Below are 71,307 nucleotides of genomic sequence, written 5' to 3'. Positions count from 1 at the left end.
TGGAGGCAGTAACAGTAGTGAGAGATTCACCCACTCTGAGCAAACCTCTAACACCAGAGCAGATCAGAGAAAGCCAACTGAGAGACCCGGTTATTGGTCGAGTCCTCCATCACAAAAGTAACAACCAGCAGCCTTCCAACAAGGTACTCAAAACTGAGTCAGCTGATGTAAGAGCCTTAATGAGGCAATGGCATAAACTGTATATCAATGACAATGGTGTCCTCTATAGAAAAGCCGGTGACAAATGTCAGCTTGTCCTGCCCAGAGAACACCACCCCACTGTGTTTCAGGAGCTCCACCGTGAAATGGGACATCCTGGAGTCGACAGAACACACAACCTGATCAGAGACCGGTTTTATTGGGCCCGTATGCAGAGTGACATAGACCACTTTGTCACCCAAGTCTGTGAGTGTCTGAAGACAAAACGACCCCAAAAAGCAACCAGAGCCCCTCTTATGCCCATTGTGTCAACACGCCCCTTTCAAATAGTGTCTGTCGACTTCCTCCACTTAGAGACTTGCAAACAAGGGTACCAGTATATTCTAGTAGTAATGGATCATTACACCCGTTTCGCACAGGCCTATGCCACCAAAAACAAATGTGCAAAGACTGTGGTTGACAAGTTGTTTAATGACTTTGCCCTTCATTATGGTTTTGCTGAGAAAATTCACCACGACATGGGAGGAGTGTTCCAGAACCGACTTATGGACCAGCTGCAGAGATGCTGTGGTGTAAGAGGCTCTCATACTACATGTTATCACCCACAAGGCAACGGACAGGTAGAGCGTTTTACCAGGACACTACTGTCAATGCTTCGAACACTCACAGACACAGAAAAAGCAGACTGGAAAAGTTCATTGGCCAAGATGATTCATGCATACAACTGCACACGCAGTGAGGCCACTGGATTCTCCCCCTATTACCTTCTTTATGGCCGTTTTCCCCGTCTGCCAATAGACTTGCTTTTCAACATACCACCCACAGAGGGACAAGAGAGCTATGCAGAGTATGTTGAAAAATGGCAAACTAGAATGAAACAAGCATATGAGATTGCCTCCAAAACATCTGCCAAGAAAGCTGCCGGGGGAAAAAAGGGCTATGACAAAAGAGTCCATGGAGCTGACCTTCAACCCGGTGGACGAGTGCTTGTCCGTAATCTGTCAGAAAGAGGGGGTCCGGGCAAGCTACGATCCTATTGGGAAAACAGAGTCCATGTCGTAGTGAAAAGAAGGAGCAGTGACAGCCCTGTTTATGAGGTGGTACCGGAGGGAGGTGGTAAATGTCGAGTGCTGCACAGAAACCTTCTACTCCCATGTGACAGTTTACCCCTAAGTCACCCTGAACCAGACACAGAGCAGAAAAGAGTCAGCCCCACACAGAGGAGAAAAAGGGGACAAAAGACTGATAAACCAATTGTTTGCTCTGACAGTGAAAGCAGTGATGAGGGTGAGCTTGTGTGCCATTTCCCTAATCACAAGCAACAGAGCCAAAGAACTGTAAACCTAGACCCAGAGGCAGAGCCCTTCGTGCCAGAGATGGAATATCGTGAGGAAGAGCCAGCACCACAGGACGTAGGAGAAGACATCGTTGACTACACAGCAGCAGAGGACAGAGATGACGCTTCAGAGCCTGGAGATCGTCTGCTAGAATCATCAGAGCAGCCGATGTCGGAGGAAGATGAGCCTGCATCACCAACCGTGAGTGCCTACCCCCAGAGGGAGAGATGGCGCCCGAGAATGCTGACCTATGGGACCCTGGGTGAGCCATCGGTGGTCGAGGTTGGAGTTGATAACCTGCATGTGAGTATGCCTTCAGCCACGAGAGACTGTGGCGACCTTGGACCATGCCAGACATTGAAGTATCAAATTAAGATAGACTTTCATAGACACTTGAAGTGACATTTGATATTTGCCTTATAAGAGACTCTTGAAGAGAAAAACAAAAACAAAAACAAAAACACACACACACACACACACACACACACACACACACACACACACACACACACACACACACACACACACACACACACACACACACACACACACAATGATGACTGTTTTTTAATGTCCCAATCATACATCTATATATCGAAATGCAACAGACTCCAGCTTTGCAGCATTTGCTGTGTCCACCAAATGACTTTTGCAGCCACAGAGGAGGACGATAGCGCACGCTTTACTGGCATCTGCAAGATGGGTCCAGTAAGGTTCCCAGGTTCTAACACTTGGGTGGGAGGAAGGTTCTCAAGGGACCTGGTACCATTTGACCAACATCAGCCTTCCCTGACTATGGGAAAAGGAGTACAGGTATCTCAAAGAAACCCTGGTCACCCTCACCTTGGAGCCTGAAAAGGTCAACTCCAATGTCCATGTCCAAAGATTGGAGTGTATGGTCATCATCATATACAGCAAGAGCTGTGGCCACAGCAGAGTAGATGAATCCTGACAGTGGCTTTTCTCAGTCCCTCACGAACATTCCTCTCACCCAAGCTGCACTGATTCAGCATGTAAAACCTGCTTCAGACCAGCTTCTATTGGATCAGACAACCTCCGTCCAACAAAATATCCCAGATTTCAATAGGTTGGGCTGGTACTGGGACTCCATTACTAAGACTTGTGAACCTTACTGGATCTTGCAGGTGCCATTAAAGCTATTGCTGTTGTAACACCAAGACCATAATGTGATATAAACATATTATAAACAATTCTATACACCTTTGACTAGTATGATATCATACTAGTCAATGGTGTATAGAATAGTATTACTATAGAGTATTACTTTTTATGCTGAGCATTGTTGCACATACTGTACTAGCTGTAGCTGTATCATTAGGAACGAGTTCTACTCATTCTATTGAGTTAAATCATTATATTGTTTAAATAAAATTACATTGTAGGATACATTGGTTGTTTCATAACATAGTGGCATATATATCACATATTTGATATATCAAATTAGTGTCCTCTAGATAGATTACATCATAAAGATAAGCATTCAAACATGTTTCTAATTGTCAAAAAACATGATTTAGACACCAAGTTTGCATTCGTAGCTCATGTGGTTCAAACGTTATAGCCAAAGGCTTTGGCAGGTGGCAGCCATATTGGATTTGGCCACTATGATGACCCCGAAGGTTGTTGGCTCGGGCACCCTTGCTAAATCATTAGAGCATGCCCTGGGTTACATCAGGGACAAATGTAGTGCTTTTAGATTGATTCGCGCAACTATGGCCCTGGACTGTAATACGTTTTTAGCCGTTTCTTTTAGCTGTTCTGTCGTAGTCATGCAATAAACCAGGTCGCGCTGACGTCTCCATGGCCTGCTCCCGTGGCGGCGCTCCCCGTCGTAGGAACACTCATGGATACGATCCTCCTCACCGGCCCGCACCCATGGTCGCCAGGTTCTTTAACCGAAGCGCACGCCGAAAAGTGTGCACAACAATGTAGCTCGCCATTTGTGGTGTAATTGAGGCAGTAAACTGCGGACTACCAGGCTGGTTGGTTGTAATAAAGTAGAGGAGAAGAGACGTCAGGACCAGGTTTCCAGAATCATTCAGTGGTTTATTCAGCAACAACAAACACAACAGCAAAGATTCCAGAGGCAGAGCCCCTGTCCACCCCCAGCCTCACGGCGTCAGGACTGGTTGCAGTCCTGACCGCCGTGAGGCTGGGGGTGGACAGAGAGTAGGGGGGTCCCTATTCCTGAGGGACTGAGGGCCCACTCTACTCGGGGCGTAGCTGCATCTTGGGCCCTTTACAAAGGGGTGTCGATGCAGGAGATCTGCTCCGCGGCTAACTGGTCGTCTCCCTCGACCTTTGCATCTCTATACAGCCTTGACGTAGCGGCGTCTGAGATGCCTCCAGGTAGAGAAATGTGGACATGCCTTGGGGCATGATTTTCTCCCTGAGTGGAGTGCAGCTGGCTGCTTCCAGGTAGAGAAATGTGGAAATGCCGTGGGGCATGTTTTTCTCCCTGTGTGGAATGCAGCTGCCAGTTTCAAGGCGGGGAATGTGTTGCATGCCTGAGGGCATGCTTTCTCTCCCTACATGGCTGGCCTTTTCCTGCCCTCCCGGGACCGGCTAGGCATGGTCCGGGGAGGAGGAGGCCTTGGTTTCTTTGTCACTGGCTGGATAATCCAGGTTTTGTCCAGGTCTGGTGACAGGGACAGGACTTATGTCTGTCAAGGTCTTGCCTTAAGTCGTTCGCGTCCCGAACCTGTGGGTCTGGGGTGCCTGGAGGCCGGGGTTTCTGCCGAGGGCAGGACCTGTGGCCTTGGGCAAGCGATTGGGTATGGGTTGTCACAAATTGGGGCTCCCCCGGGGGACGTGTATGTGTCCCATAGTAAGCAGTTGCTGTTAGCTACGCTATAATAACCCAGGGTTACGTATGTAACCCCGGTTTTATTAGTAGCGTAAGCAACTGCTTACATTTTGAACCCCCTCTGTGTGCGTTGAGCGTGCAGAGTGGAAGGTTTCAGAGGAAGCACCCATGTGACGCAGCGGTACTTATGCCGCTACCGGTTTCCGGTTTGCGTCACACGACCCTATCCAATGGACATTGGAGTTGTCGGGAGTCCTGTGTGTTGCTCTGTGCATCGCTAGGGGGCGATGATATCCCATAGTAAGCAGTTGCTTACGCTACTAATAAAACCGGGGTTACATACGTAACCCTGGGTTTTCATTGATCTTGGATGATCTTCAAAATAGTGTTTGCACTTTCTTCCTTTTTTGTCCGTGCATCTACATAAATGTTCAGATTTCAAATATAAAGTGCTTACCTCATGGACACGGATGTTACAATTATGTACGGGCCCTCAAAAGTACCTGTATCTTCCGTATTGTTCAATAAAAAGCATTTTCATTCGATTGGTGGTCATTTTCTCATAGAGTTATAATGTATCAGAGTGCAATACACCTCCCAACCGATAGGGCCAAGTACTGAAAGCATATACGAAAATACGGAGAAAATGGCCAACAATCGGATTAAAATGCTTTTTATTGAACAAAACGGACGATACGGGTACTTTTGAGGGCCCGTACATATTTTGTAACATCCGTAACCATAGGGTAAGGGTTTATATTTGAAATCTGAAAGTTTAAGTAGATGTACGGGCCAAAATGGTCATATTTGTAGCAATTATAGCTGAACCTGCTTTGATGTACACAGTGGTTCAATGTGTCACATGTACTTACTGTACGTACATACTAATAATAGTAATTCTTGAACTGCTTAAACTGCTTAGGCCACAGTTGAGATTTAAAGCAAATTTCAGTATCCCTCTTCGAATGTAATAAAATGTGTATCACTTTTACTCTTTATTACTTTTGTTGAGGTGCGTGCGTGTGTGTGCGTCTTTGTGTTCAGAACTGAAGCCATTCAGTTGCATCTGCTTTGATCTACAAAGAGGCAACACACTATCAGGCTTAAGTGGAGATGGACCCCTCACAACCTGCGGTTAGTTTTCTTAAAGTTTTCATCATAATTGCCTGTCAAAGCATATAGGACCCTGGATGACAAACTCTATTGATCCTTGTTTATAATGGTAAAGCTGTCAGAGAGCACTCATAACTCACGTGGTCATATTGCACCATTGTTTAATAACCAGGATCATTTACACAATGATATCAACAACAGATATACAGCGAAGAGTCATGTTATACAGTACCTCGTAAACACACTGATACGACTACTTCTCATCCTTAAGCCCATGACCCACATCATTCCAACACACTTTGCTAGTTTGGGAGGCAGAGCAGAGGCAGCTCCACTGATCACGTCCAACCCAGATTTGGCACTAACAAGGGTTTGAATTCGTTCTCCTGCTATGCCACCAAAATGTGGAATGCCCTACCAAAAGTGGTGAAGGAGTGTAAAACCCTACTCTCCTTCAAAACTGCCCTAAAAGAGTACCTACAAGTGGCTGCAATTGGAAACTGGCCCCTGTAAAAGTCCAAACCTAAATATCACTGGGATTGGTATTTAAGACAGTCAAAGTCAATACCCTCATACCTGTCTAACTACTTCTCCAAAGTGAGTGCCACACCCACAGCCACAACACTAGAGGGAGCTAGAGGACCATGATATGATCTGGTACCACACAAAGTTACAATGTGGAATGCCCTAACACCATCCAATAAAGGATGTGAAACACTGGTTTCTTTCTAAACTGGCCTGAAAATTCTTACATTTCATACAAGTATTCAATCAATCAATCAATCAATAATCATGTCCTGAACATAATCAACCCCTGCTCATTGTTCTCCATAAAAATCATATTATTAAATTGATCTAAACATCTATTTTGATGGGCCGTGTCCATGGAGAGAAAAGGCTTTATCTCCCACGTGTACAAAAAGGAAGGAATTGTAAACTTACACTAACATTAAGACTTAATATTTTTGGAGGTTGAACAGTGACAAGACTTTTAGGTCCTAAACTGTAACACATGGTACAATATACATCCATGCATAAACACCATGCTGTTCCTTCTTCTGAGAACACCTGCTGGCTTACTCCTCCTCCAACTGCTCCACCACCTGGCGCAGCTTGTCCACCAGCACTGTAGAATAGAGATAAATATCATTTATTTTGTGGGAGGTTTACAACTACACCAAAAGGCATGAGTTGAAATGACCAAAGGGGTACAGCAACAGTGACCAATGAGGTTAGGGTTAGTGGAACACAAGAACGCTCGCCCCGGGTCAAATCCGGCGACCTCGTAACAGTCACCATCAGGTGTTCCTAAACCTAATCTCAGTAAAACAAATACAAGAATACAAGAACCGCTGGGGACGATCGGTCCGTGGAAAAAATGTGTTTTGGGGCGAGTGTTCCGGTTACCAGTTGGAGAGATAAAACCGGTGTTATTGATGTGAAACAATAAAATAAACTGTAATTTAATGCATTTTGAAACAGTTTGCATTTCCGGTCTGGAGTGAGTAGACAAACCGGGATGAGACTCTTCACCCCATTGGAATAGTTTGCCCAGTCTACTCTAAATGGTAATTGGACTGAATTTATATAGCGCTTTTCTCCAAAGCGCCTTACAAAGTATTTCACATTCACCCATTCACACATTGATACCAGAGGAAACCATGCAAGACACCAACCTACTCATTGGGAGCAGTTAGGGGTTCAGTGTCTTGCTCAAGGACACTTCGACACGTAGCCAGGAGGAGCCAGGGGTTGAACCTGGAACCTTCGGATTCCAAGACGCCCGCTCTACCTCCAGAGCCACTGCCGCCCCACAACTCTACACTGTCTTCCCTGGGATAACACTCAACCTGGGTCTAAAAGAAGCTTACCTCCAGCTGTTGGCCTTTGGAAAGGGTTGTACCCACGACAGGCATTGATCAGTTCTCTCAGCTTTTTAGGACAGTCCTCAGGAAGTGGTTCTAGCACTCGCTTCTCCACACACACTCTCTTAAAGATGTGGAGATCTGTGGTACAATCTGTTATGAGAGACATGTGTTATAATACATACAAAGTGTAAAGAAAGTGGGTGCAGTCTGCGTTAACCACTGTTTACAGGACACATACCGTCAAGGGGTTTCTTGCACGTTGCGATTTCCCACAGGACCATTCCGAGACTGGGAAAAGAAAAGAGAAATACAGTGTGGTTTGGTTCATTAATTCATTTCAGTTATTGGCTCTAGGTCCAATTACAATTAATTGGTTATCCTCTGAACTTTATTGTATTCATGCATTTTATTTGTTTGTATGTTTTATACTATGTTATTATTCTTATTACTGTAAAGGACTGACCTGTAAATCTCACATATCTTGCAGTATGGATGGTTGGCACTGTCCAGCTCTTCAGGTGATCGGTAGCGCAGGCCGCACTTCTTTGGGCCCTTAGGGCTCCTTCTCAAGGACGTCTCTGTTTGTGCCAGCTCCAAACCACCCAGCTAGTGACAAAACAGACAGCCAACCAATGAATGATAATACAATATAATAATTACCTTAGGAAATAGAGAAAAAGCTGTTGGTAGCAGTGACTGATGTCCATAAAACAAAAGTCACTAAGGAATATTTACTAGCTATATTAAAATAGTTTACTTTAAACCATTAAGACCGGGAAAGCATCTGTGTAGATTTTAGCTATCTAGCAACATATTTATTTCCAGAAAAATAGCAGACATACAAGCTCACTTGTACGTCTGCTATTTTTGAAAAATGTGTTTGGAAGTGTTGCATTTGTTGCATTTTTAGCCTCCTTCTGGTTGTTTATGTTGAGTTAGCAAAATGTTTTTTTAATGGTAGTGGATAGAGAGAGAGGATATTTGTCCAGCCAAGCACAACAGCAACCAATGGGCGTGAAGAGACTTGACAAAGGGTCAATTAGCCGAAAGAATACGATTACAATTGTTACATTTGAAAGATTATATACATGCAGTGAGCTGTGAACAAAATCAATCAAGGCTAAATTAATCATTTTTAGTAATTTCATACCAACTTAATATAAAATATATGCTTTGTATTTAACTCCGTCATACCTTAACTCTGTAGCCTTCAGCTACCATGAACTTGTCGCTGGTGATGCTCCCATGGACTTTGGCTTTTTGTTCTGACTGATGTAATCTATGAGGAAGCAATAGTAGTCAGTGTGTCATTTATCAGAATCAACTTGTAAGAGATTCAACAGAAGTCAAAAGCTTTATTAGAATGACATTTCATCTCTGTCGGGTGGCTCATACTGTATGCCCAAAACAATTACTTTTCAGGATTCAAATTCAAAAATAGCAAAAGTAGCAGATCTACAAGCTCAAAATTTGCTACTGGATCTACTTTTGATGCTTTTGTGTGACGCTCTCTAGTGTGATCAAATAGGGCATTAATACGGAAAAAACACAAAAAGTAAAAATCTGGAGACAGGAGGTTTCTACCTGACAGCAACAATATGATTGTGCCAGTGCATGATTTGATCACCTAAATCACTAAAGAACCACTGAAGCACCAACATTTGTTTAAATTGTCCAGTGGTGTTCTACCGTGTTACGCTATATACGTAGCATGCCGTCCAAGAAAATGTGGGAAAAAATCGCATACCCTCCAGTAACCATCGAGGAAGTGTATCTGATACGCAGGAGGAGGGGCTGGGGGCAGCAAGAATGTAAACTTCAGTTTAAATAGCCTTTTTCATGATAATGTGGCGTCTGAGGTGAAGGCTTACGTAAGGATAAGGATAATTCCTTTTAACAGGTCGTTCATGAAAGTCCTTGCGGTCTTGTTTCCAATGAGAACCTGTGAGCAATTAGGGGTTAAGAGTCTTGCTCAGGGACAAATTTCATTTCATCGACACATATGCTGGCCTGGCCTGGAATTGAACCTGGGGCAACCAGGGCCTCTGGCTCCCTAGGCGGGCTCACTAACCACTCGGCTATGGCTATTGTCTTGAGGTGATAATGACCGCTGGCTATTGGAGATTCGAAGTAATTCACACATTAACTACTTAACAAAAGAGCAGTTATTTCATTCAGTGACCACCACGCACACGTGTTTATGTGCTTGTGGGAGGGAATAATTATCGTATACCCCCCAAAAAGACCTAGAACACACCACTGGAATGTACCATGTCAAAACGTCAAGTCAGATTCTTACTTATTGAACTCATTCTGAATCTAATTGGTTTGTTTTTCTCTACCAAAGACTTTCCACTGAGAACTCACCTGTAGATGCCCTGTGCAGCATCCAAACACATGCGAGCCTTCCTGACCCAAGGTAGTTTACACTTCAAGTTGTTGTCCAAAACCTCTCTCAGACTTCCCTTGGCACAGTACTCCATGACTATCTGTCCTGCTGGCAGGGAAAAGGAAATCTCATATGTTATAGGACAGTGGTTCTAAACCTTTTTAGGCTGCGACCCCCAAAAATAATCACATTTGAACTGGGGATCCCCACCCTGATAAGCACTTGGAATTGTAGGAGTTGAGGCATTACATTTAGTTTGACTCTGTTCCCACAGATAAATATTGTGAAAATAACAGATCAACAAGCTCACAATGCCTCGCACAGCGAGGCGTTGTGAGCTTGTAGATCGTATTGTGAAAATAGCAGATCTACAATCTCACAATGCCTCGCAAAATGAGGCGTTGTGAGCTTTTAGATCGGCAATTTTTTGCCTCTTTCTTATATTATTTGACAATTTGGCCAATGTTTGACCAGTTTTTGTAGTTTGTTGATGCATCGATGATTCATTTAATTTATTTTTTATTAAAAAGGTCTTAAAAGTCCTTAAATTGTCACTTTAATGTCATCTGGGGACCCCCTCAAAATCATGACCCTGGGGGTCCTGACCCACAGGTTGAGAACCACTGATATAGGAGACAGGCACAAAGTAGAAAAATGAAAGCAGATGATGACGTGGTTTCAATAATTCTTCTCAACAAGTAAAGCACAATTATAAAAATGACTCACCATCGGCACCCTCGAAACAGACTCCAAACATCCGCAGTATGTGTGGCGATTCATAGTTCATCATGGTTGCGATCTCCCTCTCGAATATCTTTATCACCTCACTTTTAGGGAAATAATACAATACATAGGTTAACACCCAGCCAGGCCCGCTCTCTCCCCACACTGTATAATAATACAATACATAGATTAACACCCAGCCAGGCCCACTCTCTCCCCACACTGTATAATAATACAATACATAGATCAGTGTTTATCAACCCTGGCAAACGTCCCAATTTTGGGCCGGGGCTACTGCTGAGGTGTGCCGTGCCGTTTGAAGAAGGTTTGAAAAAATATCATTTTGATTTTTTTTTCATTTCTTTACAATAATAATAATCAGGCATGCAAACAGCCCCGAGGTGAAAAGGGTGACAACATGCTGTTTTTTTTTCGGGTCAGGTGTCACACTATTGCCCTATTTGGATTCAAAACGGCTAGTGGAAGCTGAAAAGCTGTATCGTTTCGTGAAATTAGTGTGTGTGTATATATATATACCGTATATATATATATATATATATATATATATATATATATATATATATACCGTATATCTAGGTGTGCCCTGGGATCTTTTGGCTATGCCAGGTGTGCCTTGGCACAAAAAAGGTTGATAAACACTGACATAAATTAACACCCAGCCAGGCCTGCTCTCTCCCCACACTCTACCTGATTGACAGTAATGTTAATCTATTTTGTTCATTTACAGCAGTGGTTCTCAAACTTTTTCATGCCAAGGACCCCCAAATTGATATGTATTTGGCCGCGGACCTCCTTCTGAAAATATTTTGTGCCAGGGACCCCAAGAAGAGAAGAAGTGTGTAAAAAAACATTATTCAAACTTTTCCAAACATCTCCGATATATTTCAAATAATTTAAAAAATGTCCAAAAATATTTATATCATTTATTTTAAGCCTAGAATCAAGCCATCCAGGCTCCTGGTGAATAATGACCATAAAACATTTTATTCTGTGAAAAATAAAGGGTATTTAAATGAGCAATTAAATATTCATTTTCTTCCTTCTTCACAGAATCATATATTGTATTATTATAGTATAAAAATTGTATCAATTAAAAACGTGTGCCGCAAACCCTGGTATAGTGATCTGTGGACAGAGGTATCTTTTGATGGCCACAGGATATTTCCTGTATTCTCCCTTGTAGACTTCACAGATGTCAGTTTTCATGATGGGCGTTATGGGGAAATCAAAGGTCAGGTCCCCAGGGATGATCTTTCGGATGCCTTCAGGAATGATCTCAGACTTCTGAACTGGTGACGGCAAAACCACCATTGAGATTAAAGAAGAAAACAAAAACATCAGACAGCTGTCAGTGAAACTAAATCCCTTTCTGGAAAAAAACATTGATAGCACAGTGTAAAGTCACTGAGGGATACTGCTGTGAACATATGACATGACAAAACTGCATTCTATATTTACCACAGTGACTGGGGATTAGTTTTTCCTTAATTGTTTTATTCAAATTGAAAAAGTCTATATGCAAAGCATAATGTGAAATGTCTAACAAATAAATAACCCTTCCTCTGAAGTCTGGGATGGAAATCATCCAGATGTATTATGGGTGAAATACAAAGTGGAATAGTTCACAAACCATGCACTATATTGAATGATATGTGGCAACTGACCTTCAAAGTTGTTTACTTACGCATTTCAATCATTTGTTTCATGTCATCCGGTTTCAATGACATAGCATCCAGTTTCCCCTCCACAGTATCCTTTTGGTCCACCACATGTTGTAGCACTGTGAAATACATCTGATATTAAAGCCAATCACACAATCAACATTAACTTCATGAAGGCATACCTACGTGCAGCTTACATTGTAGACATTAGACACTGGTTCTGTAGAACCAGTGTCTACACTATTGACTATACAGTCAACACTGGTACACTAATAATAATAAAAATAATAATAATCATTAGACCTATTCCAAATTGAAATTCAGTTTTCAGCTCCCATACAACGCAAAAAAGAAAGACAAGACCCCCCTCCTCTCACTTTTCTGGATCTCTTCATGATCCTTCTTCCTGGCTGCCTCGTACTCTTTCCGTTGAGAATCTGCATCAAACAGCTTAGGATCCATCTGCACCGGCAGATTCAGGGACAGCACCTGGAACGCGTCGATGAGACGGTCGTTAAGGCTCTCAAACTCGTCCCCGTAGTTGTAGGTGTTCCAGAACCGCTTGATGATACTTTTTGTATCAGCGTTGTATTTTTTGACGACATCCGCAGCAGACTTGAGTGTGAGCGTGAGCTCCTTGAGGGCCGTGTACATCTTGGAGTCGGGAGAGATCTGGGCCCTTTTTCCCTGGATGGCCCTCAGCACTGGCTCCAGCCCTTTCACACGGTCTTTCAGACGCGTGCATCGTTTCTTGTTGGCCTTGACCTCCTCGCAGAGAGCGTAGAGTGTAGTCGCTATGCCAAAGATGGGGTCTATGAAATCCATGACTGAAGGGAGAAAGGGGGACAGATAGGTTGAACTGCAATAGACTGAATCAAAATGTTGCACGCACAAACAACATTTTCACCATGTTTAAAAGGATCCCTGGCTAATAAGCCAAATATGCCTTACATGCATTCCATACATTCCATAGGGCTAGACCACACATGGGCAAATGACATCATCAACTTGCGACGGGCATTGCCCATATTGAGTGAAAGATGAACTGTTTCTAAAATAAATACAATATTTAAAAGGGATAGTTCACCCCCAAAATGACTCGATCGATTAGTTACCCCATGGAGACTTGAAATCATGGATATCTTTTAGTTTTTGTCACGTTCCTAAGCCAATCATTTGATGACCGGCAGCGGTTCCGGTAGGAGACACAAAGAGTCTCCTTTGTGTCTCCTACCGGAACCGCCTACCGGTCTGCTGGTCATAAAATGATTGGCTTAGGAATGCGATCAAAACAAAAACATATCCATGAATTCAAGTCTCCATGGGGGGACTAATCGATAAAGAAAAAGTAATCTTTTGGGTGAACTATCCCTTAAAGGGCAATACCATTCATTTTCAACATTGAACTATGTCTTTAATACACCTTAGAGCTGTTGTGTGGAAATAAGAAAAAAGTCATGATTGAGGTCATGTGATCAGTGACATACGCACGGTGTACTTTTGGCTCCGCCCTCTAGCCTCTCTGCATTCACTAGAATTGGGAATCTCACTTCCAGCTGAAGCAGTGCGTATGTAGTAGTTTATAATGGTATTATGGTTATATATCACATTTAGCAAGACATAGTACTTGTAGATAATAGATATCAATTGGCTGAAAATGCTCTAATAAGTCTTAACTTTATATTCAAGACACACTGTTTGAGCTGGAAGTCATATTCCCCATTCATATGAATGCAGCAGCATAGAGGGCGGAGCCAAAAGTAAACCGTGCGTATGTCACTGATCACATGACCTCAATCAATTCTCCAGTTCTAGGCAACATAGAGGGGGGGGGGGACTTTTTTCTTATTTCCATTTTACAGTTGATTTTAACTGTAAAATCCTGACAACAAACAGAGAGAAATACCTACCATGATGCCCCCCCCCCCCCTTTTTAATCATTTTAACCCATTAAAACCTGGAACGCATCTGTGTCATTTTAGATGTCTTTGGCTATTCAAAAATAGCAGATCTACAAGCTCGTAGCGCGGCACCGAGTGCCGCGCTATGAGCTTGTAAATCTTCAACATTTTGTGCAAATATTTGAAAATATATATATTTTTAAAGGGAACATTTGTAACTCAAATCTTTGCTTCATGGGGGTCCATGGAACAAAATATTTTGGGATGGGGGGTCCACGGCCAGATATATATAATTTTGGGGATATGAAAAAGTTTCAGAACCAGTGCTATTATAGCAACATAAGTTTTTCAGAAAACAGTTAGGATTTAGGAGACATTTGTAGAATCCCCAGAAGCAAAGATTTGAGTTACAAATGTTCGCTTTAAAAATATATATATATATATCCAAAGATTTGCACTCGGTGCCGCGCTATGAGCTTGCATATCTGCTATTTTTGAATAGCCCAAATAAATCATTAAAATTACAGTCTTTTTCTTTGAGTGAAAGTAAAAAAGTTTTCAAAATGTGTCAAAATATTTTGAAAAAAGCAGATCTACAAGCTCACAATGTGATGCATTGTGAGCTTGTAGATCAGCCATTTTGGAATAGCTGAAGGCTGAAGTATGAAATAGGGTTGAGAATAGGGTTCACAGCCTGAAAAGGTTGAGAACCACTGCTCTATACTACAGTTTTTTTTTTTTTAATAAAAGATCTACAAGCTCACAACGTGTCATAACATGATGCGTTGTGAGCTTGTAGATATTTTCCATGAATGTTCACGTATTAAGAAATGCCAAAAATCGCCCAAATGCCAAATAAAAGGAGAGGAGAGGAGAGGAGGAGGAGGAGGAGGGATCCCCTGGACATGACATTAATATGTCACATGACGTCCCCCACCACTGGTCTACTGGTATCTAATTTAATAAGCATTTGGCCCATGTTGTGAGCTTGCAGATCTGCTATTTTCCAATAGCCAACGTATGGGTTAAAGTGGTTACATTATTTTTTATATTTTATTGACTCATTTTGCTGGGGCCCCCCTGGAACCCCGTCAAGGACCCCTGGGGTTCCCAAAACCCCACCACTGGTCTACTTTTATCCAAACAATGTCACTGTATGAAGGGTTTGTGTAAAAAGCAGTTTATTGATCACTATGTACTCACGTTTTAAATAGTCCTTTCTGTTTGTGCTGCCTGGAGGCACTGATGGTGAGTTATTGACTGGAGGCACTGATGGTGAGTTATTGACTGGAGGCACTGATGGTGAGTTATTGACTGGAGGCACTGATGGTGAGTTATTGACTGGAGGCACTGATGGTGAGTTATTGACTGGAGGCACTGATGGTGAGTTATTGACTGGAGGCACTGATGGTAGTGAGGCAGGTAGTGGAGACACTTTAAACACAAGAAGTCATTTGATATCATGATCTAATCTACAAAGTATGTATAAATAAGTGTGTGCGTTTGGAAATACACACTGAGTATAGGGCATAGCAGTGGCGGCCGTTCTCTGGTTCCACTCCAAAATAGTCAATGCAAAACTTTTTTCCAAATGGGTTTGTAGATATTGTTCCAAAGGTGGCCAATGGTGGGTTTCGTGTCTTTGCCATTTGACATAGCCCTCAACCATATTGCAGAGTTTCGTAAAAAACTACTGCATGGTTAGGCTAATAATGCGAAATATGCATGTGTATGGACCACGGCACTACATGCTTGTCCCCCTAATAATAATAATAATAATAATACCTCCTCAAGCATTGAACTGCACAAGGACAATAAAAGCTCACCTTTTAGAGCTTTGTAAACAAAACAGGTCCGCCCGGCATAAAGCTCCTGGCGCTGGACCTCCAGGTGTTCCATGGTGGGCATGAGCGCCAGGCCCTCGGCCGTGCGCCACAGGAGGGTCACACCACACAGGTCGATCAGCGAGCCGTCCACCAGTTCCTGAGACTCAGTGTCCACCTGGATGGAGAACATAAGATTTGGTTGATGTTTTTGTAGACAAGAATGCATATAATAATATGATGAACATAGATTTGTCATTTGTCAAATAATAATGTTTGGGGGAGAGTAAAGACATACATAGTAATACAAATAAATCAATCAATCAATAATAAATACATTCATACAATTTCTACAATACAATACAAAACTAAAATGGCAAAACCCAACATGGGTACAAATTGATTGTTAGGCCTAGCTGATATTAACCCCATGAACTCCAGCATTCCTATTCTGGGAATGTCATAATAGGCCAACATTCGATGAAAATAGGCCAACGGGTTTGGTGTAGAGGGCAAAAGGGGGGGGGGGAGTAGGGAAAGTATAGACCCCTGGAGGACCCCTGTTAATTAAGTATAGGGTTTAAATTAAATCAACATGCAAATATCAAATGTACATACAAGCATGTAATAAGGGTCTCTTGGACTCCCTGACTTGACCCCCTGACCCCCACACAAACTAAAATATGAAAAATATGGAAAATATTTACACCCTACACCGAAAAGCTTATTTTCATGCCAATATATCTGTTGAAATGTCTCATTCGGATGTATTCTAAAGTGTTGTGCACATTATAATAAAATAATAATATTAATAATATTTAAAATGTTAAAGGTAATAATAATAATAATAATAATAATAATAATAATAACATTAATAACATTAACATTAATAATAATAATAACAAGAGGTTTGGCCCGATCACATATAGGCCCGATCAAAAGATACTGCAACCAGAAAAAAGGAATGCTGCTGTGGCTAAAATGTTAGGATGTTTTAGGAAATGTAGTTTTTTATCAACCGTACAATATGTAAGTTGGAGGCGGGGAAACAAGCCTATATTATAACCAGAGCTCTGATCAACAGTCTGTTTTGGGGCAAGTGGAGTGTTCGTGTGTTGACCTACCCCGGACACATTTTGGAGGTCATTTCAATAATATATAATAACTAGAAGGTACTGTTCCTGAAGAAACAGTGTGGGATCGCTAAGAATGTTGCTGTTATTAAGTATTGATAGTGTTAGTAGTGTTGAAGGTTTGAAAGGTTTGAAAGGTTTGAAAGGTTCTAAAGGTTTGAAAGGTTCTAAAGGGTTGAAAGGTTCTATAGGTTTGAAAGGTTTGAAAGGTTTGAAGGGTTTGAAAGGTTTGAAAGGTTTGAAAGGTTCTAAAGGTTTGAAAGGTTCTAAAAGTTTGAAAGGTTTGAAAGGTTCTAAAGGTTTGAAAGGTTTGAAAGGTTTGAAAGGTTTGAAAGGTTCTAAAGGTTTGAAAGGTTTAAGAGGTTCTAAAGGTTTGAAAGGTTCTAAAGGTTTGAAAGGTTTGAAAGGTTTAAGAGGTTCTAAAGGTTTAAGAGGTTCTAAAGGTTTGAAAGGTTCTAAAGGGTATTTACTTATTTTTAGTCACTTTATTTACTTTAAAGTAGCTTTTACTAATTTTTACAACTTTTAAGTATTTTTACTCTTTTTATCAACTTTTAAGTATTTTTACTATTTTTTTCAACTTTTAAGTATTTTTACTCATTTTGAGTACTTTTAAGTATTTCTACTCAATATAAGTACTCTTAAGTATTTTTACTCAAGGTATTTACTTTAAATTATTTTTAGTCACTTTATTTACTTTAAAGTAGCGTTTACTAATTTTTACAACTTTTAAGTATTTTTACTCTTTTTATCAACTTTTAAGTATTTTTACTATTTAAAAAGTGAAATATCTCTAAAAGTACAACTTATTTCAAAAATTCTAATGGTAGCCAATATGTCCTAAGTAGGCTGAACGTTATAGAGTTGGAACGGAGTTTCTAGCTAAAAGTATGAATTTCTCCATTGAAATGAATGGGAGTTTTTTAGAAGTAAAAAGTGAAATATCTCTAAAAGTACAAATGATTTCAAAAATTCAAATGGTAGCCGATATGTCCTGAGTAGGCCGAACGTTGAAGAGTTGGAATGGAGTTTGTAGCTAAAAGTATGAAGGACTAGTTAGCCGTCAAAAAACGGTGGGAAGATATAATAATAATAAGAACTAGAAGGTACTGTTCCTGAAGAAACAGTGTGGGATCGCTAAGAATTTTGATGGTATTGAGTATTGATAGTGTTAGTAGAGTTAAAGGTTTGAAAGGTTTAAAGGTTTTAAAGGTTTTAAAGGTTTTAAAGGTTCTAAAGTTTTGAAAGGTTCTAAAGGTTTGAAAGGTTTAAGAGGTTTGAAAGGTTTGAAAGGTTTAAGAGGTTCTAAAGGTTTGAAAGGTTCTAAAGGTTCTAAAGCTTTGAATGGTTCTAAAGGTTTTAAAGGTTTTAAAGGTTTGAAAGGTTTGAAAGGTTTGAAAGGTTCTAAAGGTTCTAAAGGTTTGAAAGGTTTGAAAGGTTTGAAAGGTTTGAAAGGTTCTAAAGGTTTGAAAGGTTCTAAAGGTTTGAAAGGTTTGAAAGGTTTGAAAGGTTTAAGAGGTTCTAAAGGTTTGAAAGGTTTAAGAGGTTCTAAAGGTTTGAAAGGTTCTAAAGGTTTGAAAGGTTTGAAAGGTTTGAAAGGTTTGAAAGGTTTAAGAGGTTCTAAAGGTTTAAGAGGTTCTAAAGGTTTGAAAGGTTCTAAAGGGTATTTACTTTAAATTATTTTTAGTCACTTTATTTACTTTAAAGTATTTTTTACTAATTTTTACAACTTTTAAGTATTTTTACTATTTTTTTCAACTTTTAAGTATTTTTACTATTTTTTTCAACTTTTAAGTATTTTTACTATTTTTTTCAACTTTTAAGTATTTTTACTCATGTTGAGTACTTTTAAGTATTTTTACTCATGTTGAGTACTTTTAAGTATTTTTACTCAGTATAAGTACTCTTAAGTATTTTTAATCAAGGTACTTACTTTAAAGTATTTTTAGTCACTTTATTTACTTTAAAGTAGCTTTTACTAATTTTTACAACTTTTAAGTATTTTTACTCTTTTTATCAACTTTTAAGTATTTTTACTATTTTTTTCAACTTTTAAGTATTTTTACTCATTTTGAGTACTTTTAAGTATTTTTACTCAATATAAGTACTCTTAAGTATTTTTACTCAAGGTATTTACTTTAAAGTATTTTTAGTCACTTTATTTACTTTAAAGTAGCTTTTACTAATTTTTACAACTTTTAAGTATTTTTACTCTTTTTATCAACTTTTAAGTATTTTTACTATTTAAAAAGTGAAATATCTCTAAAAGTACAAATTATTTCAAAAAATTCTAATGGTAGCCAATATGTCCTAAGTAGGCTGAACGTTATAGAGTTGGAACGGAGTTTCTATCTAAAAGTATGAATTTCTCCATTGAAATGAATGGGAGTTTTTTAGAAGTAAAAAGTGAAATATCTCTAAAAGTACAAATTATTTCAAAAATTCAAATGGTAGCCGACATGTCCTGAGTAGGCCGAACGTTGAAGAGTTGGAACGGAGTTTGTAGCTAAAAGTATGAAGGACTAGTTAGGGGCCAAAAAACGGTGTTGACAATAACAGTAGTGTGATCGCTTTAGCGATCCCACAAATAGTGGCAATAACATTAGTGTGATCGCTTTAGCGATCCCACAATAAAGTAGTAGGATAAAGTAGAAGGATAATAATAATAATATTAACATTAATACTATTAACATTCATAATAATAATATTAATTAAGTGTGCCTGCCATGCAATGGCAGTGGCACACTTGTTGCATTCCGCCATATTTATTAATCCAAGTTTATTTCACGCATGAGGTTTTCGTCCGTCCGTACAGGCCGCACGGTTTGCACTAGCGCAACAATATATACATCAAAACGTGCGGCTTGGTCGGGAATGATGTGCTCGGAAACGAATTTCCGTCACGCGTTACCATGGCGACGTTATTAGCCAAAAACTGCGAAACTCCGCCCCTTTTGGCCGCACGTACCGCGAAAAAAGTTTCTCCTCCCACACGGTTTACTCGTTAGTGTCAATGTATACATCAAAACGTGCGGAACGACCGGGCCACTTACCGCATTACTTTTCTCACCGTTTCGCGTTACCATGGCGACGTTATAGGCGAAACAACGTAGCCACGCCCCCTTTTCAGTCCAAAAATCAGACTTTTTCTACAAACCTACCCTTCATCATCATCATCCTCATCTAGGATGATGATGTAATGCACCTTTTACATTGAAATGGACCACGATCTCTTCTCCTCTCATCGGCCACATGGCCAACTGGTTATCAATGAGTTTGGCTGTTGGGGGTAGCCACGCCCCCACCCACGTAGCCACGCCCCCACCCGGGTAGCCACGCCCCCTTACAGTCCCCCATTCAAACCCATGTTAACGGTTACAGATCCGGTTAAGAGTGCAGGTTGATGGGTGGACATATTTTTGGGTGGACCATATTTTTAATTTTTCAACCTTTTTTTTTTCCGAACTTTTTTTTTTCCGATAATGTTTTTTTTTTTCCAAACTTTTTTTTTCCCGATAATTTTTTTTTTTTTTTTTTTTTTTTTACACCAAAACACTCTCTGAGGGGTATGCAGCTCAATGGTCCAAGCCGGACTTGGACCTCTTGACTTCCAGTTGAAAGTGCCCAAAATGTTCCGAAACTTTGCCTACCCCCCCTAAATAGGGGTCTGCGAACACATGTGTCACAACAGGAAGTGGATTTATCACTTCCGGTTTTGAAAAGTGCCCGAAATGCTCCGAAACTTCGCCTACCCCCCCTAAATAGGGGTCTGCGAACAAATGTATAATGGTCAGTTTATGCGTCAGACCTTCAGAAGTGGGTGAAACAAGCACTTGAAACCATTTGAGTAATTGTTTATATATTCAAATAAATTATTAGATTTTTTTCAAACATTGTTTTAGATGCCCATTTTTACCTTAAATTTTTCGTTTTTTAAATTTTCCTTTTCTGAGTTTCGGTTTATTTTTTATTGATTTTATAATCATTATTTTGCTGGTTTTTTCTTGACTTTTTTGGCCGCCCGAGGGGACCAAAATGCTACTCCTCCCACACGGTTGTCACGGCCCCGCCAATGTATACATCAAAACGTGCGCAACGACCGGGCCAACCAGGCTATTACTTTTTTCACCGTTTCGTGGTACCACGGCGAAGTTATAGGCAAAACCCTCAGCCAACGCAGGCACACTTAAATTTTCGTAGGAAATTTGTTTCTAGTTATTATTATTATTATTAATATTATTATTATTACCCTTATTATTATTATTATTATTATTAGTAGTAGTAGTAGTAGTAGTAGTAGTAGTAGTAGTAGTAGTAGTAGTATTTTCAATGGAACAGTGATTCAGGCACACAGCACCCACCAAGCAACACGATTGGCTTCTTTTCATTTCACGTTCAGCACACAGTCACACGATTAATGTAAATTTGCATGTTACGCAAATGAGCGATGCAGAGCAACACTTTTATTATTATGTGATCTTCTACCAGGATCATGTGTGTATTTATGTATGAGAATAAAGTCTGCACACTGGGTCAGACTTTATTGAGAACTTTATTCTCTTTGGATTCTGAACTCAGCCCAGCACCTGGTTATTAGTGAGTGGATGTACGTGATTTATTGTTTGTTTCTTTATTTATGTATGAAACAAAGGGAGGCATGTGGTGCACTAAATCGTCAGAACGGAAGTTTGTGTGTCCGTAGCGTATTTCACACTTTGATTTCCCACAATGATGTGCACTGCCAAATATTGTCTACATGTATTCTGTTTTGATCATTATGTCTGTGCACGTTTACTGTTTGTTGTGAACATGTATACTGTATATAGTCCTCACCATCTTCCCCCGTTGCTGATCCCAGGCGGTCTCCCGGAGGGTGAAGACGTCGCCGCACACCGACATCTCCCTCCACTGGCCGGGCGTCATGGTGTTCTGAGTGAAGCCATGGAGCGGGTGCATCACCAGCACGCCGTTGGTGGTCAGTCCGTCCATCCGTCCATCGGGCGTCTTCCATTTAACTGCCTTCTCCTGCGGGGGGAGGAAGGTGGTGAAAGAATCCAACGATTTTTTACTTAAGTAAAAGCAGCAATACCACAAAATAACATGTTACAAGTAAAAGTCCTGTTTTTAAAACATTTTCAAAAGTTCACAACACATCGCATTGCAACGCGCTGTTTCCCAGGTATTCATTTTGAATGCATTTGTTCATAATGGATTCATCAATGAATCAAACAAGTTATAAATCCCTGCACAGTCGCACAGACACAATTGTGTATGAGACATTTCATCTGACATTTCATAACCTACACCCAGGAAGATGTTCTTGGAGGAGTTGAAGCCGGCGGCGTAGATGCGCGCGGCATAGGGCGGGCTCCTCTGGCAGATGATGCGGCAGGCGAAGCGCGAGATGGTGTCCTGAACCGACTGGCTGTCGGGCACTGTGTTCGTCACCACAAAGTCAATGGGACTCTGTGTGAAACGTCCGATCTGTTATGGACAAACACACAAGGGGATGCTCATTATTTGCTTGTTTTACATACACAGTATTAAGCACTGTCAAGCTAGTGTCCCTATTTTGGGCATGTCATTATAGTTAAAGCGATAATTCACCCAAACATTACTTTGTTTCTATGGATCAGTCACCCCATGGAGACTTGAATTCATGGATTTTTTTTTTTTTTTGTCTCATTCCTAAGACAATAATTTGATGACTAGCGGACCAGGTGGCAGCGGTTCCGGTAGGAGACACAAAGGAGACTCTTTGTGTCTCCTACCGGAACCGCCACCGGTCATCATTATTATTGTCTTAGGAATGAGACAAAAACTAAAACATATCCATGAATTCAAGTCTCCATGGGGTGACTGATCAATGGGAAAACAATCATTTTGCGGGTGAACTATCCCTTTAATCATTATAGGAGGGTGGCGATAGCTGAATGGGTAGAGAGGCCACCTGGGAAACAAAGGTGCCAGGTTCGATTCCTAGCAAAACGCCCCTTAACCCCCCTTATATCCTCCAATCAGGAGAGAAGAGCATTCATCAGCTTGAAATGTTCCAGTTCCAATTATGTCTGCAAATGTTTTGGTGAATATATATGTTGTTTTTACTAAAGAGTTCACAGCCAAGAGGTTGTGAATAGCTGGTTTATATAGTGCAAAACATAATGTATGCATAATGGATCCTACAGACCTGAAACATGTCCGTATTGCTGTCAGGAACATACTCCATCATGAATATGGAGGCCGGGGAGAGGGTGAAGTATATCCTGTGCTGGTCCATGTTGCTGATGGAAGCCTATGGAACACAGAGAAGTTCATTGTTAGAAACATCCACTTCTGGACAAAGAACTCAACCTCAGTGCTTGAGTCAGAGCATAGATTCTCCTCAAATATGACTCAACTACAGGCAGGCTAAGTTGTTCTGTCAAATGTGTACTTGAGTTAAAGTAATGGAACAATTGCTTTTAAAAATAGCTTAAGTATTAAAAAAAAGAAAGCAAAGAAGAACATTGCAATTTAGAATTTTTCCAAACAATTGAAATGTTTTCCATAAATTAAAAAGTCAATATAATAGTTAAAATAGCAGATGTACAAGCTCACAAGGTGTCACATTGTGACACTTTGTGAGCTTGTAGATCAGCTATTTTCATATATATATATATATATATATATATATATATATATATATATATATATATATATATGAAATAGGGCTCTGGTTAATTTATCGTAGGAGTGGAGTGGAGATAAAAGTACAATATTTGTCTTGTAGTGGAGTCATGTGTACACAAATACAAATAAATACTTGAATAAAGTACAGAGACAGAAACAAAATACTTAAGTACAGTACTACTCTTGTCAATGTACTTGGGTACTGCTCCCACTGGAGAAACCACATGGTATTTTTAAATGTCACGTGGTACTTTAGCACTTTCCCAGGAGTCCTTGAGGGGGTTCCAGGAATTCCAAATGAACCCTTATGACTTTGAGGGCCATATTGTGTGCTGAACTCAAACACTTAAAGGAGTAGTTCACCCAAAAAATTACTTAATTTATATCAATTACACACACCAATAAGCATTGAATTCATGGAGATCTTTTTGTTTTTGTCACATTCCTAAGCCAATAATTCGATGACCGGCGGAAAGATGCTACCGTATCCGGTACCAGAGAGACCACCGGTCATAGATAGAAAATAATCTAAATAATAATAGAAAATAAGTAACTTTTTTGGTGAACTACTCCTTTAAGGGGAGTGTTAATTATGTAAGATCTACTAGCTTAAATGAGCTTGTGAGCTTTTTGAATATCTTAAAGGGATATTTCACTTTAAAAAAAACTTTTGGTCATTTTATCATCTACTCAAGCCTTTGTGAGCCCCCCAGACAGTTTTTAAGTTGCTTGATTCATTATTTAGATATTTGATATTAATTTTATCAGACACGCCCCCTTCCTATACAAACCCATTGTAACTTCAAACTTCATTTTAACCATGTTAGATTCATCAAAAACACCCGTCCTTGGTTCTGGTCATCAAGCAACTTAAAAACTGTCTGGGGGGCTCACAAAGGCCTGAGTAGATGATAAAATGACCAAAAGTTTTTTTGAAAGTGAAATATCCCTTTAAGTATAAAATAGGGCTTAAGTGTTTAATGACCAATAAGTATTGTCCTATAACATGGTGTATGATTCTGAAGTGGCCATTTCGCATCTTGATACTAAATAAGTATAGTTTTGATGCCAATACTTTTGATCTTTGACTCAAGTTAGAAAGTATTTTTTACACTGTGGTTTTGTTACTTTTTCCACCACTGATAGTACCTCAGCTGCCTGTGGATTGCAGTCCATGTGTACAGTGCTTGGTCTCACACCGTTGGCCTCCGGTCTCTGGCACAAAGCAAAGTGGCTTTTCGTCCTGGCCTCGTCCCCGTTGGGCAGGAGGCCATTGTACCTGTGAAGAGAAGATGAAACCGTGGTGGGAGCGCTGGGGTTAATAAAGCAAAGCTTGTGACACGTTTAGTTTCGGTTCAGATCTTTGGAACAAGCAAGTATGCGTGGGCAGCACTGGTGGAAAAAGTACTGACATGTTTTACTTAAAATATGTGAGGCTAACTCTAGAGCATGTGATCCTACAGTATGACTTAAAAGAGTCATACTGTAGGATCAACACTTCTTTGAAATTATTTGGCACACTTTTTACCACTTAAACCCTAGTGATTTCCCTCTACAACAAATATCTTCACCAAATAAATACCTTTGATTGATTGATTGATTGAAATTTGTATTAGGCAAAAGAATGTAAAACAACACAGTTACATTTATAATGCTTTTGTCTAAAAGGTCCGGACAAAAAAGTCCTTGCGGACTTGTTTCCGTTGGGGTCCTACAAGCTTTAAGCAGAGACAGCAGAAGCTATTTCTTGCATTTTTGCACAACCAGAGCTAGCAGAGTTCGCTGTTGTTTTACCCACCATGGTGGCTGGTAAACCAACACGTTAATACTCTTGCCCTTGAACTAGCCATGTGTCGCTACACTACACAATTCACACTCAAACTACAATATCGTCACTGTCGGGTCAGGGTGCAAACCTGACATGTCCGAAAGTAAAAAATAATCAATAGTTATTATTAAGTCATAAGCTCTTGTCAATAACCAACAGACAAACTTAACCACTTTCACTTTCAAACGTTTTACAAAATAGCAAAAACAGCCGATCAACAAGTTGTCAATGCGTCACATTGTGACACCCTGTGAGCTTGAAGATTGGCTATTTTCTTGACTTTTGTGTGACACTTTTGTATGACAACGTAGGGCATTAATGTACAAGACAAATAAATAAATGAACATGGAAGGTTTCTGCCCGACAGTAATGAATGTAAAATTCAACACACTGCATGTCTTTGCTTGAGTAGTCAAACTTTGATCAAAGCAACACCACTGTCACCTTTAAAGTTCACGTTACGTTTTATTCAAAACTTTTAATCTATTTGAAACCAACAACTGACAAAATAAGAATATCGACAGCTACATTGATGTAAGGGACGGTTAGTATTTTCTTCTTCGTTGTTTTATAAGCACTACAGTAAACCAAAGCCAAAAACACGTCACTTTAAAGTCTAACTCTAGACGCTGTTGTAAAAGAGCCATCTGTGTTACAGCAAAACCACTGAGCACACTCACACAGCGGCCAATTAGCTCTTATTGTACGTCACAACCGAAGGTGACCTAATGATGAGTGGCATGGCCGCAGTGGGAACATGGTCAATAGGCTCTATGCCAGTGGTTGAAAGTAACCAAGTACATCTACTTAAGTACTGTACTTAAGTACAATGTTGAGGTATTTGTACTTTACTTGAGTATTTCCAATTTCCAATACTTTAACTTCTACTCCACTACATCTCGGATCCAAATATTGTGCTTTTACTCCACTACATGTATTTGAAAACTTTAGTTACTTTGTAGATTTTGATTATTATTACAAAACATACATTAACCACTTTAGCCCTATATACATTACGGCCATTTGAAAATAGCTGATCTACAAGCTCACAATGCGTCACAATGCAACGCATTGTGACGCATTGTGAGCTTGTAGATCTGCTATTTTCAAAAGACTTTTGACATTTGAGAACTTGAAACGGGACATTCTGTATAATGAGTACTTTTACTTTTGGTACTTTAAGTACATTTTTATGCCAATACTTATGTACTTTTATTCAAGTGCATTTTGAATTGCTGACTTTTATTTGTAACAGAGTATTTCTATATTGCAGTATTGATACTTTTACTTAGGTAAAAAGATTGAGTACTTTTCCCACCATTGCTCTATGCACAGCAACTGTATTGGAAAAACATTGGGCGGCTTCCTTACTTCCTTCACAGGTGTTACCAATGATTCTAATGAATGCTCCGTTCCATTTAGTGTAGCACGGTGGATATCAAACTTTTACATTTCAAAACCCCCCATAACTTTCAGAGTTATCATCACCCTGACACTGTTTGAACAGAATGGAAGTAAAGAAGTAAGGAGGAGGCCCACTTCCTTTCCAATATGGCTGCTGTGCATAAAGCCTATTCAATGAATATCAACAAATGAATGTTTCATACCCCAGGACAATGAGCTCCCCATATTTGACTGGGCCATTGATGGAGGCCGGTGAGGAGGACATCTTTTCTTGGTCCAGCGACATCGGTGCTTCCTTCAGAGGGAGGGCGGTGCAGGGCTCTCTGATAGCCAAACACTCGTCTGTCGTCTGCTTCAAAGTCTAGTGGTTGTTGCTGTCCTTTACGCCCCACTTAACCTGTAGACATCACAAGAAAAACACATGTTAGCTTTCATTCTCCCTTTAACCACTTAAGCCCTGTAAATACTTCAGTGTACGACAAAAAATAGCCAATCTTCACGCCCACAACGTTTCAAATACCGAAGCTTGTTAATCTAAATATTTTCGAACATTTTGGACATTTTTGAATATGTTTTTTGAAAATGTTTGAAATTGTCCCTCTACAAATAGGGACGTCACATTTAAAGTGGTTAAAACACGTGTCACTTTAATACAGTTCTGATGTAGGTCGATCTAAAACCCAACTGTAGATAATATTGCAGTTATTGTGGTTCTTACTTAAATAATAGCAACAGTTTAAATTGCATATACCGCAATTATACAGCAATAAGCATTCGGTTATATCTTCACAATATCTTCATATAATTCATCCCCACAAACATAGTCCATAGTCCTGTAGTCAAAATTGTACTTAGTACAATCTCTCAAAAGTTCACAATGTGTCACATCACGAGGTGTAGTGAGCTTGAAGATCTGTAATAATACATCTAATTCTCCAAAGTAACTTTTAAATAAAGTTTTCAAATAAATGAGTAAAAAGTACAATATTGCCAAACCGGCATGACAAACTGGAGATATGATGATTGTGTGAGCTATTATAGCCTACAGACACACTAGCGACAATGTTTAGTTTGTATTTCAGAGAAAAAAATCACTAGCAAATATATATATATATATATAAACAATCACTTAAATGACAAAAGGAAAAACCGAAGACAATTCTACTTACTTGACTTATCTTGAGTAGGATATCCAACAGTGGCTGGGTAGAAGAAACTAACAGCTTCTCAAAAGTAACTTTTGTTGTAATTATAACAGCTCACCCGTTCGGTCAAGTCCTCAAGCCTCAATGTCTGAACTGAGGTTCATGATCTGCTATTTATACTGTATGTGCTGCTCTCTCTTTCTCTTTGATTCAGTCATTTACAGTTCTTTGATAAACAGCCTGATCAAAAACCTTTTCAGCTGATTCAGTCATTTACAGTTCTCTGACAATCAGCTTGATCAAAGGGTTATCTCTCTCTCTCTCAGTTCAAATCAATTCAATTCAATTCAAAGGGGCCTCATTGACACAGAAAAGAATACCAGCACTCACTTAAGTCCATTTAGGCTCTTATTTATTTTAAGTCATAGCTCCCCAGCAGCAGCGTCAACCGGACGTTTCGGCCCACAGGCCTTCCTCAGCGTATAATGACAAAACACTGTTTTTGTGTCACTTATAAAGAGACCTTGGTGCCACGCAACAACAAACAACAAAAACAACAAACAACAACAAAATGAGAACGTCACTTTTTATCAAGAGGGTCACCATAAAAAAGAGAAAATACATATAGAGAAAAATACATTGAAAATCATTTGTTTAGCAGTATAGTAAAAAAAACGTTTTAAACCTCTGTCTGTGCGAGTCCCTCAGTACCCCTTCATAAAGACAGACTCAGATTTCATTAAAGAATTACATATTTGTAAAAAAGACTGCAAAACACATTTTTTTTAATTCCGAAGTATACATAGTGTCACTCACAATGAGAGGCATTAACCACTTATTTGTCACATCATCAATTCATTGCTCTGAAAAAATAACCCATTTCACTCTATAGTGGTATACTCTTTCTGTTTCAAAAACAATACATTCTATAAGAAACAACCAAGTAAAAGTTCTTCATTTAGACCTTTAGGGTGTTCTGTTTGGAGAGAGTGTATCCACCATGCCTCTCGTTGTAATAGAAGTTTTTCACGATCCCCACCTCTTTTTAAGGGCTGTACTGCCTCAATACCCTGAAACTTTAAAGAACAGACTTCATGTCCCACCGCATTAAAATGTCTAGCCACAGGCCATTTTTCATCCTTGTTCCTAATATTACTTTTATGTTCTGAAATTCTAACTTTAAGTTCTCTTTTGGTTTTACCCACATAACAAAGGCCACAAGGGCATTTTAGCAGATAGACCACAAACTTAGTTTTACAGGTAATGATGCTTTTAACATATATTTTTTTTCCTGAATGTGGATGTAATACATGATTACCTCTGATCATTGCATTGCAATGAACACAGTTAAAACACGGGAAGTTGCCCGTAGGCAAATTGGACATAAAATGTTGCGGTGGAACATGACAGTCTGACCTCACTAAAGAGTCCCTAACATTTTTGGCACGTTCGTGCGCAAATATGGGGGGCTCCTTGAAAACATGACCCACATTAGGATCACTCGATAACACATACCAATATTTTCACCAATATTTTTTAACAGAATTCTTAATGTCAATGCACAAAGGGGGAATAGGTTGTGGACAAAACTATCTTCGACTCCCCTGCACGAGCAGGCTTAGGAGTTAACAAGCTATACCTCTCTTTCTCTCGGGCTCTCTTTACATAAGCACTCAGCAATTTGTCACTGTAACCTTTAGTTTTGAAACGATCGCACAAGTCCTTCGCTTGTCTTTCGAAAGCACTGTCAGTACTACAGATTCTTTTCATCCTCAATAGTTGACTGTAAGGTAAGCTTCTCTTTAACCCTGAAGGGTGATAACTAGAAACATTTAAATAATTGTTTCTATCAGTTTGTTTTCTGTAGACACAAGTAGAAACACACACACACACACACACACACACACACACACACACACACACACACACACACACACACACACACACACACACACACACACACACACACACACACACACACACACACACACACACACACACAGAACGAAATCCCAGCATTGCTCAAAGTGCAAAACAATATCTGGCTATATATAAATCTGGACTCATTCTAGACCGCAATATCCAAACTGCACTCACTTTTTAATCTTCAGGAAAGGAATACGATACGATACGATAATACTTTATTGTCAGTTCACACTGAAATTTGTCTTGCGACCCAGCAGCCATGTATGCAACAATAAACAGTACACACATTTGACATGACACAAGAAAAACAAAACAAAATACATACATAAAGACATACAAAGACAAGAGCAGTGTCCACCTCTCAGCCTACCCCTGGCCTATAACTCCTGATTAAGCCTCAGTGTCGTCTGATGGACAAAGGACCTCTTCAGTTTGACCTTATTGTATGTAGGAACACTGTATCTCCTTCCTGAAGGCAGCAACCTATATTCTCCATACAAATCATGGCTAGTGTTTGAAGTGATATTCCTTGCCAACCTTATCATACTGTCATTATACGTAGTTGTATAGAGCCTCTGAAGTGGTTGTCCAACAATCTTTGAACAAATGTTCAGTTGCTGCAGCAGTTGTGACTTTAAGGCTACGGACAGACATCCATACCAGGTGGTACTACTATACCAGGTGGAAGAACACTCATAATAACAGAAGTGAAAAACAAAAGAAGAATCTGTCTGCTAGCACCAAAAGATCTCAGACGACGAAGGAAATAGACTCTTTGCTTTGTCTTCTTACCCACTGATTCAATCTGGTCTTTCTATGACAGAAGGTGGTCAATTACTACTCCTAGGTATGTATATGAACATACCTGGTTGATCTGTTCACTATGAATAGTAATGGGGGATCTGTGTATCTCCAGTGGGGCACCAAAAACAAACTTTTTCTAGTGGGGCACCAAAAACAATGTGACCGTTAAAAAAATTAACGCATTTTAATCGCACCTGTTTTTGCACCGCGGAACGTTTCTCACTGGACGAGTTTCAGACGGACCGATATTACCAGCGCACGCAACAAAGTTAACACGATGTTCCACGATGCGGTGCGGGTCACATGCGCGATTTTTATTAACAATTAATTCAACTACTATAAAACATCGGTAACAACAACACACTCTACCAGCCTCCAGTGGTGGAAAATAGCAGATCTACAAGCTCACAATGCCTTGTGCTTGTAGATCTGCTATTTTCACATGGTTACATGTTTTATAATAATAATCTAAATCTACAAAGTAACTAGTAACTAAAGTTTTCAAATAATTGTAGTGGAGTAAAAAGTACAATATTCGCCTCTGAGATATAGTGGAGTTACTGGAGTAGAAGTAAAAGTATTAGAAATTGGAAATACTCGAGAGTCAAGTGCAAATACCTCAAAATTGTACTTAAGTACAGTTCTTGAGTACATGTACTTAAAGACGAATGCCAAAATCCATTTGAAAAAAATTTCACTGTTCTCAGGTCAAATATTGATATGCGATTAAAATGCGATTAATTGTGATTAATTAATTACAAAGCCTCTAATTAATTAGATTATTTTTTTTAATCGAGTCCCAGCCCTATTATTATTATTATTTACTCTGTGTTGGTGCAGTCCAGGATCACTGGATCTATCCAAAAGAGAAATCAAAACTGTATCATCAGAGTACTTTAGAATGTATTGGTCTGGTTTGTCAGTGCGACATTCAGACAGGCATTCCTCAGTACGACAGTTGTCAGTATAGAGGGTGAAAAGTACAGCTGAGCTTACACAACCCTGGGGAGCACCAACATTAGTAGTTAATGCTGCGGAGAGGGTTCTGTTCACTTTCACCCTCTGTACTCTGTTAGTAAGGAAGGAAGAACATCAGTGAATTAAGTATGGATTCAGTTCCAACTGTACCATCTTTGACACCAGAATATCAGACTGTATTGTATTGAAAGCTGAAGAGAAGTCTAAGAACAGCACCCTTGCATGATTTTTATTAGACTTATCTAGGTGTTTTGTAATGAAGTGGACCAGTGTGACAACCGCATCATCTGTACCGCAACCTTTCTTATAAGCAAACTGACAGGGGTCGAATTTGTCTTTAGTTATACTTACAAGATGTTGCAACAGTATTCTTTCCAGTGATTTCATGATCACTGAAGTGAGAGCTATGGGTCTATAATCCTTATGTTCTTTTGGACATTGGATTTTGGGTAGTGGTTTTATGTGTGAGGTTTTCCAACACAGAGGAATTGTGTGTGTGTCTACAGAGGTTTGAAATATTGGTTGCCACACAGGAGACAACTCAGATGCAAAGTTTTTGAGGAGAAAAGCACTGCACTCGTCCGGCCCATTAGCTTTCCTTGTGTTAGTACACCGAAACACTTTTCTGTGTGGGTCTGTGAGCTCTCCCATCACTGTAGCTCCAGACTCCAGCTACAGCGCAGTGTTGAACTCACTTCACTACCTTGGTTATTTGTTGACGTATGCTATGTATGTAGATAGACATATAGCCTACAGCTTTCTTGACCACAACATTAGGCTACTTAGATAGTTTAGAGACAGATGCTAGGTTTGATGTTTACCTGATAGACCCTATGCCATGTCTTCTGTTGAATAGGGTAATGTGTCTAAATGAGTCTGTGTTCAAATGTCTAAAGTCCTGGAGATGCAGAACTTTTCTGGTTTACATTTTAGACGGTCTAACCTTCAGTCACACTGGAAGATACTTGGAAATCAGGTGTATTTAGTGCAACATCCCCATCTCTCCAGCAGAGGACTATTTGTTTACCAACATTGAGACTGCACGCGCATAGATGATTGTTTCATGCAATCAATTCCATATTGTTTCGGGGTTTCGCTGGTTTCAGTTCATTCAACCTCCTCTTGTGTGTTGGCTAGTGAGGCGCGTCCTAGCGAGACCTGACAGAATGGGGTTCATTTGGTGCCGGCCTGCGCTTGCATACTGGTTCTTATCAGTGTGACGTCGTCTGTTAAGGGGTCTATTGATTCCCTGCAAGCACTGAGTAGTGTTGGTATCAGAGCCAGACAACAGAGCTATGTCTATGGCTGGCTGAAGTCATTTTCTAGTTACAATTTAATTAATGGGAAACATTAATGCCATGCTCATTTACAGAAAAACTGTAAGTTTTTACACATGAAAGGCAAGGTTATTTGTATAGAACACAGGCAATTCAAAGTGCTTTATTTGAGGTATAAAAGGCATTGCAAGATATAAAGGTAATTTAAAAGAGTTTTAAACCCTCACTAATGCTGAGGCAGCGCTGTTCCTTCACACCCAACATACCAATGTTGTTTGAACCTACTGACATTGCCATCGTAGGAGCCCCAAAAGCTTCACAGTGAAGTAAAGTGCCATGATTAAAAAGCTTAAGTGTGTTTAAATCACAGAAAACATGGAGATTTGGCGCATAAGGCTGGCGCTAGAGGAAAGGGGTCGTGGGGTCAGTCAATGTTCCCTGGGAGTATGAGTGGCATGGCAATCAGCCCATTCTTTTTTACATAATTATCTTATGTGCATATTTTGCAGACTTGAGTCACACAGAATGTGAATATTATGTGGCTATAAAGCGACAATTTGCATTCAGGACAAGGACATGATGTTATTTGTTTATTGTTTATTGTTTATTAGGATCCCCATTAGCTTTTGCCATGACAAAAGCTAGTCTTCCTGGTGTCCGACACAGACAAACATTTTAACAGAGACATTCCTTACATCAACTTTACAATCACTGTAATCTAAATAAAAATAGAAAATAAAAAAACAAAAAGTACAATCAAGTAATACAATTAAAACTATAACTAAATCACTTATTACACATTAAACTTTGTGTTTCTGGGGATTAGTACAGGCATGTTTTCATCAGGTGTTCTTTTAACTTTTTCTTAAAGATGAATTTTGTGTTTGTATTAATTATGTACTTAGGCAATGAGTTCCATCCTATTACAGCTCTATAGATAGTAGAAGCTTTGAGAAGATCTGTTCTTGGTTTAAGTGTTACCATCACCTGAACTGGCTTGTCTAGTCATATGGGTATGTTCATCTCTTCTGTATCCTACCTGGTCAAAGAAATACTGGGGTTTTTGGTCAGTTAAAACAGTAAGCCATGATAGATTTCTGTGCATTTCTACTACACGTGTGCGCTTGGAGCACTGGAGAGCTAATCTGGCAGCTTTGTTTTGAGCTGTTTGCAATTTCTGTATGTCTTTCTTTGTAGCGGATGACCAAACAACTGGGCAGTACTCAAGGTGTGACAAGACTAAAGCTTGAGTTACTACTTTCAGAGTTTTTAATGTAATATACTTGGAACATTTCCTGGTTATAGCGATGCTCCTTCCCATTTTAGTTACTATATTATCAATTTGCTTTGTCCAATTTAGTTTAGGATCTAATACAAATCCAAGCAGTTTAGCCTCCTTCACCTGTTCCACTGGCTTCCCGGCAAGTGATAGGCACAATTGAGGATCACTTTTCAATATATGTCTAGATCGAAACACCATGCATTTGGTTTTAGCAATATTCAGTGCTAATTTGTTCTCGCCGACCCAATCCGCTACTGATTTAATTTCAGCATTGAGTATATCATTTAACTCACCTACTGTGCTGTACTGTACATGGTTGAGTCATCCGCGTACATAACCACACTAGATTTCATGTGTCTAGTTCCTATAAGGGTGTGACCTATCCAGTTTCACGTTATCCTTTTGATGGTCCCTGTTTGGATCAGAAACCCGAAAATGGTATTGATCCCACTGATGTACATGTACTCAATGTTTCCGTATCTGCTGCAATATCTGCTGTAGACCCAGAGCGGATCTGCAACCTGCAAAGTGAAACGCATTCTACAGGTTCTTCAGAAGAAGAGGGTGTGGACTGTGGAATTAAGTGATTATTTATCATATTCTTGTCTTTTATGTGTCACAATGACATAATCTGTTAACAAATTACAGGCTACAAAGTGTCAACGTGAATCATGTCCAATCTCTTGCAATGAATCTCTCGCATACAGTGTGCAACTTTGTAACTTCTGTTAAATGTATGTCATACAGAAAATCAAATCAATCAGTTTTGCTGAAAATGCTGGACACACACATACAGTATGGGGGGGATACATGTTAGGTATGTTTTTCATCTATTGTATATGGTTGAGTTGTTTTTCTCTTCACACATTGGACAAGAACAAAGAGGAAAATGTATTTTCTCTATCCCATAGTTCTCACCTTTTTTTATTTCAAGGACCCCCATAACTCTGAGAATGTACAGATGTAACCAAACTTGGTCACATGATATGTATTCTCAGGTTTAGGAGATGCAAGGATCCATTTGGACCCCCCTCAAAGAACCCTAAGGGTCCCTGAACCCCACTTTAAGGACCACTGCTCTATCTCAACATTTATAGTGAATATACTGGAAAATTGGCAGAAAAAGACTCACTCACTGCATAAAAATGAAGGAAAACCTCTTAGACAGACTTAAGAAAATATACTTTATTTAATATAATGCTCATAGTGTGCTCGGTGCTCATAGTGATTTAAAAAAGCAAACGTTTCAGTCCTAGGACCTTCGTCAGTGCTATAATGCTCATAGTGCTTTTTTAAATCACTTTGAGCACCGAACACACAAGCATTATATAAAATAAAGTATATTTTCTTAAGTCTGTCAAAGGAATTTCCCTTCATTTTTATGCAGTGAGCGAGTCTTTTTCTGCCAGTTTTCCTTTATGTTTTTGAGACCAACCCTAACCAAAGGACAAAGAATGGCGCAACAGTGTTCCCTGTTCTTTAGTTAATATACTGTACATGTTCCTGGAAATTGAAAATGTATTTGATGTGCATGCCCCCTCTGAAGCACTATTAGCACTACTTATAAGCACTAATTATTATTTTAGGACACATGGGATTTATTCTTCTACACAATGATTACAGTCAGTTTAGTTCTCGAAAACAAATAACATGAACACAATGTTCATGTATGGCTTATTGGTTCTCCTCATTCAGAAGAAGCAGAACTTTGTTAATATTTGACAGTTTTACAGGTGCACATTGTTGGTACATACATTTAAACTCATTACATTTAGAGTTAGTTGTGATAGATATATGTATGTATAGCCTCCTGTCTGACTGGATGTCGTGTCTAATGTATTGTGTACTGTGTGAATGAGGAAACCTTCATTGAGGTCTATTCAGTTCCCAAAGGATGGATGCATGTTGTGTCTAATGTATAGAATACTGTCTGTCAAGTGCCTGAATGGATGTCATGTCTAATGTACAGTCTACTGTATAATGTGTTCCGGTTTGTCATTCTTACAATGTTTCAAAATAAAAGGTGAATCATCAGTCTGACAGTCTCCTTCAAATTAAAACACAAATTAATGTTTACTTAACTTCTAACATGAACATAAAGCATAAATGTTAATTCAGTCAATCTTTGCATTAAGAGCATAAATTAAAATGACACTTGTTGTGGGTGCAATATAAGAGATTTAAAACAAAGAAAGGCAAACTCAAGGGACAGAGGTAGGCCAACATGAATATAAAATCCAAGAAAACAGGGCTCAGTATTGACTTCACATACTGTACATTTCCACTGTGGATGGTGGTTGGAGGCAACAATATTCAAGTCTAATGGATGTTGTGTCTAATGCAGTGGGTTCTCAAACTTTTTCATGTCAAGGACCCCCAAATTGACACTTATTAGCCCGCGGACCCCCATTTGAAAAGATATGCCAGCTACTGACCCCCATTATACGGCTCTAGCAGTGATTCTCAACCATTTTAATTTCAAGGACCCCCAGTTTGACATGCATTAGGCTACGGACCCCCATTTAATGGCATTTCTATTGCTGGGACCCCAATTTATATTGTAAAATCAATGTTAATTTAACTCTGTTAATTTAACTCTGAGAGTTACAGACCCATAAGGGTCCATTTGGTTCCAAACTATCCATCATTTAGCTGGGAACCTCCTGGAACTCCCTCAAGGACCCCTGGGGGTCCCCGGACCCCACTTTGAGAACCAATGGTCTAATGTACAGTGTACTGTCTCAATGGATCGTATATAATGTATAATCTACTGTCAGAATGGATGCCACGTCTAATGTATAGTATATTAGTGTACTGTCTGAATGGATCGTGTATAATGTATAATCTACTGTCAGAATGGATGCCACGTCTAATGTATAGTATATTAATCTACTGTCAGAATGGATGCCACGTCTAATGTATAGTATATTAGTCTACTGTCTGAATGGATGTTGTGTCCGTTCATAGATTAATCATGTTAACTAATACACAGGATGTGATAGAAAAATAATTTCTGCTATTAAACTAGGATAAGGTACATAAAAACATAAAAGGCAGATAGGTGAATATAAGCACTAGGTTTGTCAATCAGGGAAATGAGTGAGTTCATCTTTGCCAATGTTCCCTCCGCTGAGGATGCACACTACATTCTTGTTCTCCATGTTGGGTATCTTGTTGTTAACGATGGCAGCGAACGCAGCAGAACCTGACGGTTCTACCACTAGACCTGACTTGTAGAGTGTGGACACCGCCGCCTTGAGCTCTTCGTCGCTCACCAGGACGATGGCCTCCACGAAGCGTTTACACAGCTCATAGGGGAGGGCGCCTGGATAATTCAGATTCAGATTCAGATTCCTTTATTTGCCATTGTGTAATACACAAAGGAATTTGCTTTAGCAATTGCATGATTGTGTTTCAATCTTTTTTCACATATAACATAAATACCAACAACACAAGACAACACCGTGCAAGAAAATAGATAATATAAAGTGCCATAGTGATCAGAAGTGCAATGTCATTGCCAGTGTCATGTTTCAGGTTTCAGTGACCCTTGGGGGCGGGGGAGAAGGGAAGCCAGACTCATTGAGCAGCCTGGCAGCTGAGGGGAAGACGCTTAGTCTGTGGCGTGCTGTGGTGGCCTTCAGCAGCCGCATCCTTCTCCCTGAGGGGAGCAGGGTGAGGAGGCCGTGGCCAGGGTGGGAGGGGTCAGCCATGATCTTTCTTGCCCTCCTCAGCGCCCTGGAGTCGTGCAGGGACTTGAGGGAGGGCAGGGGACGGCCCATCACCCTCTCTGCGCAACGGATCACCCGCTGCAGCTTGACGAGATCTTTTGCAGCTGCTGCGGGGAACCAGGTGATGATGGAGTGGGTGAGGATGGACTTGATGATGGCCGTATAAAAACGGGTCATCATAGCCCTCGACAGTCTGTACTTCCTCAGCTGCCGGAGGAAGAACAGTCTCTGCTGAGCCTTTTTCAGGAGGGCCATGATGTTCAGTTCCCACTTCAGGTCCTGGGAGATGGTAATGCCCAGGAACTTAAAGGACTCAACAGATAAAACACACAAACTATGAATTAAGTGAAGCAATGGTGACAAAATAGTTGCAAATGATGACGTAATTGAAAATGTGCCCGTTTCTGAAGACCAATTGGAAAATCTCTCCAATATCACGGTGACCTTCTGAGCATTTCACAGTGAAATGCTGACGAAGGCCAACAGGTTGAAATGTGTCTGTCATTAATTGCTGCTGCGGCTTATTGAAGACTTTTAAACGTTGTTCATGAGTGCAGATGGTGTGATATCAGTCATCTATGATGTCAGTCGTCTATGACATCATAGATGTCAAATTTGGGCAAGGTTTCTGAAAACTTAAGTCAAGATTTAGAAGGCGTTATTAGAATCAGCCTCAGGTCTAAATGGGTGTCATCCTCTCCACAACATCTTGGCAGGTCAGAAAAGCGGTCGTAAGGACCGTTCATTGCCCTGCAAGGACGATCGTTTTAAGAACACTTTTGTTCCAACAGCAATTAGGCTCTTCAACTCCATGACCAGCCGCTAGGCCTATGAACTGGACTAATGGACTAATGGTCTTAGTTTTTAGTTATTTATGGGTCTATGTGCAATGATAAAGGATGGTTTTTATTCTTATTCCCAGTGACATCTTTTAAATGCTTTTTTATGCTTATTCATAATATATCTTTTATATTTGTGTTCTCTCAGTTTTAACCTGTTGCCCCTCCTCTTTTTGTGATGTGTTTTTAACTAACCTTGCCTGTATGAGCTATGGGATATCTGAATTTCCCCTCGGGATTAATAACGTATCTATCTATCTATCTATGTATCTATCTATCTATCTATCTATCTTAATACATTTCTAAATCTAAGCTTTAGCTCTAAATCTAAGTTACCTTCAAGTTGAGTAATCTGACTGAACAAGAGGAACATTTCAGGAGTGCTGATCTACAGTATAACAACACTGGAACAATTTACTGTAACACATCACTGTTGGTTTTTCCTTTAATGTGTCACCCGCCTGTATAATTTACATACAGTATGTTTCACATGTTGTATCAGCACTGCACTGATTATCTTCTATGACGGAATCACAGCTGTGCTGATACTGTATACCAGGGTTCTTCAGAGTTGTAGTTTTTTTACATTAACGACTTGAACCCTGTGTGTAGAGGGAAAAAGGAACAAACCAAGTACAGAGCCAAAGGTCAAGTTTACTAAGTATTGAGGGTTTAAATGGTTAAATGTCTGAAATAAACAAAAACAAATGTTAATTTACTCAACACTGATGATAGTGCTGTCAAACAAGTCTATGAAGCTATCTATGTAATCTATGAATAAATTCAATCTGCAACATCATTTCATACAGTATATAGTGGGGGTCCCTGGTTCATCTCTCTAAGGGGTCCTTGGCCTGAAAACTGTTGAAGACCCCTGCTGTATACAGTATAACAGTATGACCTCAAGCAGAGCATGTGAGCAGAGCGGGTGGAAATGCCGCTCGGCGCTCCAGGGGGCTGGTTTCACGCTCGCTATTCACTCATGTTGACCCCCCCCCCCCTCCCCCCCCCGTGCGCTCCGCTCCCCGTCACTCATGTTGATTTTGCTCTCACTCCATGCTCTGCTCAAACTGGGCCGCTCAACAGTAAAAAAAAGTTGAAATTTGACTGAAATCTTGTTAAGATTAATTGCCATTAACCGCCAAGCACAAATTCATTCAACCTTTAATTAAGATTCTCGGAGAGATCATTGAGGGAGACCCTCATTTACAATGAAGCACAGGAAAATGTATTGGTGTAATTGGTGCCAATATATAATTTGTCAATGTACTGAGTTTCACAGCAGTGGTGCACATAAAGAACAGTGAACAATGCATACACTATTGTATAATCTTTGACAGGACAGTTAACTCTAACAGTAGCAATGAGCTAGTGAAAAATCAACATCTGATTTGAAAACTGAATAAAATGAGAAACTCACAGAGGCTACATATTGTATTTATATATTATGGGTGTTATCCAAATCCAAATAAATGTTTTTATTTTCATTTAAACAAATGTAAGTCACACTATGAAAATAAATAATAGGATACCATTCTAATTCTGGTGGCTTTTGAAGGTGAGGGAACTCAAGCTGTACCCTTCTGCCATCTAGTGGCTCTTCTTTTAACTGCAGTGTGCACTCTTTGATTTTAAGGTCATGGTATGATTTGGTTTTGTCCTGTTTTGACCGATCAATCATTAAGATTTGTATTGATTTTCATTACACCCCTATTTATACATGCCAGGTTTGAGGTCTACTTATTTACTTTGTAGCACATGCTTGTTTTCTTAGCACTCTAGTAGGTACCCTGATGTTGGTTGACTAGGGTCCATGTCTGTGAGCATCTGATAAATTACTAAATTGTCATGGACATTTCAATAGTTTAATAGTTGACTTGTAAACGTGACAGTAAATAGGTCGGAGAGGCTTATTGTAGGTACCAGCCATGGACACGGGAGATGGATTGCTGAGGTGGAGCACAACAAAGCCGTGCTCCTCATACGCTGAGTTGGCGGTGCCCGGGGTCGTACCATAGACTGTATAAAAATAATGGACAAAGCCACTCCCCTGCTTTCTACAGACCGAAAATGAAGCCAATTCTTCGGCTGTGTGGCTTTAATTTATACAGTAAACACTGTCGGATGTCATACGCTATTGGTTCAGACCAGACATGTGACCAAAGCGTCACAAAGCGGGGGCGGGTCAAGCGGGGGCGGGTCAATGTGGAACACTGCACGCCCAACAGAGCCTTGTAGACGCCCACTCACAAACTGTCTGCGTCAGAGGAAAAACAACTTTTTATTCAACGCTAAACGTCATCTTTCAACTCGAGGTAAAATGTGTATTTATACTTGGCCTGTGTAAATCCTAGTTGCTAATTGCATGCATGCACCACAATGAACAAATATTACATATAAGAAAGAGTAACAATAACTTTGAAACACATCACTCCTATCAGGCATCTCTTCACTATTTTAAAGTAATATAATTAATTTTATTGAACGTATTATTGTCAATGAATATCTTAGCTGCTTCCCCTTTATCATCAGATAATGTCTCCTATTTAAAACTAGCAGCCTAGATGCTATAATAAATGCTATCTGCATCTATTTTTCAGTGGTGGAAAGTAACTAGTACATTTACTCAAGAACTGTATTATAATTTGGAGGTCTATTTTACTATACTTATTTCCATTTTTTCCCCCCAATACTTTTACTTCGATTCCACTCTCATGCAAATATTGTATTTTTTATAATTTGAAAACTTTACTTAGCCTACTAGTTACTTTCTAGATTTGAATTATTATTACAAAACATACATTAACCACTTCAGCCCTATTTAAACTTTGGCTATTTGAAAATAGAACACCATTGTGAGCTAGTAGATCTGCTATTTTCCAAACATTTATTAGTTAGGTTTCTTGTGGCTGCATTAAACCTATAATGATACAATACATACATTAAGGTCCTACTATGAAATTATCCACCACATGAACTACGGTCTGCTACTACAGTGTTTTCTTTTAAAAGCATGCTAATACCATAACATTACAGCTAAGGTTTAAACTATGCTTCTAGATTAATTTATTATTACAGCCTAACGTTTCTATTTATTCCTCTTTTTACTGTTCTTATAAACTATTTAATAATGTCTTGTATTGGTTCTGATTTATTAATTTATTATTTTTGTTATCATTATTGCCATATTTCACGTTGGCCCAGTCTGGTTTTTATTTCATTTTAAGTACATTGAGTCTACCCCTGTCATATGAAATGTGCTATCGCCTTGACTTTATTAAAATGTGTGTAACCAACTCTTTTTATGTTTCTCAACAGCCATGGTGTCACTGTGGGTGATTGGGGACAGCTATGTCCGGCGTGGCGAGCAGAGAGCTACAGAGACCATGGGGAACAACCTTGGCGTGGATGCCATCAGCTACATCCATTGGTTTGGCTGGGGTGGTTTGCGGTGGAAAAACCTCCTCCCTTTCCTTAACCAGGCCCTACAAGGGAGAGCAGCACCGGATGTCCTCCTGATCCACTGCGGCGGTAATGACCTTGGAGACATCTCAAGTGCCAAGCTAGTCGCAGTGATGAAGGAGGACCTGCACCAGCTCCATCTTCAACACCCACAGATGAAGATCCTCTTCTCTGCCATCACCCAGAGATGCAAATGGAAGGCTGGTGCCAATCCGGGGAAGATCAACAAGGGTCGCCGGTTTGTGAACAGTGTTATGGCTACATATGTTCATTGTTTAAGTGGCAGCTTTGTAGATCACCCTCACATAAAGTTTGACACTCCTGGGCTATTTCTGCGTGATGGAGTTCATTTCACCAATAGGGGAAATGATATATTTTTGAACAGTTTTGCTGAGTCCATTAAAGCCCAACTTCAGCAACAGTAAACAGTTCAAGTCTGATAGTTTTCTGCTGTTGAAGGTGAGTTTTAATGGATTTATTTGTAGCACTGAACATAGTTCACAGTGTCATGCCGTATGTGATGATGTGTTTTTGTTAATATACTGTAATTAGATATTTTTTGTCAGCATTTGTGTCCATAACACTGTTCACTCTTCCCGGCTGCTCTTCCTTGTCCCCTACACCCACTCCCAATGCCATGTATACCACCCCAGTCTTACCACCCCATGGTCTCTGGACTCCAGACAAGGTGTCAGCGGGTGGGGTGCAAGGTGGGGTGCAAGGGTGCTTTAGTGGAGGGTAGTGTCTCTCCCTCCAGGAACTCCACTACCACGACCACCGCCTGACTTTTGCTTCCTCATGGACCTACCTGTGCATTAGACCAGAACTTCTGTGGACAATGTGGCTTTTGTAAATAAATATTATTCTGATTCTACCAACAGCATCACTTATTTTGAGGTTTTAACCATAGCAAATGTACATTCAAATACTCTTTTGGGTCCCTTAGTTCCTGCCTTGAACTTAAGAGTAAAACCAGAAACTTTAGACATGAATATATTTGTATATTTTTTTCCTCCCAAGCTAAGTTAACTGTCACACACTCAAGGACTCATGAATAATGGTACCTGGACTTTTTAAACAAGACAAGCAATATGTAAAGATGATACTATAATCAATGATTAGTTTTAAAGCAAAATACATTTATTAAAACAAAATTGCTTTCATTTATAAAAAAATAGAAAGATTCAGGAGGTCTGACAAAGATGAACTCGGGGTCAGCCACACAATGGACCCTCACTAACATAACAACTGGAGTAAGAAATGAGCCTGAAAAAACTAGAATACCAGACCTCCATCTTCAACAGACAAAATAAGGTGCAACATATATAAAAAGAACTATGGCTGTATCACTCCCTATGCACTCAATGGCACACCTGTTTATTAACCCATTAAAAGTGGGAAAGCATCTAACCAGATTTTATACTTTGTATTGTAAAATAGCAACTACAGCGTCACTTTGTGCCGTGCGATCAATCGATCGATTGGCACTAAGTGACGCTGTAGATGCTATTTTTGAATAGCACAAAGTATCAAATCTGGTTAGATGAATCGATCATCTAAAATCTGGTTAGCTTCATCTACCCAGACTAGATCGAAAATCTGGTTAGATGAATCGATCGATCAATCTATAGATAGATGGCTTCTGGGGGTCTATGGAACAAAATGTTTTGAGATGGTGGTCCAACAGCCAAATACATCTAATTTTGGGTGTCTTTGACATGGAACAGTTTGAGTACCAATGATACAGCAACATCAGTTTTTCGGAGAACAGAGCATTTAGAAGACATTTGTACGTAATCAGCCTTAGGTCTTAATGGGTTAATGCAAACATCCTTATCACAGTGATGTGGCTATAACACAGCCTAAGCGTCGCTGTCTGGCAGAAACCTTATATAGCTTGTAGATCTGTTTATTTACTGTTGAAACTAAGAGAAACTGAATGTTGTTTGGTGTGTATGTGGGTTCAATAGATGACGAATCAATGAAAATGATAAAAAAAAATTGCTTGTGACTAAATAACAACTACAATGGATCAGTTGGACAGGGTTTCTACCCGACAGCAACGATATACATAATTGTATGCAGAACGGGCCAAGAGGTTCAGTTACAGTTCAACCAACACCTGAATAATCAAGTGACATAATCTGAAACTGTACCCCTACAGATCAATTCTGTATCCATTTGTACACTATCAAAGTTAAATTTACAATATGGATTTCAGCAGGCGGTCTGTGGCCTAATGCATGTCAAATTTGGGGGTTCATGAAAGTAAAATGTTTGAGAATCACTTATGTACAATGTGTAAGTTTGACAATATATAGGCCTCAACTAACCTACAGTCACCTTAATGTTATGAGAAGGACCACGTTGAGTCTCTTAAAGGCTAAAAGGAAGGCTACAATAAAGTCAAATTGTGGTGTGCAGTAAGGTAAAAAGAAAAAAACACGACATTGAACAAATTTGGGTGTTTACTTAATGGCCGTGTAGTGCACTATATTCAAACGGTACACAACAGCAGTGACGTCATTAACAGCCACCAATGAATCATTGGAAATGTGGGTGTTGAGTTCTGGATGCCAGTCTTCTACATATTACAGAGTAATGATGAGTGATGTAAGAAACAGCCTTTGTCCCAAGATGAAGAGATGATTGACGTCCAGTCTCCGCTTGCTTCTCCCTTCAATAATGGCGCCCGACAATCATTGGAACATCTGTGAGAAAGATAGAAAAGGTGAGAGAGAGACAGAGAGAAAGAGAGAATAGAAGGAATAGAAGGAATAGAAAAATACAAGGTTTAGTAAACATACTCCTACAAGACCAAAATGCATTGTGTATTGTTCAGAATTTAAAAATAATTTCTCAATTAACATTTACAAATAGAGATTACTGTATGACTTATCTTAAAAACCTATTCTGCGCTGATGGAAGGTTCTCACGATGATTCTCAAGTGCAAGAAGCACTAACATACAACAGAGTAACAGCATTAACAGTTATGTTTAATTCAACAATAGCTTTTTGTGAAGATTTCACACAGGAATCGAATGAGCAAATAGTAGAGATGACTAACCCTGCAACGACGAGACTGGGTGGTGGGATGTAGTCTCAGAACTTCCTGGCGGCCGTTGAGCACAAGTGTGGTTGATGTCATCGCAAGTCCTTACTGCACTCCTGTGAATTACTAGAGAGAGATGTAGAGGAAGGCGATGGAGAGCGAAAAGAGAGAAAGACTAGACAGACTGGAGATGTAGAGGAAGGGGATGGAGAGCGAAAGTAGAGAGAAAGACTAGACAGACTGGTTAAAAGAAGTCTCTACAACAGGTATAGTGACAATTGCAAACGGATTGTCTGGGAGGCTGTAATGAAGCTGCTTGAATCTACCCCTAAGAGCACACATACGCGCATATCAATTTATGAGGGTGCAAATGTGCAAAAGACAACACAACAGGACATGCGACATTTATATACAAATACAAATTAACATACGTGACGAAAATGTGGCACATCGCCAAAAGACACAACAGAACATGCGACATGTATATACAAATATAAATGAACGTGAGAAAAATAATGTTGACACAGTACATGACTTTGTACACTTGCAGCACATTGCACTTTCATGAATCACCATCAAAATGTACTAATAGATGAGAGTCAGGGTTGTGGGATGTCAAATGTGTGTGTCATCTCAAGTGCCTCGTGTTGATTCCTAGATAGAGAGATGTGGAGGAAGAGAAGAGCGAAAGGAGAGAGACTAGACAGACAGGTGAGTCTAGAAAAAACAGGTGAATCTCTACTACAGGTGTATTATGTATTGGTAATTGCGAGTATCTGGCAGACATAGGGGTAGATTTCAAGCAGCTTCACTTAAAAAGAACCCAAAACACCACACATACACACAAATAAATTAAATAAACTCGAAAATATGACGAAAAAAACAAACACAAGTCGAGTAATACATAAAATGGAATATTAAATGCATCATGGAATTAAACAAATAAAACACAACAACACAAACACACCACTACACAAATGCATAAAAGAACCACTTGGCAATATTAAAAGTGCAGTTTGAGGGAAAAAAATACTTTTATTGCATTTTTCTAACTGTATTTCATTTGGTCCATATCCAAATATGAGCTACATGGGAACTATGTACAATACATTCATAACGTTTCACATATGGAGGTGTAACTGTATTTCATTTGGTCCATATCCAAATATGAGCTACATGGGAACTATGTACAATACATTCATAACGTTTCACATATGGAGGTGTAACTGTATTTCATTTGGTCCATATCCAAATATGAGCTACATGGGAACTATGTACAATACATTCATAACGTTTCACATATGGAGGTGTAACTGTATTTCATTTGGTCCATATCCAAATATGAGCTACATGGAAACTATGTACAATACATTCATAACGTTTCACATATGGAGGTGTAACTGTATTTCATTTGGTCCATATAAAAATATGAGCTACATGGGAACTATGTACAATACATTCATAACGTTTCACATATGGAGGTGGCATTACTTCAAATGCTACATATTGTTCAATACCTACTTGTGTCTCTTTGTTGCAGACTCCAAGAAATATTGAACTATTTCGTTGAGGGCAAGTAAATAATCAAATACTGAGGCATGCAGTGAAGGGTCAACATTTTACAAGATTGGCCTCAAACAAATTCAACAGCTGATAGTGGAATGAATGGGAACTTGAGATGGGCGGGCAATGTTTGGCTTTCATGTTGAAAATGTGGGAACTACATGGGAACTATGTACAATACATTCATAACGTTTCACATATGGAGGTGGCATTACTTCAAATGCTACATATTGTTCAATACCTACTTGTGTCTCTTTGTTGCAGACTCCAAGAAATATTGAACTATTTCGTTGAGGGCAAGTAAATAATCAAATACTGAGGCATGCAGTGAAGGGTCAACATTTTACAAGATTGGCCTCAAACAAATTCAACAGCTGATAGTGGAATGAATGGGAACTTGAGATGGGCGGGCAATGTTTGGCTTTCATGTTGAAAATGTATACTCAGGCCACTTTTTTGCTAGCTCTAAGAAATCTTTCAACATAGGAAACCATGAAACCAGGGTTTGATTTTAGTCAAAAAACAAATTCAACAGCTGAGTGTACTATTAATGGGAAAGTCAGATGGGTGGGCAACGTTTGGCTTTCATGTTGAAATAATTAATACTCAGGCCACTTTTTTGCTGGCTCTAAGAAATATTTCTACATAGGAAACCAGGGTTTGATTTGTGTGTCCATGAATATTGTGATTTCTGGCCAGTCAAAAATGAGAGTGCAAATGTACAAAGGACACACAACAGGACATGCAACATATATATACAAATATAAATTAACATACGTGACAAAAATGTGGCACTTGACATGGTCACGAAAGACACACAACAGAACATGCGACATATATATACAAATATAAATTAACATACGTGACAAAAATGTGGCATTTGACATGGTCACAAAAGACAAACAACAGAACATGCAAAATGTATATACAAATATAAATTAACGTGACAAAAAGTTGACACAGTACATGAAATTGTACAGCACATTGCACTCTCATTAATCACCATAAAAATGAACTAATTTGGTGAGTCGCTTGCGTACAAGCTTGCCTTCTTTAAGTTGTTCGGTCTTCCTTCTTGCCAAATGATTCAACCTGATTTTGCAGAACAAGGCAGATGCCATCTTGACCAGAACGTGTACATGGTTTGCTTCTACACACATATCAAACATGTGGCCGTTTAATTCCGGGAAAAGGTTTTTCCCCAAACTATCTTCAAGGACTTCTTTCACAATTGATGCAGTTGTTCCCCGTCCTTGTGGAACCTTCCCCCCATTAAGATTCAGCATTCTCTGAAAGTACTTCTCGGTGGCCTGGCTAACTGCTAAAATACCGCCTGATGGATTTTGTAGGCCACCTCTGCTCTTTAATTTAAGAAAAGAAGGTGTGGGGTCCAATTCCTTTGTCAGCGCCTGTGAACAAGGCATACAGGTGATCTTCTCCTTAATCTTTTTCACAATGAAGCCTGAGATGTACTTGATGGCGTCCTGCTTGAATGCTGAGAGGTTCATCTCATCGGGGATGTTAGGAATGTCGTCTTCTTCGGGGAAAACCACTTCCACAGGCTCCACATCTATTCGGCGTGCAATGTTGACATTTGCAGGTGTTGAATCCAGGATGTCCGTGTTGTCAAGAAGAAGACAGTTGCCTGTGCCCGTCTTCAACTGGTGCCTTACAAGGAGTCGCTTGTAGGCCGCACGGAACTGTCTTGCATTGGGGTTGTTGTTAAAACCCCCACGTGCTCTGATAGCAGAGAAGAACAGCTCCAGATGATCCTGACTCAACTTGTATGTCAGAAGGTATCTGCTTGGTGCACTTGGTCTCTCCACAAGGTCTTCATAAATGTTGAGGACACTTTTACAACATGCGATGAAGCCCAAAATGGGAGTCTTCCTCGGAGTGGTATGCATGTAGACCCAATTGTTTTTCTTGTCTTTAATCTTGAGCCCACGGAGACATGACTCTGCTTTCTGTAGAATATCCCTGGCACGATGAATTGTCGACGGCTTCATAGGTGCTTTAGTTCCTTTACCAATTGGATTGCGGCTATTAAGGACGTCAAAAGCTGCATCAATTGTTTTTATAAACTCTACTGTAGCCGTGCATCCACTGAACTGGGGATATTTGAGGTTTTTGTCACAGTAGTCTAGGGCATGTGCCACACTGTTGCTGAACAGCTGGGCTGCTAGGTTGACCTTCATCTTTTGTTGTCGCCACTGGATGTGTGCCAATCTCAGATTGTTTCCAAGCCGCAGACCTTCCTTTTCTTGAAGTGTGTTTAACTGTTTAATGTACTCCCATTTGATCTGCTGGCCATCTTCTGTTTGCGTCACTTCAGCTGTAGAAAATGCATTTCGCAGTAATTTTAACATGTGACATGGATCCAACAGGACATGCACCTTTTTGGGGGTAGCAGGGAGACCTTCATCTTCATGTGGGAGAGCAGGGGGGCCTTCAGGTGCATCATCTGTATTTATTTCCACTGGAAAATCAAAGTGAGGTGTCATGTTTGTGATGTTAATTTTGGCACCAAGATGTTGGATCATGGAAAAGTTTGACGACAGTCCATCACATGTCAGTGACACAACCTGAACACCGATTTTGTGAAGGCGAATAAGGCTCTCTCTGACAATGTTGGCCCGATCTTGTCCAGTCATGCTGCTGATGAGTAAATATGCAATGGGGATTTTCCATGACTCGTTGACTGATACAACCATGAGGACCAGTGCTTGCGTGGCTACTGTGTTGTCTATTTCACCAGTACCAAGGTCGACATAGCCATGAATTTGATCTCCACCAAACTCAATTTGCTTGTGAATGTACATTTCATCCATCATCAGTGAGCAGATGGTATCCTTACCCTCTTCCCTTTTCTTAGCTACATGACTTTTCAGAGCTGTGAAGGATGCATAGGTAAATCCTGGATCTGCCTTGACACTGCTGTACCAATCGCGAATTGTTTGAGGGTGTGGCAAAGCTTTTAGGAACTCCTTTCTCACGAAATCATATGCCTTCGCAGAGTAAAAGTGTAATGTAGTCGCAAACTGTTTTAGTTCCTCACAAAATGCTGCTGACTTCTTCTGTTGCATTCTAACTACAATTTTTTTAGGAACATCACTTAGAGAATCCAGCAGAGCCGCACATTCATTTGAGATCAGCAACCTTTTCTGAAGACTCTTTGTCATTGTTTTCAAGGACATTACTTTAGATTTCAATCTCCTTGTCTGCTGATTCTTCAACCTAAGCTTTTTGCGAAGCATAACAAGCGTACCCCTTAGTTTACCCTGATTACGTCTTAGTGTTCTAGGAGACTCCGAAATAGGGATGTGCGATTGTGGTAACTTTGAAATATCTTTGAAATACCCATGATCATGCTCAATTGTTTGTTGATCAGCTCTACACTCAGTTTGATTAGCAATTACAACCTCCTCAACATCAATCATCTCAATGTCCTCATGATACACACTGTCAACAACCATGGTCTCATCAGTGTGTTGCATCACAATGGCATTGTTAGGATCAACACCACTATCTCCATTGTCGGTAACAGCTTCACTATCAACGCACAGAGGTGCAACAGGTCCTGATGCCTCATGAAACTGAGGCAGGGTACTGGTAGACGGATTGCCACTTACCTCAACAGCCATACTTACTGCCTTGGACCGCCTGGTTCTGGTAACAATCTTCTTCCACTTCAGATGTTCTGGAAAATTGAAGATGGTAGGCACAGCATCGTGCTTCAGTTTCCTACCCTTAGTGCCCTAAATAGAAAATACAGAAAAAGAGGCGGTAGATTGTGATGCATATCATGTGATTTCATTTACCTTTACAATATATGGTGTTTGTAGTTATTTAAATACAGACTTGTTAAGAGTGCGTATCCTATACTCAATTGTTTTACTTTAAAACAAAAAAAAAGGCATACAGCAACTTTCATCAGAAGCTATAGATACAAAATGTGCTGTGTATTTAGCAGATGTACAATTATCTGTATATAATAATCCTTATTTCAGACAGAAGGTAACATACGATGACATAAGAGACATACAGCATGGGGAAAAGAAATAAACAACATTTCAAAAAGAAATGCCTGACGATCAGATGACTCCACGACCACTTATAGTAGGGGAGTTTCGAGGCTCCGTGAGCACCCAAAAACACATCTCTTAAACCTGTTTTTTTAGGAGCCTAAAAGGTGTCTAGTTATGATTTCTGCTTGTTGCCCATGTCAACTAATGTCCCATGGGGTTTATTTTTAACCCTTTCTGACACCTACCCCCACCCAAATCATAACATGGAGATAACATAGAATACCATAACTCTTGAAGTAAACAACATACAGCAACAAATGAACACATTTTTCTATATCATTTTGACCCAAGGAATTCATTAAAGTAGTTTTTATTAAGATTCAAACACATATTGACTCTATTTCAGGGCAGAAACAGCCAAAAACTAGCAGAAAATGTTGAAATCATAATGATCACGTCTATATTTCTCTTTGTACTAAACGTTTACAGTGTATTCTTTTTTACCATATGTTTTTTAGGACCTTTATGGTGTCTAGTTAAGATTCATTCTTGTTGCCCAGGTCAAATAATGTCCCATGGGGTTTATTTTAACCCTTTCTGACACCTATTCCCAATCAACCATAAAATGGAGATAACAGAAAATACCATAACTCTTGAAGTAAACAACCTACAGACACAGATTAATACATTTTTTTGGCGGACCCCCATTTGAAAAGATATGCCAGCTACGGACCCCCATAATACGGCTCTAGCAGTGATTCTCAACCATTTTAATTTCAAGGACCCCCAGTTTGATATGCATTAGGCTACAGACCCACATTTAATGGCATTTCTATCACTGGGACCCCAATTTATATTGTAAAATCAATGTTAATTTAACTCTGTTAATTTAACTCTGAGAGTTACAGACCCATAAGGGTCCATTTGGTTCCTAACTATCCATCATTTAGCTGGGAACCTCCTGGAACTCCCTCAAGGACCCCTGGGGGTCCCCGGACCCCACTTTGAGAACCAATGGTCTAATGTACAGTGTACTGTCTGAATGGATCGTGTATAATGTATAATCTACTGTCAGAATGGATGCCACGTCTAATGTATAGTATATTAGTCTACTGTCTGAATGGATGTTGTGTCCGTTCATAGATTAATCATGTTAACTAATACACAGGATGTGATAGAAAAAATATTTCTGCTATTAAACTAGGATAAGGTACATAAAAACATAAAAGGCAGATAGGTGAATATAAGCACTAGGTTTGTCAATCAGGGAAATGAGTGAGTTCATCTTTGCCAATGTTCCCTCCGCTGAGGATGCACACTACATTCTTGTTCTCCATGTTGGGTATCTTGTTGTTAACGATGGCAGCGAACGCAGCAGAACCTGACGGTTCTACCACTAGACCTGACTTGTAGAGTGTGGACACCGCCGCCTTGAGCTCTTCGTCGCTCACCAGGACGATGGCCTCCACGAAGCGTTTACACAGCTCATAGGGGAGGGATAAAACACACAAACTATGAATTAAGTGAAGCAATGGTGACAAAATAGTTGCAAATGATGACGTCACTGAAAATGTGCCCGTTTCTGAAGACCAATTGGAAAATCTCTCCAATATCACGGTGACCTTCTGAGCATTTCACAGTGAAATGCTGACGAAGGCCAACAGGTCGAAACGTGTCTGTCATTAATTGCTGCTGCGGCTTATTGAAGACTTTTAAACGTTGTTCATGAGTGCGGATGGTGTGATATCAGTCATCTATGATGTCAGTCGTCTATGACATCATAGATGTCAAATTTGGGCAAGGTTTCAGTGCGATCACAGGCCCATTGACTTCCATCATAAAGTGAAAAGTGTAAAACATTATGTGAAAAACAATAATGGAGGCACTTCTGTGGCCTTACTGCCATTGTGCACAAGATATCTGGCACTGATCGGTCCAGCGGTTTACGAGATTAACACAGACAGATACACAGACCGACCCTCTTGCAGATGGCTGGACTCACCACACCATAAAAAGTCATAGTCCTGTGATATCACAGGTGTGTTTTTTAATCGTCTCTGAGAGAGACAGAGAGAGAGACATAAAGTACTTCACCAATCACTTCCACTGCAGACAGAGGTAATACGGGTACCTGCAAAAGGTGGTGCTAGTCCTGAGGTGATGCTTTTGGTGTCCATACCCACTGGCTGATTCTCAATGAAGCTTCTGTGCATGGTGCACGCTGTATCAAAATAGAACATTTCCGCACATTAAATCATCCGAATCCCTCACAACACCTTTATCAACAAATGCATAATAATTCTAAATATACTGAGTGAGCGCAGTATTATGTATGGTAATTGTACCTCCTTCTGGTTCTACTCCATAGATCCTGGTCTGATGACGACAGTTTGATGACGACAGTTTGATAGCTGCGGCAACGCCAGCCAACAGGCCTCCACCTCCACAACACACCACGACTACGTCAGGTTCACCCATCTTCTCCAGAACCTCAAAACCTAGACTGAACACACACATTTATCACCACACACCACGAGGCTCACACATCTTCTCCAAGGCTGGGGATTGTCAGTAAACAATCAGTGGACACAGAGTCCATTGACCATTTAGGTCTTCAAACAGCAGTAGTAATATGTTCCTTACAGTTTTATTTTCACATTATTTTAACCCATTTAGGACAGGAACCCCTATTTGTAACTATAACTACATATTTGTACCCCTATTTATTTGTACCCCTATTTGTAACTATACCGGGAACCCCTATTTGTAACTATACCTACACATTTTTATACTCTCAGAGTTAAATTAACATTGTTTTTACAATGTAAATTGGGGTCCCAGCGATATAAATGCCATTAAATGGGGGTCCGTAGCCTAATGCATATCAAACTGGGGGTCCTTGAAATTAAAATAGTTGAGAATCACTGCTAGAGCCGTAAAAAGCTTCTCTTATGGGGGTCCGTAGCTGGCATATCTTTTCAAATGGGGGTCCACGGGCTAATGAGTGTCAATTTGGGGGTCCTTGACATGAAAAAGTTTGAGAACCACTGCATTAGACACTACATCCATTCTGTTCTACCCTCAGGACGGGAACCCTTTTGATATGTACAGTATATAGCAACACACATTTGTTGTAATTTTTGAATAAATGTTAGAAGTTTTTCAGAAAAACTTAAGTCAGGATTTAGAAGGCGTTATTAGCATCAGCCTCAGGTCTAAATGGGTTTTAATACATTTATAAATCTAAGCTTTAGTTCTAAATCTAAGTTACCTTCAAGTTGAGTAATCTGACTGAACAAGAGGAACATTTCAGGAGTGCTGATCTACAGTATAACAACACTGGAACAATATACTGTAACACATCACTGTTGGTTTTTCCTTTAATGTGTCACCCGCCTGTATAATTTACATACAGTATGTTTCACATGTTGTATATCAGCACTGCACTGATTATCTTCTATGACGGAATCACAGCTGTGCTGATACTGTATACCAGGGGTCTTCAGAGTTTCTTTTTTTTTTACATTAACGACTTGAACCCTGTGTGTAGAGGGAAAAAGGAGCAAACCAAGTACAGAGCCAAAGGTCAAGTTTACTAAGTATTGAGGGTTTAAATGGTTAAATGTCTGAAATAAACAAAAACAAATGTTAATTTACTCAACACTGATGATAGTGCTGTCAAACAAGTCTATGAAGCTATCTATGTAATCTATGAATAAATTCAATCTGCAACATCATTTCATACAGTATATAGTGGGGGTCCCTGGTTCATCTCTCTCTCAGCTAAGGGGTCCTTGGCCTGAAAACAGTTGAAGACCCCTGCTGTATACAGTATAACAGTATGACCTCAAGCAGAGCATGTGAGCAGAGCGGGTGGAAATGCCGCTCGGCGCTCCAGGGGGCTGGTTTCACACTCGCTATTCACTCATGTTGACCCCCCCCCCCCTCCCCCCCCCCGTGCGCTCCGCTCCCCGTCACTCATGTTGATTTTGCTCTCACTCCATGCTCTGCTCAAACCGGGCCGCTCAACAGTAAAAAAAGTTGAAATTTGACTGAAATCTTGATCAAGGACGAGCGCTGTGCACTGCTGGATGTCTGTGTGTCTGAGTCCGTGCGACCGGGCATGCTCAAACATTAGGTGCGCGGCCCCCGCCGGAGCGGCTTGGAGCGGCAGGCGGTCCTCGCTCCGAGTAGCGCTCCAACCTCTTTATAAACCAGCTCCACGCTCCGCTCCGCTCTCGCTCCACTCCGCTCACATGCTCTGACCTCAAGTGTGACATTGCTTCAACTTGTTGAAAAGAGCTTTAACACACAACAGTTTTAAGAAACAAACATGTAGGGTAGCAGTGGCCTAAAAAGGTTAGAGTAGCCAAAAGGTTCCCAATTCAATCCTCCGGACCAGCAGGAACAATCTGTGTGAGGTAGCGAATGACCGACACTGTCTCCCTTCCAGGGGTGAAAGTGGCTGAGTTTTCTTGCCGGAACTCTGAGTTTTTGGTTTCTTTATTTTGGTTTTAGGGTTAGGATTAGGAGTTAGGTTAGGGTTATGTTATTTAATTCATATTTTTGCCTGATTTTACCAATTTATTATCACAAAAAACAATTTCTGCCTAATAAAATATTCAAACAAAATGGGTTTATACTAATGTAAAAAATGTGGTTATATGGCGGATTTGGGAGGGTTCTTTCTGTGTTTTGGGAGGGTTCCAAATGTTTTGGGGGGCCCAAAACTCGTAAAATGCATAGATTTTGCCACAGTTATACCTATAAGTTATAGGTATAATAACCATAGGCTTTTTTCCTCATTCATGCATCCCTGAAGATCAATTTCTTAATGCCTGGTATGGTGTAGAAATGACAAGCACATGATATCATGCATAGAAAATAGTTTATTCAAACCAAATTGTGTGTGTAGAGTACCATAGAATAATCTCTTAATGTTGACACAAAACTTCAATATCAATCTAACTCAACAGTTACTTCTAACTCAACACAGTTAACTCAATTAAATTAAATGGTACCACAGATTGTTAATCTATCAATACTTTTGTACTTTCACTCAAGTAAATTTTCAATTCCAAACTTTTAACAGAGTGCTTTACATACATACATTGCAGTATTGATACTTTTACTTAAGTAATTGAGTACTTTTCCCACCACTGTACCTGGGCGTTGTTGTTCTACAAACTTTGTTTTTAACCACATTGTCAGCTTCTTCAACTCTGTCTTCTTTTCTCTTAAACATCTCAGTTAGTTTTCGTTGCATTGTGCTTCATTTATTTTTAAAATTGCATTCTTCATCAAAACAGTGTTTATTTCCCCTCGCGTTTCTTTTCTTTTCTTTTTTTCTCCAGAAAAGACGTGTTGATACTGTTGAACCAATCAGAACTAACTATGCTAGTCTGTCAGCCAACCAGAAACATGTTTTGAACGTTGGTGGGATTTAATTCGTCGTAAAGCCCGCCTTCTTTATCCGGTAATTTGCACATACACACATAGGCACGGACAACGGCCGTTTCCGTATCCGTTTTATACCGGATCTCCAAGCTGCAAAGTGAATTGATCCCAGTCCCAGTTTCGTTTCGCTGGGGAGAAGAGGAGACGCTTCTCCTCTCGGCTCCGTAAAATAAATAAACACCGTAAAAATAGCACGGATTAAGCTGACACAAACACACAGTGGAACAATTCAAAAGCACTTTATTAGAAAATTTTATAATTGTGTATGTTAATCTGACGTTAGTAGATTATGTTTTCTTCTTGAACATGGCCATGGGTCTGTGGCAGGTTATTTAATATGGGATTTTCACAACTACCTTCGAATTTTTCTTAACGGAACGGCGTTCCGGCACCTAATCTTTTACCGGAACGCCGTTCCGGACCGTGCCGGCCCACTTTCACCCCTGCTCCCTTCCCTCTCAACACTGTAGACCTGCCCTTAAGCAAGGCACTGAACCCCTAACCGCTCCAGTGGAGCTGCTCAGAGGCCAACAGTATGAGATTGTGGTTGTAGTGACCCTACCTGGCATGACCTGCTATCAGGTCCAGGTCATCGTAGGAGTGGAGGAAGGTCATGTTGTTCTCCTGAACACAGCGGTTCACCGTATCCATCAGACACGACATGGGCACTCTCTCCACCTCCACCCCGAAACTCTGAGGAGTTTCACACAAACACAATCTCATTAAAAAATTACTTTAAGTTAATTGCCTAATGGCAAATTCATTCAACCTTTAATTAAGATTCTCGGAGAGATCATTGAGGGAGACCCTCATTTACAATGATGCCGAGATTACACACACACACACACACACACACACACACACACACACACACACACACACACACACACACACACACATATATAACTTAAGAACAACAAATAAATACAAGCACAGGAAAATGTATTGGTGTAATTGGTGCAAATATATAATTTGTCAATGTACTGAGTTTCACAACAGTGGTGCACATAAAGAACAGTGAACAATGCATACACTACTGTATAATCTTTGACAGGACAGTTAAGTCTAACAGTAGCAATGAGCTAGTGAAAAATCAACATCTGATTTGAAAACTGAATAAAATGGGAAACTCACAGAGGCTACATTTTGTATTTATATATTATGGGTGTCACAATTATCCAAATAAATGTTTTTATTTTCATTAAAAAAAATGTAAGTCACACTATGAAAATAAATAATAGGATACCATTCTTATTCTGGTGGCTTTTGATGGTGCGGGAGCTCAAGCTTTTGCTGTTAAGTACCCTTCTGCCATCTAGTGGCTCTTCTTTTAACTGCAGTGTGCACTCTTTGATTTTAAGGTCATGGTATGATTTGGTTTTGTCCTGTTTTGACCGATCAATCATTAAGATTTGTATTGATTTTCATTACACCCCTATTTATACATGCCGGTTTGAGGTCTACTTATTTACTTTGTAGCACATGCTTGTTTTCTTAGCACTCTAGTAGGTACCCTGATGTTGGTTGACTAGGGTCCATGACTGTGAGCATCTGATAAATGACAAAATTGTCATGGACATTTCAATAGTTTAATAGTTGACTTGTAAACGTGACAGTAAATAGGTCGGAGAGGCTTATTGTAGGTACCAGCCATGGACACGGGAGATGGATTGCTGAGGTGGAGCACAACAAAGCCGTGCTCCTCATACGCTGAGTTGGCGGTGCCCGGGGTCCTACCCCAAACCTAGTAGACTGAAAGAACGAGCCCAATCGATGGTCTTGAAGGGCGGATCCAAACCCAGGCGCTGGATTCCTGCACCGCTTCCTATTGCTTCACCAATCTATGTCCCCGCCTCCCCGCCCCCCCCCCCCCCCCCCCCCCGGCCTGTGCACGGAGCACGCTGACGTCACCAAATTCAGAGCGACGCCCCTCTGCACTCTGATTGGTTAGGAGATAACAAGGTCCTAAGACCAGCGTTCCTGCAAGGTTCTCCCAGCCTTTTTTTCTTTTGAAAAAAAAAAAAAAAGGCTTGGGTTTCCGAGGCTACGAACCTAGTGATCCAAAGGCTAGTGCTCTACCGACTGACCTACCGGACAAAACAGTGTCCCTGTCACAGTTTACATTTTACCAGTAGATCAAGTATCCGATCATGGAGCCGTAGTGCTTTGAGGCGTACGCAAAAGACTTCCCATAGTTCCCTGCAGACATGGTGACAAAGTGGACGCCTTTCTCTCTCCTGGCAAACTGATTGGCCACTCCCCGGATCTTAAACGAGCCTGTCAAATATAGAAAATAAAGAGATACACACTGCAGTCATTGCATCATTAAACTAATGAACACAATACATAGATGTTGACTGGTAGAGTCTACACTACTACGGTAACCACTTTGGCAGGTAACCAGACCAGATCATTGAAGAATGATCACTTATTTTAACCAAAGAAAATCACCCATGAACGTATATTTGGTTCCTAATAGGGCTGTCAGAACGAATTTCGAATTTCACTATTTTTACTATTAGAATGTTAAAATTGGTATTCGAATGTAGCTTTTATCATTTATTAAAACTTTTTTTTATACATTTTGTTTTTATAAAATGTTATATAAAATGTATTTTATAAAAGAATCTAACGATGCGAAACAAGCCCGCTTCTTGCCTGCAGGCATGTAAAAAAGGTGCTCGTCAGGTCACGTGATATCAACAATACTGTTTGAGAGCCGGCACCTCGCGAGAGTGCAGTAGTTGTAAACATGGCGGAAGGCGGCGACGTCGTGGATGCACCAGAGATCACCACTCCTGATCATTTAAGGAGTGATGTGTGGAAAGTTTTTGGATTTCCATCCAAAAACGGAAAAATAACAAGAAAAGACATAGCAATCTGTAGAGTATGCAAGATCGAAATGAAGTATCACACCACTACAAGCAACCTGAGGAATCATGTCGCAATGTTGCACCCTGCTACATTTGCCGAGATGGCAGATGTGGATGAACCACATTTAAAACAGGCTAGGATCACCTCGTTTCTGCCCCCCTCCTCCTCAATGTGAGGTTTACCTGCTGCTCGCCAGAAGGCGATTACAAAGAAATTGACCCAATTTATCTGCAAAGATATGAGGCCGATTAACCTCTCGGAGGGGGCTGGGTTCCAAGAGTTCATACGGGAGCTTGAGCCAAGGTACACAATTCCCTGCAACACTACAATCACTGACAAAGTTGTGAAGCTATACGATGTCACTAAAGACAAAGTCAGACAAATGGTTAATGGAGAAAAGATTGCCCTGACCACAGATGGGTGGACGTCACTAGCCACGGAAAGCTATGTGACACTCACTGCACATTTTATAAATGAGAAATGGGAGCTGAAAGATGTCATTCTCAAAACGGCGGAAGCCCAGACAAGCCACACAGCTGAGAATGTCGCAGGCTACATAGAAGGCATACTCGATGAGTACAACGTTAGTCGTGAGTCCGTTCTCTCCATCACCACGGACAACGCAACTAATTATATTAATGCGGTGGAGCAGCACCTCCTTGCCACCAGCGTCCCGTGTATGGCTCACACAATTAACCTGGCTGTGAGGAAAGGTCTAGCAGTTCGAGCCATTCATACTCCGGTCAGCAGACTAAAGGCCACAGCACTGCATTTCAACAAGTCTCCAGCAGACATGTACCTCCTGGAGGCCAAGCAGACGGCACTTTCTGTCACACAAAATAAGCTAATCAACGACTGCGCTACTCGGTGGAATAGCACCTACGATATGGTGTGTCGGGCAGCTGAGCAACAAGCTCCCGTAGCAGCGGTAATCATGGAAAAGAAACTCGGTCATCTGGAGTTGAGCACCAATGAGTGGACGATTATGGAGAGGGTCAGAGAAGTGCTTAAGCCTTTCAAAGTGGCCACTGAGGCTTTATCAACCGACCGATTCCCAACAACATCAGCCGTTCTTCCCCTTAAGTTTGTGCTTTTGTCGCAACTCCAGGCTTCCACCGACGACCCAGCAGCAGTCAATGAAATGAAAACAAAGATCTCAACTGACCTCAAGAAGAGATACAGCGAGGACAAAGCTGCCTTCATGCTACTTAACGCCGCTAGCTACCTGGTTCATTTGGATGACGGACAAAAACATAAAGTACGTGAGAAAATTAAAAGTGAACTGCAGTTGCTGTGGGTTGAAGAGGAGCGAGATGTGGTTGTGATTGCTGAGGACCCGGGGCAAGACGAGGAAGGAGCAGCCATGGCTACAGCAGGGACATCGCGCCAGGGCAAGAAGACAGCCAAGAAAACAGCGCTTAGCGCCATGGGAGATCTGTTTGGGAATGTTTACAGTCAAGCCACAGATCCATCAGGTTTGTTTTTATTTTATTTTTGTAAATTATTTTGGTAAAATAAATAAAAGTAAGCACAGTATAACTTAAACCCAGGATATACACATTAAATCATAAAGTGTAACGAAACACTTCTTTTCAATGTGGTCCTACTATAGGTGCCACCGTAGACATACTACAACAAGAGATGGTGTCGTACGAGAGAGAGATTCCGCTACCGAGCGACGGCAACCCACTTGAGTGGTGGGGGGTGTCATGTTCCAAGTACCCCCACCTTGCCCAGCTGGCAGGGCGCTATTTGTGCATCCCGGGTACTTCGGTTAGAGCAGAGAGGGTTTTCTCCACCACCGGGATAATCGTAAATATAAAACGCTCTGCATTAGATCCAGAAAATGTGGATCGCCTTGTGTTTTTGGCTAACAACCTTTAAGTCTCGCCAATGTTGTTGTTTTGTTTTGTTTTTATTTGATGCTGCTGAACGCTGAGCACTTTATTATTTTCATATTATTTTATTCGTTTGGAACAGTGGTTTTGTTTGGTCAAAGTTGACAAGATAACTTAACAGATTTACACTACAGTTGCAATGTAGCTATGTTGGCTTATTTCACTTTCATTGCTGGACTTATTGGGACTGTTCAGTGTACATGAACACAATGTGTTCATGTCATGATAGGAGCCTATTCATTGTTTAAAAAAAAAGAAGAGAGAGAAACTGGACTTGTCCTGCTGTTAAAGACTGTTCCTTCCTCGTTTCATATTGAGTCTACTGAGTGCACAAGTGAAGTGCATTAGATAGCAATCTGTGCTGTACTCAATAAAATACAACGTATCCAACGTTATACATTTTGTGCCTGCCTATCATTATTACATGCAAGCGACATCAGTGTTGTTGTGTTGAAAAAATAGCTTTGGCGTTTGGATGGGGCGCCGTCTAGTGGACATAACGTGCATGATTAACCACATCGATGTTCGTTGTACTGTATAACCTTAACCCTAGAACCGAAATACATTTTTAGACGGGAATAAAGTACCCGAATCCGCCCGAATCCGCCCGAAAAGCGCGCGCGCGCACGGGAACATGCACGCGCGATATAATATTATATATAATATATTCAGAGCCAAAAGTAAGAAAAGTCAGGGGCGCAGCACAGAGCAGGATTCCAGCACCAGTCACCTCATAGAAGGACTCAGAGCAGAGCTGTTGGAAATTAAAAAATAGTTCTGGAAACTGCAGAGGCTAACAGAAAGACTCAAACAGACAGAACTTCAGCCTACGCCAGGAACCGACCAGGAGGATGCAGAGCCTGTCAGGAAGCTCAGATTGGAGAGTCATGCAGACACTGCTTCAAGTGTGGCCACGAGGGGCACATCTCCAGAGGATGTCGTCAAGGCAGAGAACAGCAGGGAAACGAGAGAGGGCTGCTGAGTCGGGACTCTCAGTAGCCCATGGACATGAGACCCCACTTAGTCCCACTGAGCAGACAGCTGTCACCCAAGTAACTTCCCCGTTCCAGAGCCCCGCCAACTATCTCGCACCCCGACGCCAAGCCAAACTCCTAGACCTCATAGGTAAGAGATGTATGGTCCATTGTCAGTTAGACGGGGTTCCTGTAGAAGCATTATGGGACACGGGTGCGCAGTCTGGTCTTATTAATGAGGAATGGAGGAAGGTGAATTTACCTCATCGTGTGGTGAGACCTATTAGTGAACTGTTGGAGGCAGACAGAGTAATTGGAGTTGCAGCAAACCAAACTGAGATACCTTTCCTTGGCTGGGTGGAGGTGGAGTTTAGACTAGGCAAAGATGTAGACCATGTAGAGACACTTTTAGTCCCCACCCTAGTGTCAAGTGACCCAAATGTTGCAGAGCAGCCCATAATTGGCTTTAATGTAATAGAGGCAGTGCTAAATGGGGAGATGATGTCAGAGGCAAGGTCAGCGACCATTCTCCAAGTGAGTAAGGCATTCTCTGTGACTTTCAGAGCAGCAAAGTCAGTGCTCAGGCTCGTGCAGTCCCCAGAGATAAGTGAAGAAGTGGGAATTGTGCATAGAGGGAAGAAGAGGGTTCACTTAGCAGCTGGACAGGTCAGCATTGTCTATGTCAAAGCTAGTAGTGGAGCACAGTTTCAAGGTCAAAACCTCTTACTTGTCCCTTGTGAAGAGCCCACACTACCTGAGGGGATTATCATTGAAGAGGGGTTAGTCAGTATCCCCACAGACAGGTCAATGTATGTGCCGGTCCCCATTGCAAATGTCAGCAAGCAGGCCATGACTTTAGATAAACGCACAGTTCTGGGTCACCTCCAAATAGTCAAGACTGCCTATCCAGTTAGAGTGGAACAGATAGAGAGTGATGTCAACAATAAAGAGGGAGGAAGGGAGGACAGTAAACAGAGTGACACTAAACAGACAGGAGAGCAGACAGGTGAACAGAAAAGGGACACCACTTGCAACCAACCAAAAACACCGAAACCAAGTCAGTGGGATCCCCCTGTCAATCATTCCCACCTAACTGATGAACAGAGAGGATTAGTGAGACAGTTACTGAGAGAGGAGTGTCATGCATTTGCCTACAACGAAGATGACATAGGGAGTATCCCCTCCCTGAAACTACACATTAGTCTTCAGGACCCCACTCCAGTAAAGAGAACGTACATGTCAGTCCCCAAACCACTGCATAACGAGGTCAAACAATATATACAGGACTTGCTGAATCGTGGTTGGATAGTCCAGTCAAGATCCCCATACGCATCACCAGTGGTGTGTGTGAGGAAGAAAGATGGGACATTGAGACTTTGTTGCGATTACAGGGAGCTGAACAGAAAATCCATCCCTGATTGCCATCCAATCCCTCGAATTCAAGATATGCTAGACTCTCTCACAGGCAGCTCTTGGTTCTCAGTATTGGATCAGGGGAAGGCCTACCACCAGGGGTTCCTGAGTGAGGAAAGCCAACACCTCACAGCCTTCATAACACCCTGGGGTCTTTATCAGTGGACCAGAATCCCCTTTGGTTTGAGTTCAGCCCCCGCTGAGTTTCAGCGTAACATGGAAGAGTGCCTAGTGGGTCTGAGGGATGATATCTGTCAACCCTACCTTGATGATAATCTCGTTCACAGCTCTAGCTTTGAAGACCATGTCAGCCACATGAGAACTGTGTTCCAAAAACATGGAGTTAAGCTCAGTCCACGCAAGTGTGATGTGTTTAAGCGAAAGGTCAGATTTCTGGGACGGATGGTTTCGGGTGAGGGCTACACGATGGACCCAGCTGAAGTGGCCCCTGTGCAGGCATTAAAGGAGAGGGTACATGTCACAGTTTCAGACTTGAGACGAACAATGGGCTTTCTATCATACTACAGGCCATATATACCAAACTTTTCCAAAATTGCAAAGCCACTGTACCAGCTGCTCTCGTCACCTCCTGACAAGATATCGCCTGCGGAGTCAAAGACAAAGACAAAGACAAACAGAAAGAGTGGCACCAACAAAAATAAAGGTAACCTCCTACCGAACACTCCCATACACTGGACACATAGCCACCAAGAGACACTGAACTTCCTCATAGATAAGCTGATTGAGCCCCCCATTCTTGGCTACCCTGATTTTACCCAGCCTTTCACTTTGCATTGTGATGCGTCCCAGGAGGGACTGGGTGCAGTGCTTTATCAGAGACAGAACAGTAAAATGGTTGTTATTGGGTACGGCTCCAGAACACTAAGCCCACCTGAGAAGAACTATCACATGCACCCAGGGAAGTTAAGAGTTCCTAGCACTGAAATGGGGCATATGTGAGCGTTTCAGAGACTATTTGTATCATGCCCCCCACTTCACAGTATATACTGATAACAATCCCCTGACTTACGTCCTCTCAACAGCTAAGCTTAATGCTACAGGTCACCGGTGGGTCGGTGAGTTATCAGATTTTAACTTTTCTATAAAGTACCGCCCAGGTAAACACAATGCTGACGCAGATGGCCTATCCCGTATGTCAGTAGTCATAAACAAGCTCATGGAACAGTGCACAGAGGAGGTTCACCAGGAAGTTATTAGTGCGTCTGTGCAGGGAGTGATAGTACAAAGAGATACACCTCTCATTTGGACCATGCCAGTGTCTGTGGAGGCAGTAACAGTAGTGAGAGATTCACCCACTCTGAGCAAACCTCTAACACCAGAGCAGATCAGAGAAAGCCAACTGAGAGACCCGGTTATTGGTCGAGTCCTCCATCACAAAAGTAACAACCAGCAGCCTTCCAACAAGGTACTCAAAACTGAGTCAGCTGATGTAAGAGCCTTAATGAGGCAATGGCATAAACTGTATATCAATGACAATGGTGTCCTCTATAGAAAAGCCGGTGACAAATGTCAGCTTGTCCTGCCCAGAGAACACCACCCCACTGTGTTTCAGGAGCTCCACCGTGAAATGGGACATCCTGGAGTCGACAGAACACACAACCTGATCAGAGACCGGTTTTATTGGGCCCGTATGCAGAGTGACATAGACCACTTTGTCACCCAAGTCTGTGAGTGTCTGAAGACAAAACGACCCCAAAAAGCAACCAGAGCCCCTCTTATGCCCATTGTGTCAACACGCCCCTTTCAAATAGTGTCTGTCGACTTCCTCCACTTAGAGACTTGCAAACAAGGGTACCAGTATATTCTAGTAGTAATGGATCATTACACCCGTTTCGCACAGGCCTATGCCACCAAAAACAAATGTGCAAAGACTGTGGTTGACAAGTTGTTTAATGACTTTGCCCTTCATTATGGTTTTGCTGAGAAAATTCACCACGACATGGGAGGAGAGTTCCAGAACCGACTTATGGACCAGCTGCAGAGATGCTGTGGTGTAAGAGGCTCTCATACTACATGTTATCACCCACAAGGCAACGGACAGGTAGAGCGTTTTAACAGGACACTACTGTCAATGCTTCGAACACTCACAGACACAGAAAAAGCAGACTGGAAAAGTTCATTGGCCAAGATGATTCATGCATACAACTGCACACGCAGTGAGGCCACTGGATTCTCCCCCTATTACCTTCTTTATGGCCGTTTTCCCCGTCTGCCAATAGACTTGCTTTTCAACATACCACCCACAGAGGGACAAGAGAGCTATGCAGAGTATGTTGAAAAATGGCAAACTAGAATGAAACAAGCATATGAGATTGCCTCCAAAACATCTGCCAAGAAAGCTGCCCGGGGAAAAAAGGGCTATGACAAAAGAGTCCATGGAGCTGACCTTCAACGCGGTGGACGAGTGCTTGTCCGTAATCTGTCAGAAAGAGGGGGTCCGGGCAAGCTACGATCCTATTGGGAAAACAGAGTCCATGTCGTAGTGAAAAGAAGGAGCAGTGACAGCCCTGTTTATGAGGTGGTACCGGAGGGAGGTGGTAAATGTCGAGTGCTGCACAGAAACCTTCTACTCCCATGTGACAGTTTACCCCTAAGTCACCCTGAACCAGACACAGAGCAGAAAAGAGTCAGCCCCACACAGAGGAGAAAAAGGGGACAAAAGACTGATAAACCAATTGTTTGCTCTGACAGTGAAAGCAGTGATGAGGGTGAGCTTGTGTGCCATTTCCCTAATCACAAGCAACAGAGCCAAAGAACTGTAAACCTAGACCCAGAGGCAGAGCCCTTCGTGCCAGAGATGGAATATCGTGAGGAAGAGCCAGCACCACAGGACGTAGGAGAAGACATCGTTGACTACACAGCAGCAGAGGACAGAGATGACGCTTCAGAGCCTGGAGATCGTCTGCTAGAATCATCAGAGCAGCCGATGTCGGAGGAAGATGAGCCTGCATCACCAACCGTGAGTGCCTACCCCCAGAGGGAGAGATGGCGCCCGAGAATGCTGACCTATGGGACCCTGGGTGAGCCATCGGTGGTCGAGGTTGGAGTTGATAACCTGCATGTGAGTATGCCTTCAGCCACGAGAGACTGTGGCGACCTTGGACCATGCCAGACATTGAAGTATCAAATTAAGATAGACTTTCATAGACACTTGAAGTGACATTTGATATTTGCCTTATAAGAGACTCTTGAAGAGAAAAACAAAAACAAACACACACACACACACACACACACACACACACACACACACACACACACACACAATGATGACTGTTTTTTAATGTCCCAATCATACATCTATATATCGAAATGCAACAGACTCCAGCTTTGCAGCATTTGCTGTGTCCACCAAATGACTTTTGCAGCCACAGAGGAGGACGATAGCGCACGCTTTACTGGCATCTGCAAGATGGGTCCAGTAAGGTTCCCAGGTTCTGACACTTGGGTGGGAGGAAGGTTCTCAAGGGACCTGGTACCATTTGACCAACATCAGCCTTCCCTGACTATGGGAAAAGGAGTACAGGTATCTCAAAGAAACCCTGGTCACCCTCACCTTGGAGCCTGAAAAGATCAACTCCAATGTCCATGTCCAAAGATTGGAGTGTATGGTCATCATCATATACAGCAAGAGCTGTGGCCACAGCAGAGTAGATGAATCCTGACAGTGGCTTTTCTCAGTCCCTCACGAACATTCCTCTCACCCAAGCTGCACTGATTCAGCATGTAAAACCTGCTTCAGACCAGCTTCTATTGGATCAGACAACCTCCGTCCAACAAAATATCCCAGATTTCAATAGGTTGGGCTGGTACTGGGACTCCATTACTAAGACTTGTGAACCTTACTGGATCTTGCAGGTGCCATTAAAGCTATTGCTGTTGTAACACCAAGACCATAATGTGATATAAACATATTATAAACAATTCTATACACCTTTGACTAGTATGATATCATACTAGTCAATGGTGTATAGAATAGTATTACTATAGAGTATTACTTTTTATGCTGAGCATTGTTGCACATACTGTACTAGCTGTAGCTGTATCATTAGGAACGAGTTCTACTCATTCTATTGAGTTAAATCATTATATTGTTTAAATAAAATTACATTGTAGGATACATTGGTTGTTTCATAACATAGTGGCATATATATCACATATTTGATATATCAAATTAGTGTCCTCTAGATAGATTACATCATAAAGATAAGCATTCAAACATGTTTCTAATTGTCAAAAAACATGATTTAGACACCAAGTTTGCATTCGTAGCTCATGTGGTTCAAACGTTATAGCCAAAGGCTTTGGCAGGTGGCAGCCATATTGGATTTGGCCACTATGATGACCCCGAAGGTCGTTGGCTCGGGCACCCTTGCTAAATCATTAGAGCATGCCCTGGGTTACATCAGGGACAAATGTAGTGCTTTTAGATTGATTCGCGCAACTATGGCCCTGGACTGTAATACGTTTTTAGCCGTTTCTTTTAGCTGTTCTGTCGTAGTCATGCAATAAACCAGGTCGCGCTGACGTCTCCATGGCCTGCTCCCGTGGCGGCGCTCCCCGTCGTAGGAACACTCATGGATACGATCCTCCTCACCGGCCCGCACCCATGGTCACCTCAAAATACACAGGTTCTTTAACCGAAGCGCACGCCGAAAAGTGTGCACAACAATGTAGCTCGCCATTTGTGGTGTAATTGAGGCAGTAAACTGCGGACTACCAGGCTGGTTGGTTGTAATAAAGTAGAGGAGAAGAGACGTCAGGACCAGGTTTCCAGAATCATTCAGTGGTTTATTCAGCAACAACAAACACAACAGCAAAGATTCCAGAGGCAGAGCCCCTGTCCACCCCCAGCCTCACGGCGTCAGGACTAGTTGCAGTCCTGACCGCCGTGAGGCTGGGGGTGGACAGAGAGTAGGGGGGTCCCTATTCCTGAGGGACTGAGGGCCCACTCTACTCGGGGCGTAGCTGCATCTTGGGCCCTTTACAAAGGGGTGTCGATGCAGGAGATCTGCTCCGCGGCTAACTGGTCGTCTCCCTCGACCTTTGCATCTCTATACAGCCTTGACGTAGCGGCGTCTGAGATGCCTCCAGGTAGAGAAATGTGGACATGCCTTGGGGCATGATTTTCTCCCTGAGTGGAGTGCAGCTGGCTGCTTCCAGGTAGAGAAATGTGGAAATGCCGTGGGGCATGTTTTTCTCCCTGTGTGGAATGCAGCTGCCAGTTTCAAGGCGGGGAATGTGTTGCATGCCTGAGGGCATGCTTTCTCTCCCTACCTGGCTGGCCTTTTCCTGCCCTCCCGGGACCGGCTAGGCATGGTCCGGGGAGGAGGAGGCCTTGGTTTCTTTGTCACTGGCTGGATAATCCAGGTTTTGTCCAGGTCTGGTGACAGGGACAGGACTTATGTCTGTCAAGGTCTTGCCTTAAGTCCTTCGCGTCCCGAACCTGTGGGTCTGGGGTGCCTGGAGGCCGGGGTTTCTGCCGAGGGCAGGACCTGTGGCCTTGGGCAAGCGATTGGGTATGGGTTGTCACAAATTGGGGCTCCCCCGGGGGACGTGTATGTGTCCCATAGTAAGCAGTTGCTGTTAGCTACGCTATAATAACCCAGGGTTACGTATGTAACCCCGGTTTTATTAGTAGCGTAAGCAACTGCTTACATTTTGAACCCCCTCTGTGTGCGTTGAGCATGCAGAGTGGAAGGTTTCAGAGGAAGCACCCATGTGACGCAGCGGTACTTATGCCGCTACCGGTTTCCGGTTTGCGTCACACGACCCTATCCAATGGACATTGGAGTTGTCGGGAGTCCTGTGTGTTGCTCTGTGCATCGCTAGGGGGCGATGATATCCCATAGTAAGCAGTTGCTTACGCTACTAATAAAACCGGGGTTACATACGTAACCCTGGGTTTTCAATGATCTTGGATGATCTTCAAAATAGTGTTTGCACTTTCTTCCTTTTTGGTCCGTGCATCTACATAAACGTTCAGATTTCAAATATAAAGTGCTTACCTCATGGACACGGATGTTACAATTATGTACGGGCCCTCAAAAGTACCTGTATCTTCCGTATTGTTCAATAAAAAGCATTTTCATTCGATTGGTGGTCCTTTTCTCATAGAGTTATAATGTATCAGAGTGCAATACACCTCCCAACCGATAGGGCCAAGTACTGAAAGCATACGAAAATACGGAGAAAATGGCCAACAATCGGATTAAAATGCTTTTTATTGAACAAAACGGAAGATACGGGTACTTTTGAGGGCCCGTACATATTTTGTAACATCCGTAACCATAGGGTAAGGGTTTATATTTGAAATCTGAAAGTTTAAGTAGATGTACGGGCCAAAATGGAAAAAAGTGCAAAAACCAGGTTGAAGTTCATCCATGACGGTCGTGACAGACGGCCGTCGTGTATCCATAGCTGCCCCTTATGCTGGAGTATGTTGGCCATAATAATCTGTTTCTGATTATGAATTCATTAAGGATCCATTATTTTATGCTTAGGCCTACCTGGAGGTTAATACTCTGAATTGTGTTTGTTTGTTTGTTTGTTTGTTTGTTTGGTTGTTTTGTATTAGTGTTTTATCATTTCTCAGAGTACTTCAGCCATAAAATGACTTATTTTCTATCTATTACACACCCCATGAAGCCTTGAATTCATGGAGAGTTTTTTGTTTTTGTTACATTCCTAAGCCAATAATTTGTCTTGATGACCGGCAGAGTCTCCGGTAGGAGTCTCCTACTGACCGATGACCCGGGCATCAAATTCTTGGCCTAGGAATGCAACAAAAAACAAAAAAGCACCATGAATTCAAGGCTTGTGTGTAATTGAAAATAATATTTTTTTGGGGTGAACGACTCCTTTAATGTTTCTTTTTTCTAAAATAAACGTGTATACATTATCGTTGGAAAACCCTGGAAATGCTACATCTCAAGGGGTTATTATTCGTAATAAAGAATTTCAATCATCATCATCATCATGTTCTCAATCTCGTCATCTTCTACCTACCCTGCTGTGTGTTCACCCCGCACTCTAGTGGTTCTAAATTGCCATCGTAATAGTAATGTAGTCAATAGAATGGGGAGTTTGGATCAGCATTTGCACTAAGAATTGCTTCGTAGCATATTTGTAGCAATTATAGCTGAACCTGCTTTGATGTACACAGTGGTTCAATGTGTCACATGTACTTACTGTACGTACATACTAATAATAGTAATTCTTGAACTGCTTAAACTGCTTAGGCCACAGTTGAGATTTAAAGCAAATTTCAGTATCCCTCTTCGAATGTAATAAAATGTGTATCACTTTTACTCTTTATTACTTTTGTTGAGGTGCGTGCGTGTGTGTGCGTCTTTGTGTTCAGAACTGAAGCCATTCAGTTGCATCTGCTTTGATCTACAAAGAGGCAACACACTATCAGGCTTATGTGGAGATGGACCCCTCACAACCTGCGGTTAGTTTTCTTAAAGTTTTCATCATAATTGCCTGTCAAAGCATATAGGACCCTGGATGACAAACTCTATTGATCCTTGTTTATAATGGTAAAGCTGTCAGAGAGCACTCATAACTCATGTGGTCATATTGCACCATTGTTTAATAACCAGGATCATTTACACAATGATATCAACAACAGATATACAGCAAAGAGTCATGTTATACAGTACCTCGTAAACACACTGATACGACTACTTCTCATCCTTAAGCCCATGACCCACATCATTCCAACACA

The 71,307-nt window shown here is 41.0% G+C and overlaps 4 protein-coding genes across 4 annotated transcripts; 1 reads left to right on the top strand and 3 right to left on the bottom strand.

Annotated features, from left to right (window-relative positions):
* Positions 1–6,401: 6,401 nt before the first annotated feature.
* LOC308081259 (mixed lineage kinase domain-like protein) lies at positions 6,402–12,923 on the bottom strand (the record flags this gene model as incomplete). Its single annotated transcript, XM_080457647.1, has 10 exons — positions 6,402–6,562; positions 7,308–7,454; positions 7,543–7,592; positions 7,768–7,910; positions 8,499–8,583; positions 9,672–9,801; positions 10,420–10,520; positions 11,549–11,726; positions 12,122–12,217; positions 12,476–12,923. The coding sequence occupies 10 exons, from the start codon at positions 12,921–12,923 to the stop codon at positions 6,513–6,515; spliced, it is 1,428 nt and encodes a 475-aa protein (XP_080313773.1). The 3' UTR covers positions 6,402–6,512.
* Positions 12,924–15,134: 2,211 nt separating this feature from the next.
* Positions 15,135–27,142, bottom strand: LOC308081258 (E3 ubiquitin-protein ligase pellino homolog 1-like; the record flags this gene model as incomplete). Its single annotated transcript, XM_080457646.1, has 7 exons — positions 15,135–15,151; positions 15,826–16,000; positions 21,789–21,980; positions 22,260–22,439; positions 23,143–23,247; positions 24,774–24,903; positions 27,060–27,142. The coding sequence occupies 7 exons, from the start codon at positions 27,140–27,142 to the stop codon at positions 15,135–15,137; spliced, it is 882 nt and encodes a 293-aa protein (XP_080313772.1).
* A 24,709-nt stretch (positions 27,143–51,851) lies between these two features.
* Positions 51,852–58,856, bottom strand: LOC308081257 (phenylserine dehydratase-like; the record flags this gene model as incomplete). The annotated part of the gene is made up of 6 exons (XM_080457645.1): positions 51,852–52,439; positions 53,070–53,165; positions 53,290–53,447; positions 56,964–57,134; positions 58,531–58,678; positions 58,853–58,856. The coding sequence occupies 6 exons, from the start codon at positions 58,854–58,856 to the stop codon at positions 52,204–52,206; spliced, it is 813 nt and encodes a 270-aa protein (XP_080313771.1). The 3' UTR covers positions 51,852–52,203.
* A 657-nt stretch (positions 58,857–59,513) lies between these two features.
* LOC308081256 (E3 SUMO-protein ligase ZBED1-like) lies at positions 59,514–62,155 on the top strand (the record flags this gene model as incomplete). Its single annotated transcript, XM_080457644.1, has 3 exons — positions 59,514–60,750; positions 60,888–61,048; positions 61,964–62,155. 3 exons carry the CDS (start codon positions 59,514–59,516, stop codon positions 62,153–62,155), a joined length of 1,590 nt encoding a protein of 529 aa, XP_080313770.1.
* Between the last annotated feature and the right edge of the window lie 9,152 nt (positions 62,156–71,307).

The sequence above is a fragment of the Gymnoscopelus braueri genome (assembly GCF_963280865.1).
Source record: "Gymnoscopelus braueri genome assembly, contig: SCAFFOLD_319, whole genome shotgun sequence".
In the NCBI taxonomy this organism is placed as follows: domain Eukaryota; kingdom Metazoa; phylum Chordata; class Actinopteri; order Myctophiformes; family Myctophidae; genus Gymnoscopelus; species Gymnoscopelus braueri.
This window is presented reverse-complemented; position numbering and strand designations above follow the sequence as displayed.